The 72089-nt window shown below is 43.7% G+C and overlaps 1 protein-coding gene across 1 annotated transcript; it reads right to left on the reverse strand.

Moving 5' to 3' along the window:
* Positions 1-3361: 3361 nt before the first annotated feature.
* Positions 3362-34260, reverse strand: LOC126108615 (ankyrin-3-like). The gene is made up of 3 exons (XM_049913918.1): positions 34140-34260; positions 14690-15254; positions 3362-3992 (listed from the first exon to the last, which is right to left on the reverse strand). Exons 2-3 carry the CDS (start codon positions 15241-15243, stop codon positions 3506-3508), a joined length of 1041 nt encoding a protein of 346 aa, XP_049769875.1. The 5' UTR covers positions 15244-15254; positions 34140-34260; the 3' UTR covers positions 3362-3505.
* Positions 34261-72089: the final 37829 nt, after the last annotated feature.

The following is a 72089-nucleotide window of genomic DNA, read 5'->3' on the forward strand; positions in this document are numbered from 1 at the left end:
GTCAGATCCAATAAACCTTCGTGTGGCTGACTTACGTTTAACAGGGGAAGCCAAGACGTATGTCATTCATCATGAGACCGTCAGTAAAGCCCAGGTGTTTCAGTAGCTGGTCACTGGACATCGACAGCGTTGCCAAAAACAAACTAGCACACAGTTTTTTTTTTTTTTTGCAGTAAGCTCAGTACTTTGAAGCGTGGAAGTATTTTCAGACAGGATTTGCAGAGTCAGTTGTTGTACCTGTGTACCTACGCAGATTGCGGAGGCCAATAAGGTCATCGCATAAAACAGGGCGCTAAACGTTTTCTTGCGCTTAATTCCCGCAGAAATGTCGCAAAGAGTTTGAATTGAGAAACTGAGTGATTTAAAAGCAGCTCTTAGAACTGCAGCACAAATGGAGGAAGCAGATTTTGCCACAAAGTAATAGGTAGATCGCTGTGTATTCGCTTCTGAGATTAGACCAATAGGTGTGCACGTAAGATCCATATGGAAACCAGTGTAAGCAACCAGAGTGTCACTCACGTGGCAAAGAGGGTCACCAAGCGTCTGTCAGAAAAAGAAAAACGGGAAGATCTACTGGGGGAAACAGTCATTAAACTCAAACGAGAATGCTTCAACCATCAGAAAGCATTTCTGGCAGACCCTAACACTGCACAAGTTACTGCACGGACGAAATGGTGCTTAGTGAGTGGTATGGAACAGAGGTTTCTTGTAGAAATGGGGGCACACATATCATATTAGTTTGGGTCTGATGAGCAGCAGGAGACTGGGGCCACCAAGCTATATGTTTGTGGCCTTATAGTAGTGCTGGCTGGAATGCACAGAAGACCAACAGAAGGGGAATGTGGGAAGTGGGAATGTTTGCTGTAGCGTCATGTGGTGTCAGATTATCTGTCAGATGAGAGCGTGTTTCGCATCAGCAGCATTACAACTGTATGGGTCTTCTAAGACAGAGATAGTACTTTGCTTCTCTCGATTTAAATGTGAACTGACTATACCATTCCAGAATGTAAACACATAGTGTAGTGTGGATATTGTTATGATTGCCACACTGTAATTAAAGGCACGAACTATTGCTTCATCTTTGCTGCAGATGCAGGTGGAAGTTCAGTCAGATGAAACCTGGAAATTCAACACATAGTTTGTATCGCAGCAATCTGGGTCTGGTACAGTTTACAATAGTTTGATATAGCACCATAAAGGGCGGTATGAAACACTTTTCAGCAATCGCACAGTACACAGTAGTTGCATTTATTAGCTATACAGGGTGAACATAAAAAAAAGACAAACTGCAGGGACGGATTCCTGAATTGAAATAGAGGAAAAAGGTCCCACGAACATGTGTCTGGAAATGCATTGTCGCCACAGTAGATGACACTATCGAATGAAAGTTCTACTGACCACATGATGCGTGTTCCTTGTGTGTTGCAGGCTGTGTGATTGACTCGGCGTACTGTAAGTAGCAGTACGGCCTGGTATTCACCAGGGGAACAGCTGTGTACAGCCAAGCAAATGGAAACTGTCGAGAGGCAGCTATACCAAAACAAGCCACTTACATACACCAACTGCATCACACAACACTTCAACCCCTTTTTGGGCGTTGTGACATCATGGGTCCTTTCAGACAGATGTACATTAAGGGAGGTGTTGAACTGTGGGTACACCAGATTTGGAAGACCAGGTTCTGCAGGTTACTGAGACAAAGCCTAGTGCAAGCCCAGGCAAGTGGCCCACCAATATGGTGTGAACAGAAGTATGGTTATGTGTATCCTGCACAACAACCAATACTATTCTTGTCAGTTCCAATCCCATGGAGGCCACTTGCAACGTCTGTTGCTATACAGCTTTGTACTATTCTGAGACTATTTGTTCATTTCTGGACAAATCTTTCTAGTCCTTTTTTCCTAGATTTCCAGTCAGTAATCCGCCCCTGCAATTTGTCCATTGTAGTGTGTATTTTTCAGTTCTTGTTGACTGCTATAAAGTTTAGCATATAGTCGCATTTGAAACATTTTTACTGAGAGACAAGTTACATCTTGATACTTAAATTAGTGTGAAAATTACCGAACTATCAGTTTAATAAGTCACAGCTGCAAAATACTAACGCCAATTCTTTAAAGACGAATGGAACAACAGGTAGAAGCCGACCTCGGGGAAGATCAGTTTGGACTCTGTAGAAATATTGGAACAAGTGATGCAGTACTGACTCTACAACTTATCTTAGAAGAAAGATTAAGGAAAGCCAAACCTACGTTTCTAGCATTTGTAGAGTTATACAAATCTTTTGACAATGTTGACTGGAATACTCTCTTTCAAATTCTAAAGGTGGCAGTGGTAAAATACAGGGAGCGAAAGGCTATTTACAATTTGTAGAGAAACCAGATGACATAAGAGTCAAGGGGCATGAAAGGGAAGCAGTGGTTGGGAAGGGATCGAGACAGGGTTGTAGCTTCTCCCCAATGTTATGCAATCTGTATATTGAGCAAGCAGTAAAGGAAACAAAAGAAAAATTCGCAGTAGGTATTAAAATCCATGGAGAAGAAATAAAAACTTTGAGGTTCGCCCATGACATTGTAATTCTGTCAGAGACAGAATAGGACTTGGAAGAACAGTTGAACGGAATGGACAGTGTCTTGAAAGGAGGATATAAGATGAACGTCAACAAAAGCAAAACGAGAATAATGGAATGTCGTCGAATTAAGTCTGGTGATGCTGAGGGAATTAAATTAGGAAATGAGACACTTAAAGTAGTAAAGGAGTTTTGTTATTTGGGGAGCAAAATAACTGATGATATTCGAAGTAGAGAGGATATAAAATGTAGACTGGCATTGGCAAGGAAAGCGTTTCTGAAGAAGAAAAATTTGTTAACATCGAGTATAGACTTAACTGTCAGGAAGTCGTTTCTGAAAGTATTTGTATGGAGTGTAGTCATGTATGGAAGGGAAACATGGACGATAAATAGTTTGGACAAGAAGAGAATAGAAGCTTTCGAAATGTGGTGCTACAGAAGAATGCTGAAGAGTAGATGTGTAGATCACATAACTAATGAGGAGGTATTGAATAGAATTGGGGAGAAGAGGAGTTTGTGGCACAACTTGACAAGAAGAAGGGACCAGTTGGCAGGACATGTTCTGAGGCATCAAGGGATCACAAATTTAACATTGGAGAGCAGTGTGGAGGGTAAAAATCGTGGAGGGAGACCAAGAGATGAATACACTAAGTAGATTCAGAAGGATGTAGGTCGGAGTAAGTGCTGGGAGATGAAAAAGCTTGCACAGGATAGAGTAGCATGGAGAGCTGCATCAAACCAGTCTCAGGACTGAAGACCACAACAATAACAACAACTTAAATTAGTTTGCTCATATTTAATGTTGCTTTAATTCTTATACAAAATTTACATATAACTACTTATATAAACTACAGTTAAAGCTTTATTGAAAAACATCAGCAAGAGCTGTAAAGGAACTGTTTAAATGTAAACACACAGACATTTGTTGGAACACACGCTCTATGACAACATGTCTATTAGCTCCTCCCTGTTGTTCCGCCTGGCGAGGTCCAGTGGGGTACTCCAGTTGTCAGCTCTGGCCCTGCTGTCAGCTCCCGCCTGCAGCAGCACAGCCACTATGTCTGCGTGGCCACGTTCCGCAGCATCGTGGAGCGGTGTCCTCCTCCACTGGTTCCTGGCGTTGGGGTCAGCCGCGGACGCCAGCAGCAGCCACACCACAGCCGCGCGGCCACGGTATGCGGCCGAGTGCAGAGGCGTGCACTGCATGCTGTCCCTGGCGTCCACCTCCGCCCCGGCCTCTACCAGACACCTCACTGCCTGCACCTGGCCCCTGGAAGCTGCCCAGTGCAGGGCTGTCATGTCGTAAAAGTCCACGTCCCTCACCCCTACGTCCGCCCCTGCTTTCAACAATGCACGCAGTTCCTCCTCTGCCCCCTGCTGAGCTAAGTAGATCAGCTTCATGCCACACTCTTCTCCAGGAAGTCTCCTGTACAAAACAGAAAAGTTCTCTCACTTTACTATGAACACACACACCTAATAGAGAAAACTCTCTCTCAAGAAAACCAAACTTTTCTGAAAGCGCATCTCGTCAGAAACAAATCTGTGTGTGATCTTGGCCTTTCCTGGCGAATTAAGGGGGGCGTAGGACGTCAAACGGGCCGACTAGGAGCAGGAGAGGCACCACTGAACATTTTAATTTCAACTGTCTATACTATTACAAACAAATTCATAAAACTTTGTCACCATGACCAGGAAGGATTCAGAATTCACACTCTTAGCAGTGGAAGTTCGAAAAGATAAGAAGTAATTTTTTTTTACATGCAAAATTTCTTCATTTTTTTTCACTTACAAATGGCAGTATTTGTTGCTGTAGGTAAACTTTTCTTCATAAGTAATAGAGATTCTTCGATGAATTTTGCACAGCATACAAACCATACTTAAAGGTGTATGAAACTCTAGAATTTTCTAAATCTATTAAAAACTGTGGTAAAAAATGAGGTAATTAACTATAAAATTTGTGTTTTTTTTTCTAAACGTTATGTTTAAAATATAACAGTTCATTCGTTTTTTCATAAATTAAATAATTTCTAGAGTTTCATACACCTGTGGGTATGGTATGTATGCTGTGCAAAATTCGTCGAAGAACCTAACTTATGAAGAAAAGTGTACCTATAGCAATAAATGCAGCCATTAGTAAGTGAAAAAATGATCAAATTTCAGACGTAAAAAAATTTATTCTGTTATGTTTTCGAACTTCCACTGCAATGGATGTGAATCCTGAATCCTTCCTGGTGATGCTTACAAAGTTTGATGACTTTACTTGTAAAAGTATAGACAGTGGAAATTAAAATGTCCTGTGATGCCTCTCCTGCTCCAAGTCGGCCCGTTTGACGTCCTACCCCTCTTAACTATTTCTACTGTTCTCGTGTCTCCAGCCGGGTGCAGTAGTTTTCAAACCATGATATTTCGACAGCATTCCTTGCGTCATCTTCAGGTAATGCCTGCAGACTGAGCGTCTAAGCTGAATCTCCTCCCCTTTATGCTCTGATCGCTCCCCACCCGTTCCCGTGCGTCCTGCCGCATGCGGCGTTGCGTTGGAGTCGTGGTGGAGAGGGTCGGGCTGCTGGCTGCTGGATGCGAACTGTGGACCATCAGATGTCCTGTGGCCTTCGTCGGGCGCGGAAGTCGCTTTGGGTCGGCGCTGTGCTTTTAGTTGGCTGAGCGCTGAGTCCACACCACTCACTAAGCACCATTTCGTCCGTGCACTAACTTGTGCAGTGTTAGGGTCTACCAGAAATGCTTTCTGATGGTTGAAGCATTCTCGTTTGAGTTTGACTGTTTCCCCCAGTAGAGCTTCCCGTTCTTCCTTTTCTGACAGACGCTTGGTGACCCTCTTTGCCATGTGAGTGACCCACTGGTTGCTTACACTGGTTTGCATATGGATCTTATGTGCACGCCTATTTGTCTGATCTCAGAAGCGAATACACAGCGATATACCTATTACTTTGTGGCAAAATCTGTTTTCTCCATTTGTGCTGCAATTCTAAGAGCTGCTTTTAAATCACTCAGTTTCTCAATGGAAACACTTTGTGACATATCAGCGCACACTCCGCTGCAGAGTGAAAATCTCATTCTGGAAACATTCCCCAGGCTGTGGCTAAGCCATGTCTCCGCAATATCCCTCATTTAGGACTGCTAGTTCTGCAATGTTCGCAGGAGATCTTCTGTAAAGTTTGGAAGGTAGGAGACGAGGCACTGTCTGAAGTAAAGCTGTGAGGATGGGGCGTGTCGTGCTTGGGTAGCTCAGTTGGTAGAGCACTTGCCTGCGAAAGGCAAAGGTCCCGAGTTCGAGTCTCGGTACGGCACACAGTTTTGATCTGCCAGGAAGTTTCTTTGTGACATTTCTGCGGGAATTACGGGCAAGAAAACGTTTAGCGCCCTGTTTTCTGCCTCCTGCATTAACATCTTTTTGGCCTCCGCAATATGGGTAGGTACACAGGTGCAAGAACTGACTCTGCAAATCCTGTCTGAAAATACTTCCACGCTTCAAAGTACTGAGCTTATCGCAAAAAAAATGTGTGCTACTTTGTTTTTGGCAACGCTGGCGATGTCCAGTGACCAACTGCTGAAACACCAGGGCTTTACTGACGGTCTCATGATGAATCACATACGTTTTGGCTTCCCCCGTTAAACGCAAGTTAACCACACAAAGGTTTATCGCATTTGACCAACCATTCACTGCAGCAGTAGCTGTAGCTGTAGCATCATAAATGAAAACCACCACATCTTCAATTGTTGTATCCAAAAACGAACTGATAATTGTGACTGCTTCTGGATCAAAAGTAGGAGAAGCTATCACAACTCCATATTTTTTTCCCATGACGACGGTATGCCTGAATCTGACTGGCTTCCAACACATATTTATGGAGGTGGTCCTCATGCTCCAGCTTTTTTCGAATCGTTTCTGAGGTTGAACCCAGCGTCTCTGTTGATCAGCCCATCAGCTACACGTATTTCAATCGCCTCCCTTAGAACACAGTCCCAAAAATACGAAGCCTGCCGTAAAACCTGCATTTTCACGTACTCCATAGTATCTCCAATATCCATGTAATGTTCCGAAACCGCAGATTTTGTAGGCTGCTTTAGTTCAGTGTGCCTTCTCTGTTCCCGGCATCTTTCTTCGATTGTCCGTACAGTTTGCCCGATGTATGCCTTACCGCATTTACACGAAATACGGTAAACACCCGGTTTACGGAGCCCCAGGTCATCTTTTACTGTACCTAGCAGGGAACGCGTTTTCGGAGGTGGGCGGAAGACACATTTGATGTTACACCGAGCCAAAATTCTATCGATTTCGTTGGATACTTTGCCGGCATAAGGCAGGTACGCCATTGTCTTCTCGTCCTCTTCGTTCTCTCTGCTGGGCTTCTGCATTCTGCCTGAGAGCAGCCTACGAAATCTGCAGTTTCGGGACATTACATGGATTCTGGATATACTATGGAGTACGCGAAAACGGAGGTTTTAAGGCAGGCCTCGTCGTTTTGGGACTGTGTTCTGAAGGAGGCGATTGAAATACGTGTAACTGATGGGCTGATCAACAGAGACGCCGGGTTAAACCTCAGCAAAGCCTGGGACGCAGCGCTCAGCCAACTAAAAGCACAGCGACTTTCGCGCCCGACGAAGGCCACAGGACATCTGACGGTCCACAGTTCGCATCCAGAAGCCAGCAGCCCGCCCCTCCCCACCACCCCTCCACACAACGCCGCGTGCGGCATGACGCGGGGAAGGGGTGGGGAGCGATCAGAGTATAAAGGGGAGGAGATTCAGCGGAGACGCCAGTCTGCAGGTATCACTTGAAGATGATGGCAAGAAACGCTGTCGAAATATCGTGGTTTATAAACGACTGCACTCGACTGGAGACCCGAGAACAGAACAAACAAATCTACTACACTACTGGCCATTAAAATTGCTACACCAAGAAGAAATGCAGATGATAAACGGATATTCATTGGCCAAATATATTATACGAGAACTGACATGTCACTACATTTTCACGCAATTTGGGTGCATAGATCCTGAGAAATCAGTATCCAGAAGAAACACCTCTGGCCGTAATAACGGCCTTGATACGCCTGGGCATTGAGTCAGACACAGCTTGGATGGCGTGTACAGGTACAGCTGCCCATACAGCTTCAATGCGATACCACAGTTCATCAAGAGTAGTGACTGGCGTATTGTGACGAGCCAGTTGCTCGGCCACCATTGACCAGTCGTTTTCAGTTGGTGAGAGATCTGGAGAATGTGCTGGCCAGGGCAGCAATCGAACATTTTCCGTATCCACAAAGGCCCGTACAGGACCTGCAACATGCGGTCGTGCATTATCCTGCTGAAATGTAGGGTTTCGCGGGGATCGAACGAAGGGTAGAGCCACGGGTCGTAACACATCTGAAATGTAACGTCCACTGTTCAAAGTGTCGTCAATATGAACAAGCGGTGACCAAGACGTGAAACCAATGGCACCCCATACCATCACGCTGGGTGATACGCCAGTATGGCGATGACGAATACACGCTTCCATTGTGCGTTACCGCGATGTCACCAAAACGGATGCGACCATCGTCATGCTGTGAACAGAACCTGGATTCATCCGAAAAAATGACGTAATGCCATTCGTGCACCCAGATTCGTCATCGAGTACACCATCGCAGGCGCTCCTGTCCGTGATGCAGCGTCAAGGGTAATCGCAGCCACGGTCTCCAAGGTGATAGTCCATGCTGTTGCAAACGTCGTCGAACTGTTCGTGCAGATGGTTGTTGTCTTGCAAACGTCCCCATCTGTTGACTCACGCATCGAGACGTGGCTGCACGACCCGTTACAGCCATGTGGATAAGATGCCTGTCATCTCGACTGCTAGCGATACGAGGCCGTTGGGATCGAGCACGGCGTTCCGTATTACTCTCCTGAACCCATTGATTCCATATTCTGCTGACAGTCATTGGATCTCGACCAACGAGAGCACCAATGTCGCGATACGATAAACCACAATCGCGATAGGCTACAATCCGATATTTATCAAAGTCGGAAACGTGATGGTACGCATTTCTCCTCCTTACACGAGGCATCACAACAACGTTTCACCAGGCAACGCCGGTCAATTGCAGTTTGCGTATGAGAAATCGGTTAGAAACTTTCCTCATGTCAGCACGTTGTAGGTGTCGCCACCGGCGCCAACCTTGTGTGAATGCTCTGAAAAGCTAATCACTTGCACATCACAGCATCATCTTCCTGTCTGTTAAATTTCGCGTCTGTAGCACGTCATCTTCATGGTGTAGCAATTTTAATGACCGGTAGTGTATATTCCCTTTTATAATACAAAGAGTATGAGATTGTGTAAATTATCGATCGGATGTTCAGTTGAACCCCTTTACCGAAGCTTTGTCCAATATCCATTTAAATTCCTCTATTCATATGTCAAGAAATTCCGTTGTGTCATTTTGTCACACTGATCCCTTCGAGCTCAGGATGCTGCTAACTGCTTGTTGACGTCCACTGAGACAGTTGCTTCATACACCTAATAATAGATCTGTGTGCAGCAATTCTTCCCAATACTACGAAATCTGACACACACAGAACGAACCTCATTCCTGAGATAAACCCAAAATTTTTGAGTACAGTTACTGGCAAATTTCTGGACATTCTCACCAAATAGTGAAAATCTGTTTCACACACAACGATTTGGTCGAAAAAAAAAATCACATAACAGCAACACTAAGTCGACTACTATTCACGCCTTTCTCTCTCTCTCTCTCTCTCTCTCTCTCTCTCTCTCTCTCTCTGTGTGTGTGTGTGTGTGTGTGTGTGTGTGTGTGTGTTTTCACGTTTACAGCTGTTTACAGCTGGATGGTAGAGTTACTACATGTGTACATTCTGTGTATGCTGTGCCATTTGTGCACATGCTTCTGTGTCTCAGTGTTTCTGGCTTTTCAGAGGAGAGGCTTCAATTCTACTCTAAAATCAAGAGCTTGCCCCTCAGCCACCCCCACTAAAAAAGTAAACACACGAGAACTCGACAATAAATCTGGAGTTACATAGCGCTGCCACTATTTTTTTGGACGTTACAGCAGAATTAGCAGTTCAGCTGCGCCACTGAACACAGCCTGTGGGCGCGAAGGTGTCAACATGCCAGGTGCAGCAACAGGTCTGATAATACATCACAAAGTGGAGAACCCAGTACGTTGTCCTCGGAGGTGAGTGTTCCTCGGAGGTGAGGGTATCATCTGGATAGCCCCAGGGAAGTGTGGTAGGTCCGCTGTTGTTTTCTATCTACATAAATGATCTTTTGGATAGGGTGGATAGCAATGTGCGGCTGTTTGCTGATGATGCTGTGGTGTACGGGAAGGTGTCGTCGTTGAGTGACTGTAGGAGGATATGAGATGACTTGGACAGGATTTGTGATTGGTGTAAAGAATGGCAGCTAACTCTAAATATAGATAAATGTAAATAAATGCAGATGAATAGGAAAAAGAATCCTGTAATGTTTGAATACTCCTTTAGTAGTGTAGCGCTTGACACAGTCACATCGATTAAATATTTGGGCGCAAAATTGCAGAGCGATATGAAGTGGGACAAGCATGTAATAGCAGTTGTGGGGAAGGCAGATAGTCGTCTTCGGTTCATTGGTAGAATTTTGGGAAGATGTGGTTCATCTGATAAGGAGACCGCTTATAAAACACTAATACGACCTATTCTCGAGTACTGCTCTTGCGTTTGGGATCCCTATCAGGTCGGATTGAGGGAGGTCATAGAAGCAATTCGGAGGCAGGCTGCTAGATTTGTTACTGGTAGGTTTGATCATCATGTAAGTGTTACGGAAATGCTTCAGGTACTCGGGTGGGAGTCTCTGGAGGAAAGAAGGCGTTCTTTTCGTGAATCGCTACTGAGGAAATTCAGAGAACCCGCATTTGAGGCTGACTGCAGTACAATTTTACTGCCGCCAACTTACATTTCGCGGAAAGACCACAAAGATAAGAGAGATTAGGGCTCGTACAGAGGCATATAGGCAGTCATTTTTCCCTCGTTCTGTTTGGGAGTGGAACAGGGAGAGATGCTAGTTGTGGTACGAGGTACCCTCCGCCACGCACCGTATGGTGGACTGCGGAGTATGTATGTAGATATGTAGATGTAGACTGCAACACTGCAAATTTATTGCTAAGATGGAGCCACTGTACAATGAGCCAAGCAGTTTCCACACAACCAGGCCACAGGTCTTTTTTTTTTTGTTCTGAATGCTAGTTGAAACAGCATGTCAGTGTAGCAAGTCGGCTGCAAACCATTATAAGTATCCATTAACTTCAGCTGAGACATCTGCAGTCAGTCAGCACCTTCAGGAATGAGAGGGCCATGCCAGGCAACCAAAATACACTCCTGGAAATTGAAATAAGAACACCATGAATTCATTTTCCCAGGAAGGGGAAACTTTATTGACACATTCCTGGGGTCAGATACATCACATGATCACACTGACAGAACCACAGGCACATAGACACAGGCAACAGAGCATGCACAATGTCGGCACTAGTACAGTGTATATCCACCTTTCGCAGCAATGCAGGCTGCTATTCTCCCATGGAGACGATCGTAGAGATGCTGGATGTAGTCCTGTGGAACGGCTTGCCATGCCATTTCCACCTGGCGCCTCAGTTGGACCAGCGTTCGTGCTGGACGTGCAGACCGCGTGAGACGACGCTTCATCCAGTCCCAAACATACTCAATGGGGGACAGATCCGGAGATCTTGCTGGCCAGGGTAGTTGACTTACACCTTCTAGAGCACGTTGGGTGGCACGGGATACATGCGGACGTGCATTGTCCTGTTGGAACAGCAAGTTCCCTTGCCGGTCTAGGAATGGTAGAACGATGGGTTCGATGACGGTTTGGATGTACCGTGCACTATTCAGTGTCCCCTCGACGATCACCAGTGGTGTACGGCCAGTGTAGGAGATCGCTCCCCACACCATGATGCCGGGTGTTGGCCCTGTGTGCCTCGGTCGTATGCAGTCCTGATTGTGGCGCTCACCTGCACGGCGCCAAACACGCATACGACCATCATTGGCACCAAGGCAGAAGCGACTCTCATCGCTGAAGACGACACGTCTGCATTCGTCCCTCCATTCACGCCTGTCGCGACACCACTGGAGGCGGGCTGCACGATGTTGGGGCGTGAGCGGAAGACGGCCTAACGGTGTGCGGGACCGTAGCCCAGCTTCATGGAGACGGTTGCGAATGGTCCTCGCCGATACCCCAGGAGCAACAGTGTCCCTAATTTGCTGGGAAGTGGCGGTGCGGTCCCCTACGGCACTGCGTAGGATCCTACGGTCTTGGCGTGCATCCGTGCGTCGCTGCGGTCCGGTCCCAGGTCGACGGGCACGTGCACCTTCCGCCGACCACTGGCGACAACATCGATGTACTGTGGAGACCTCACGCCCCACGTGTTGAGCAATTCGGCGGTACGTCCACCCGGCCTCCCGCATGCCCACTATACGCCCTCGCTCAAAGTCCGTCAACTGCACATACGGTTCACGTCCACGCTGTCGCGGCATGCTACCAGTGTTAAAGACTGCGATGGAGCTCCGTATGCCACGGCAAACTGGCTGACACTGACGGCGGCGGTGCACAAATGCTGCGCAGCTAGCGCCATTCGACGGCCAACACCGCGGTTGCTGGTGTGTCCGCTGTGCCGTGCGTGTGATCATTGCTTGTACAGCCCTCTCGCAGTGTCCGGAGCAAGTATGGTGGGTCTGACACACCGGTGTCAATGTGTTCTTTTTTCCATTTCCAGGAGTGTATATGGGACAGCATGCAGCATCCCGAGTTTGGACCTCCACCACCACAACCTCTTCTGGTGCCAAGATGACCTCCTTGTACTAAGTGCTTCCCTGCTCTTGTCATTGTGGGCAACAACAAAGTCAGGACGATTGGACTGCTCACCATTCCATGTTTGTGTGTGTTTGGATGCTATGTACCATCAGTTACAGTGGCAATATCCACCACGTGAATCTGCCATCCCCTGCAACCACCCTGCTGGCTCCATCTGGGAGTGGCTGTGGTGCGCCAACAGGGTCACAAACTGCTGCATAAATTCCTGCAGCCAGCATTCTTGGCATCAATGTCACAGTCTGCTGGGAGTCAGTTCACTGCCACCAGGCCACAACATGCCTCTCTCAACACATGCTGTGAGCACTTGTGGCCACTGCCACCACCGGGATGCTACGAGTGTAGCTGTGTGAGGTTTAATAAAATGCTTTTACTTTCGATGCTGTTTGTCTGTGCAGCCATAGGCCTGTACCCGGGTGACAACCCACCTCCCCAACTCAACCTCGCACAGACGTGGCCCTGTACCCTGGGTATCTCGCAGTCTCTGGTGGAAGATTGTAGGTCCACGCAGCAGGAGGTCACAATTGCAGCTCTCAGTGCTATTACACAGTTGGGTGAATGAACGAACCATGATTTTTACTTTCGTGTACAGAGGAGTGGGGCTAGGCATAATATTCATCACTCAGGTCTTCCCAGTGTGATTATTATTATTTGGTCATACTGCCCCATGTGCCGAGTCAGTGGCAGTAGTGTGTTTCATTTGTGATGGCTAGTGACTAAATAATCCACAAAGATGAGAGAGTACATAATGAGGTTCAGAGTATAAGATGATGTAATTTTGCGTATGTGAGCTAGTGTAGTCTGATACTTCGTTCTACCTTTTTGTGTATTAGGGATTAAGGTTGTTGTGTCTAGACAAGACAGCCTAGACACAATGAGAGGAAGTCGAAAGGCACGCGCTTAAACTCACGCAGGCTGGCGTGAGGTCTGAAACAGGATACGTAATGAATGCTATAAAGAAAAGTACGTAGCTTCTGGAATACTTAACGTTAATCCACATTTGTAGAACATCGCTCTTGATGATACATTAATAGAATCTCAATATCTATACTGGTAATGGCGCCTTGCTAGGTCGTAGCAAATGTAGCTGAAGGCTATGCTAACTATCGTCTCGGCAAATGAGAGCGTAATTCTCAGTGAACCATGGCTAGCAACGTCGGCTGTACAACTGGGGACGGGCGCTAGGATCTGTCTCTAGACCTGCCGTGTGGCGGCGCTCGGTCTGCCATCACTGACAGTGGTGACACGCGGGTCCGTCGTATACTAGCGGACTGCGGTCGATTTAAAAGCTACCACCCAGCAAGCGTGGTGTCTGGCGGTGACACCACAAAGGTTCCATAATGAAGTTAGATAATGATGTTCCATAATGAAGTTTTGTGTAGCAGAATATGATGCAGCGTTTACTTAATGAGGTAGCATATTTAATGGAAGATGAGATGGTCTGTCAGATCAGCTATGAAAACTTGGCTCTCCCATGATTTTTTGCTAGCCAACTTACCTGCTAATATACATAGTTCATTTTAGGGATGTATCATGACTAGGCAATGAAAGCATTGTGAGCTACTAGTGAAAGGTTTTTCTAGTCAGCAATGAAGGTGTATATCCTAGCACAAGGCATCCGAAGCAACTCAGTCGCAAACATTGTAAGCTTGAAACAAACAAACACACAAAAACACACAAACACACAAAAACAAACAAAAACACAAAAACACACAGACACACACGCAAAAACACACACACACAAAACACACACACACAAAACACACACACACAAAACACACACACACAAAACACACACACACAAAACACACACACACACAAAACACACACACACAACCCACACACACAAAACACACACACACACAAAATACACACACACACAAAATACACACACACACAAAATACACATACACACAAAATACACATACACATAAAATACACACAAACACACACACACAAAAACACACACACACACACACACACACACACACACACACACACACACACACGAAAACACACACACACACACACACACACACACACACACACACACACACACACACGAAAACACACACACACACACACGAAAACACACACACACACACACACACGAAAACACACACACACACACACACACACACACACACACACTCACGAAAACACACACACACACACACACGAAAACACACACACACGCACACACAAACACACACACAAAACACACTTGGAAAAGACAAGTGTCTCGTGCTTACCTGGTGTCTGCAGGTGGCTGACCAAGCAGGCGACTGACTTCGACCACGTCTTTGGGCAGGATGTGGACCGCCTCAGCCCAACCCTGAGTGGCCAGCACTTGCTGGTTGGCCTTTATAAAGGCGACAGCAGCCTCCATGAGGCTGGCACAGGAGTACCTCAACGCAAGCACTGCCGTGGCCGCCGCGTTTTCCACTGACAGCTGAGATGCCAGCTGCTGCTCACACAGAGCCTTCAACCCAGACACGCCGTATTTATCCGCAGCTGCCAGCAGCTCGGGCGTGACGCTGGGCTGGTGGGTCGCCTGAAGGGAATACATGTGGCCAAGCAACTCGCGCAGCACCGGGCCCTCCACATCGGTGATGGTGACGTGCCCACTGCTGGCCTCCAGTGTATCGTGCCGGAACATGCCGGCAAACACGGGGCTCCTGTCTGCCAGGATGGCCCTGTGCACCACCAGCCGTGTGTCGCCTGCCACCAATGTCACCATAGCACCATCACCTGCATCTAGGAGGGCACCCACGTTCACAGCTGCAGTCTCCTTGGTGGCTGCCATTGCGGATGATTCTGAAACACGGTGTCTCTGAATAGTCCTCTGCCCTTACACGGCACCCTCAGTACTCGTGTACACTGAGGTTGCAAATGTCATGGGATGGCGATATGCACACAGAGCAGACAGTAGTATCACATACGCCTGATATAAAAGAGCAGTGCATTGCCGGAGTTGTCATTTGTACTCAAGTGATTCACGTGAAAAGTTTCCAATGCGATTACGGTCACACGACAGGCTTTAACAGATGTCGAATGTCGAATAGTACTTGGAGGCAGACACAGAGGACTTTCCATTTCAGAAATCGTTAAAGAATCCAATATTCCAAGATCATATCAAGAGTGTACGAAGAATCATAAATTTCAGGCAATACCTCTCATTACAGACAACGCAGTGGTCAACATCCTTTACCTAACGACCGAGTGGAGCAGCATTTGCTTAGACTTGTCAATGCTAACAGAAAGTAACACTGCAAGAAATAACTGCACAAATCAATGTGGGACATACGGCAAATCAATCCATTAGGACAGTGTAGTGAAATTTGACGTTAATGGGGTATGGCAGCAATCGAACGATGTGGGTGCCTTTGCTAGCAGCATAATATCGCCTGCAGCGCCTCGCCCGGGGCTTGTGATCATATTGGTTGGATCCTAGATGTCCGGAATACGGTGGCTTTGGAAGATGAGCCGCATTTTTGGTTGTTAGGAGTTGATGGCAGTCTTCGAGTGTCGTGCAGATTCCATGAAGCCATAGACCCAAGTTGTCAAAGAGGCACTGAGCAAGCTGATGGCGGCTCCATAATCGTGTGGGTTGTGTTTACATGGAAAGGACTGAGTCCTGTGGTCCCAACCAATTACTGACTGGAAAATAATATGTTCGGCTACTTCAAGAACGAAACTTCCTGGCAGATTAAATCTGTGTGCCAGACCAAGACTCGAACTCGGGACCTTTGCCTTTTGCTGGCAAGTGCTTTACCATCTAAGCTACCCAAGCACGACTCACGCCCCATCCTCACAGCTTTACTTCAGCCAGTACCTCGTCTCCTACTTTCCAAACTTCACAGAAGCTCTCCTGCGAACCTTGCAGAACTAGCAGTCCTGGAAGAAAGGAGAGCTTCTGTGAAGTTCGGAAAGTAGGAGACGAGGTACTGGCGGAAGTAAAGCTGTGAGGACGGGGCGTGAGTCGTGCTTGGGTAGCTCAGACGGTAGAGCACTTGCCAGCGAAAGGCAAAGTGCGAGTTTCGGTCTGGCATACAGTTTTAATCTGCCAGTAAGTTTCATATCAGCGCACACTCCGCTGCAGAGTGAAAATCTCATTCTGGATACATTGAGAACATTTGCAGCCATTCGTGGACTACGTTCCCAAACACCAGATCAAAATTGTTCGTGAATGGTTTGAAGAATATTCTGGACAACTAGCATGATGGTTTGGCCAGCCAGATCGCCAGACATGATTACCATCAAAAATTTATGGGACATAATCGATTTGGCTATAGAGGTAGCACGGCTCAATACTTCTGTAGGCGAGTTCCGACGACTTGTTAATGCCACTTCGAGCTTCTGCACTAAACTGGACGAAAGGTGGTCCAACACGATATTGAGAGGTACCCCGTCACTTATCACCTCAGTGTATAGGCACGGCCTAAGCTGTGTAACGGAACAGTTGGTAAATGTTGTGCATCACAAGTCACTATGGTATCCTTGCCTTTTACAACAGATGCAACAAGTGAATAGATGCAGAGGTTCATCAGGACATTATCAGATATCCTTATTTTACACGTCCACATGAAGGGGCCCGCATCTCGTGGTCGTGCGGTAGCGTTCTCGCTTCCCACGCCCGGGTTCCCGGGTTCGATTCCCGGCGGGGTCAGGGATTTTCTCTGCCTCGTGATGGCTGGGTGTTGTGTGCTGTCCTTAGGTTAGTTAGGTTTAAGTAGTTCTAAGTTCTAGGGGGCTGATGACCATAGCAGTTAAGTCCCATAGTGCTCTGAGCCATTTGAATTTGAACCACATGAAGGGTGGAAACAGTCTATAATTTCTCCTTACAATGCAGTGTCAAATGGTCATCAACCCTTTCAAAATGGTGATCTAGCACATTACAGACAAGGCCAGAGGAAATGCAGTGGCATTTCACTGAGTGACTTGCCCTCCTAAGCTCCCAGGTATTTAGAGAAACGATGTATTACTGGAAACTAAATTACTCTCCTCTTAATAACTAGACCTGTGTGTTGTCATGCTGGATTCGTTCACTTAGTCAGCTGATCATCCGGTACCATACTGTAGGGCACATCACTAGTAAAAGAAACTGCCACTGTGACTGCATCATCTCAACCGACATGACATATTCCAATATGACAAAGCCTAGCTACGCATAGCACGAAATGTTCAGCCAGAAACAGAGAATATCCCATCCATTTAACTATCGAATGTGCTATGGTTTCGAAACTGACCTCACTATACCACTGCACTGGAGATGATACTGATAACAAGACACTTTTCGCTGATATGAGTTCCTCAATTCTAGGTTTAACTCTGGCTCGAAAAATTCTTAATTACAGTTTGCACAACGAGAGGGGGCAATCTGTCTTCATTTATTGCACATTGAGCTACGTCAAAACAAAATAAAACATTGTACAGTGCCTCAAAATATGCGGTACTCTTAGAACGACCTCTCAACATTATTCATTGCATTAAGACCGTACCTACAAAAAGCTATAAAACAATTCTTTGTTTAATACTGGTGTTTCTAACAAATTTTAAACACTAATACTGAATACCTATTTTTGTTTTATGTTCATAGTGCACAGACTTTCTAGTTAGTCACTGTACACTTCTGGCCATTAAAATTGCTACACCATGAGGATGACGTGCTACAGACGCGAAATTTAACCGACAGGAAGAAGACGCTGTGATATGCAAATGATTAGCTTTTGGGAGCATTCACACAAGCTTGGCGCCGGTGGCGACACCTACAACGTGCTGACATGAGGAAAGTTTTCAACCGATTTCTCATACACAAACGGCAGTTGACCGGCGTTGCCTGGTGAAACGTTGTTGAGATGCCTCGTGCAAGGAGGAGAAATTCGTACTATCACGTTTACGACTTTGATAAAGGACGGATTGTAGCCTATCGCGATTGCGGTTTATCGTATCGCGACATTGCTGCTCGCGTTGGTCGAGATACAATGACTGTTAGCAGAATACGGAATCGGTGCGTTCAGGAGGGTAATACGCAACGCTGTGCCAGATCCCAAAGGCCTCGTATCACTAGCAGTCTAAACGACAGGCATCTTATCCACATGGCTGTAACGGATCGTGCAGCCACGTCTCGATCCCTGAGTCAACAGATGGGGACATTTGAATGACAACAACCATCTGCACGAACAGTTCGACGACGTTTGCAGCAGGATGGACTATCAGCTCGGAGACCGTGACTGCAGTTACCCTCGACGCTGCATCACAGACAGGAGCACCTGCGATGGTGTACTCGACGACGAACCTGGGTGCACGAATGGCAAAACGTCATTTTTTCGTATGAATCCAGGTTCTATTTACAGCATCATGATGGTCGCATCCGTGTTTGGCGATATCGCGGTGAACGCACATTGGAAGGTTGTATTAGTCATCGTCATACTGGCGTATCATCTGGCGTGATGGTATGGGGTGCCAATGGTTACACGTCTCTGTCACCTATTGTTTGCATTGACGGCCCTTTGAACTGTGGACGTTACATTTCAGATTTGTTACGACCCATGGCTCTACCCTTCATTCGAACCCTGCGAAAACCTACATTTCAGCAGGATAAAGCACGATCGCATGTTGCAGGTCCTGTAGGGACCTTTCTGGATACAGAAAATGTTCGACTGCTGCCCTGGCCAGCACATTCTCCAGATCATTCACCAATTGAAAACGTCTGGTCAATGGTGGCCGAGCAAATGGCTCGTCACATTACGCCAGTCACTATTCTGGATGAACTGTGGTATCGTGTTGAAGCTGCACGGGCAGCTGTACCTGTACACGCCATCCGAGCTCTGACTCAATGCCCAGGCGTATCAAGGCCGTTATTACGGCAAGAGGTGGTTGTTCTGGGTACTGATTTCTCAGGATCTATGGACCGAAATCGCGTGAAAATGTAATCACATGTCACTTATAGTATAATATATTTGTCGAAAGAATACCCGTTTATCATCTGCATTTCTTCACGGTGTAGCAATTTTAATGGCCAGTAGTGTATTACGGCAGTCCGTCACACGTCTTCAAATATAGTTGTTAAATAGTTTTTTACGGTTACATACCTCAATCGGTAGTAACGAAACCTTATAGAATCTCCTCTTTGTCCGTCTATTTGCCCGATGGTTAAGACTCCTTTCTCTCAGGAACTGGTAGTCATATCAAGTTGAAGTTTATGTCAAGTTGGTTGGGTTGTTTTGGGGAAGGAGACCAGACAGCGAGGTCATCGGCCTCATCGGATTAGGGAAAAATGGGGAAGGAAGTCGGCCGTGCCCTTTGAAAGGAACCATCTAGGAATTTGCCTGGAGTGATTTAGGGAAATCACAGAAAACCTAAATCAGTTGTGTCAAGTACTAAGATCTACGGTCGCTTAGTGGTGTAAAAGGTCGAAGCTTCTAAGTCAATGCAATCAAAAGATACGGCCATATATGACATATAACACGGAGACTCCCACGTTAAAACCTCTAGATGAAATATTTCTAGACTTGTCGGACCTGGTGGTCTAGCAAAAAAGCATATACTTAGAAACTGAGAAGTTCAAAATGGTTCCTATGGCTCTGAGCACTATGGGACTTAACTTCTAAGGTCATCAGTCCCCTAGAACTTAGAACTACTTAAACCTAACTAACCTAAGGAAATCACACACATCCATGCCCGAGGCAGGATTCGAACCTGCGACAGTAGCGGCCGCGCGGTTCCAGACTGTAGCGCCTTTAACCGCTTGGCCACCACGGCCGGCAAACTGAGAAGTCGTGGGATCGAATCTCAGTCACACCATGGATATTTCTACCTTCGTTTTAACCTCTCAAGGTAGTGAGGAGGCGCCAGAAATAACAGGTGGTTTGGATTCCACGTTAAAGTGTAGATCCCCTTTCCCCAGCCAGGTAACTAGCGTAGATGAGGACACGCAAGTCACCAAAGTGGCGTCCAATAGACAGACCTGCACCAGGCGATTCAGCCACACGAAATAATAATAATTTATTATCTATATATATAATTAAAATTGTATGGATCCCATAGAGTCCAAGTCCTACTTTCAGTTTACGGAATTTTTCTGCAAAATATGTAAATTATAAAACCATCACTACCTTACATGACTACAGACACTTTCTGCAGTTGCCACAAATTTCTACCGTCCACCACCAAAAACTGTTTCCAAGCCAATAAATCAGTGAAGGATCTTCTGAGAAACCAAACAAGATAAGGAGTCGTGTTGAACGTAGTGTCAAAGAATCTCCTCACTCCGTATCAGTCCACTTAATTTTCAACATTCGTCTGCAGCACCACATCCCAACTGCTTCGATTCTCTTCTGTTCAGATTTTCCCACAGTCCATGTTTCATTATCATACGATATAATTCTGTGCTTCTCAGAAATTTCTTCCTCAAATTACGGTATGTGTTTGATACTAGTTAACTTCGCTTGGGCAGGAATGCCCCATTTTGCCAATGCTAGTCTGCTTTTGGTGTCCTCCTCGTTCAGTTTATCACGGGTTACTTTGCTGCCTAAGTAGCATAGCCGGCCGGAGTGGCCGTGCGGTTATAGGCGCTACAGTCTGGAACCGCGTGACCGCTACGGTCGCAGGTTCGAATCCTGCCTCGGGCATGGATGTGTGTGATGTCCTTAGGTTCGTTAGGTTTAAGTAGTTCTAAGTTCTAGGGGACTGATGACCACAGTAGTTAAGTCCCGTAGTGCTCAGAGCCATTTGATTTGAACCTAAGTAGCATAATCAACTTAACTTCATCTACTTCGTGATCACAAGTCCTCATAAGTTTCTCGCTGTTCTCATTTCTGAATGACACCATTGCAGGAAGATGAACATCTTGTTTTTCGGTCGATCTGTCTGTTCTGTACAAATTTTGCAACTCATTTTAAACTTCCCGTTAAGCTGTTGACTCGAAACATTCAACTTAAGTCAAAACTGGATGGCAATGCGATATTAACTCTCTCTCTTTCCTGGTGTGTGACGGAGAGCAGGTACTTGGTGTACCACTGCTGTTCCCCTGTCAACTTGATTCTCTAGTTTTTACATTCCCAGTCTTCTCACGAGATGTGACTATGAAGAAGCTATATATTGGTCGACTCATTTGAAGAGAAACTGGAATAGACCTCAAGCTCACCGTATGTCCTGCTGTATCTCATCAAAACGTTTGAAATAAAATGAAAAATTTCACAACATTAAAAAATAGAAAATAAATAGAAAAGTTTTTCAATGTGACACGGTTTTTTAACAGACTAATAAGTGTTAAATAATATCTGCTAGCCCCTACAAATTCCTAACTCCATGTGGATAGTATTGAAAATTTGTGCTTGTGAATTTTTAATAGCTATGATACTGCCTGTAAAACTGAAAATTTTGTGCGGCCGTATGTAGCCAGTGACGTAGTTTTCTGTACAAAATATTTACTTTCCCCGTAAACTAATGCCTAAATATTCAAATGATTTTGCATTTGTGATCATCAGACATTGCATATGAAAGAGAATGCAAAGTGTCGCTAAAACGAGGCACGGTTCCTTTCTTCTTCGTATATCCTTAAAGGAACCATTGAACTCGCCTTGGCACCCGCAACTAGGGCTGCAATAGGTCCGGATAGGCGTGTTGGCGAGATTTTTATACAACTGTGCGGGGTAAACCTGGATCTTTTCCCGTGCGTGTGGAAATACACTCCTGGAAATGGAAAAAAGAACACATTGACGCCGGTGTGTCAGACCCACCATACTTGCTCCGGACACTGCGAGAGGGCTGTACAAGCAATTATCACACGCACGGCACAGCGGACACACCAGGAACCGCGGTGTTGGCCGTCGAATGGCGCTAGCTGCGCAGCATTTGTGCACCGCCGCCGTCAGTGTCAGCCAGTTTGCCGTGGCATACGGAGCTCCATCGCAGTCTTTAACACTGGTAGCATGCCGCGACAGCGTGGACGTGAACCGTATGTGCAGTTGACGGACTTTGAGCGAGGGCGTATAGTGGGCATGCGGGAGGCCGGGTGGACGTACCGCCGAATTGCTCAACACGTGGGGCGTGAGGTCTCCACAGTACATCGATGTTGTCGCCAGTGGTCGGCGGAAGGTGCACGTGCCCGTCGACCTGGGACCGGACCGCAGCGACGCACGGATGCACGCCAAGACCGTAGGATCCTACGCAGTGCCGTAGGGGACCGCACCGCCACTTCCCAGCAAATTAGGGACACTGTTGCTCCTGGGGTATCGGCGAGGACCATTCGCAACCGTCTCCATGAAGCTGGGCTACGGTCCCGCACACCGTTAGGCCGTCTTCCGCTCACGCCCCAACATCGTGCAGCCTGCCTCCAGTGGTGTCGCGACAGGCGTGAATGGAGGGACGAATGGAGACGTGTCGTCTTCAGCGATGAGAGTCGCTTCTGCCTCGGTGCCAATGATGGTCGTATGCGTGTTTGGCGCCGTGCAGGTGAGCGCCACAATCAGGACTGCATACGACTGAGGCACACAGGGCCAACACTCGGCATCATGGTGTGGGGAGCGATCTCCTACACTGGCCGTACACCACTGGTGATCGTCGAGGGGACACTGAATAGTGCACGGTGCATCCAAACCGTCATCGAACCCATCGTTCTACCATTCCTAGACCGGCAAGGGAACTTGCTGTTCCAACAGGACAATGCACGTCCGCATGTATCCCGTGCCACCCAACGTGCTCTAGAAGGTGTAAGTCAACTACCCTGGCCAGCAAGATCTCCGGATCTGTCCCCCATTGAGCATGTTTGGGACTGGATGAAGCGTCGTCTCACGCTGTCTGCACGTCCAGCACGAACGCTGGTCCAACTGAGGCGCCAGGTGGAAATGGCATGGCAAGCCGTTGCACAGGACTACATCCAGCATCTCTACGATCGTCTCCATGGGAGAATAGCAGCCTGCATTGATGCGATAGGTGGATATACACTGTACTAGTGCCGACATTGTGCATGCTCTGTTGCCTGTGTCTATGTGCCTGTGGTTCTGTCAGTGTGATCATGTGATGTATCTGACCCCAGGAATGTGTCAATAAAGTTTCCCCTTCCTGGGACAATGAATTCACGGTGTTCTTATTTCAATTTCCAGGAGTGTAGATTGTAGTAAGCCTTAGCTATAATTCATTAAAGGATGGCCTAACTATAGACAGTTTCGACGTTTTAGTCTATTAAAATCGTAGCGGCATGCACCTTAGGTGCCCTCTTGTGGGCACACAGTATGTTCCAGCCCCCCCCCCCTTCTCTCTCTCTCTCTCTCTCTCTCTCTCTCTCTCACACTCACACACACACACACACACACACACACACACACACACTGCCAATGCTAGTCTTCTGTTGATGCCCTCCTCCTCGTTTATTTTGTCACGGGTTACTTTGCTGTCTAAGTAGCATAACTTTTTTTACTTCGTAATCACAAGTTCTGGTAAGTTGCCCGCTGTTCTCATTTATGAATGACACCATTGCAGGAGGATGAACTTTATTGCCGGTGGCCTCCCAGATCTCCAGACATTATTACACCTTGTGCCTTATCTGTGGGGTTACGTCTAAGACCGCGTTTTTATCCCGCCTATGCCTGACACTCTTTAAAGTCTGCGACATCGCATCGTTGAAGTTGTGAATTCGATAATTAGAGAGCAAGTGCTTTGTGTGTGGCAGGAAATGAGCCAACGTTTTGATATTTGTCGTGTAATACAGGGTGCTGACGATGAGTGCATACAAACGTGAACTCTTCGCTTTCCAGGAACGATGGAATCGTGTTCCTATTTTTTGTAGTTTTGAAGCAGTAAATGTCTGCAATGTGTTCCTTCTTTTTGAATAGCCCTGTATTTCAAAAGTAATCGCTATAGCTGCTGACAAATTTATCCCACTGCAATACGAGACGGCCAGTGCCTTCATCAAAAAATGTTTGCCGCTGCCTATAGACTCGTGGTCTTACGGTGTCCGCAGCTCGTGGTCGTGCGGTAGCGTTCTTGCTTCCCGCGCACGGGTTCCCGGGTTCGATTCCCGGCCGGGTCAGGGAGTTTTGCTGCCTCGAGATGACTGGGTGTTGTGTCTTCTTCATCCCCATTACGGTCAGATGAAGGCTGTGGTGTCACCGCCAGACACCACACTTGCTAGGTGGTAGCTTTAAATCGGCCGCGGTCCATCGTATATGTTGGACCCGCGTGTCGCCACTGTCAGTAATTGCAGACCGAGCGCCACCACACGGCAGGTCTAGAGAGACGTACTAGGACTCGCCCCAGTTGTACGACGACTTTGCTAGCGACTACACCGACGAAGCCTTTCTCTCACTTGCCGAGAGACAGTTAGAATAGCCTTCAGCTAAGTCCATGGCTACGACCTAGCAAGGCGCCAGTAACCATTTCTAGAGAGAGTCTCACTTGTATAATCAAGAATGCTGTATACAAATGATGGATTAAAGTTAAGTATTACAGAAGCTACGTACTTTTCTTTATAGCATTCATTACGTATCCTGTTTCAGACCTCACGCCAGCCGCCGTGTGTAACGCGTGCATTTCGGCTACTTCCGAGTGGCGTGGCTGTCTTGATACGCCACAACAAAGGCAACGGCAAACCCCCTCCACTACGACCTTGCCTACTACAGCGGTGCGGGTCTCCTGCATCGTCCCCTAAGCTCCTCGGAGTATGGTACATCATCACCATCATCATTATCATCATCATAGAGTCATGACTGTACCAGGGGTGCAACTATTCGAAGCAAATCGACGGCCACCATTGTTCTTTTTCAGGGTTTCAAAGACACGGAAACCGCACAGAGAGAAGGAGACTCCATGGAGGATGTTCAGTGCCACCGACAACGCTCGTCAGACGGCGTCGTCACAGATGGCCCGACAGCTTGGTCACATCGCGTCTGATATCCGTCAGGTTTTGGGCATCGTAGAATAACGGACGAAGTAGTTTAGGTTTAACGTTCCTAGGTTGGGTTTGGTACGAGGATGATCATTCTTTGGTTGTAGACAAGTGTTGCAGTGCGGGTTTCCCTATCAAAAAGACGTCGAATGCATGTGAATCAGCTGCATCTGTCTCGGAAAGTACGTGGCAAGTATTGCACGTACGGTCCTCAGTTACTGTAACTTTCAGGACTATGTGACACGAAGGGATTACTGTTCTGTTACATAACAGAGATGCTTTTGAAGTTTTGCACACATTAGACCAATTAGACCTAATGACTCTCGTCAGCATAAGTGTGAAAGTAAGTTTCTACTTGTACATTTATACTCCGCAAGCCACCCAACGGTGTGTGGTGGAGGGCACTTTGCGTGCCACTGTAATTACCTCCCTTTTCTGTTCCAGTCGCGTACGGTTCGCGGGAAGAACGACAGCCGGAAAGCCTCCGTGCGCGCTCGAATCTCTCTCATTTTACATTCGTGATTTCCTCGGGAGGTATAAGTAGGGGGAAGCAATATATTCGATACCTCATCCAGAAACGCACCCTCTCGAAACCTGGACAGCAAGCTACACTGTGATGCAGAGCGCCTCTCTTGCAGAGTCTGCCAATTGAGTTTGCTAAACATCTCAGTACTGCTGTCACGCTTACCAAATAATCCTGTGACGAAACGCGCCGCTCTTCTTTCGATCTTCTCTATCTCCTCTGTCAACCCGACCTGGTAAGGATCCCACACTGATGAGCAATACTCAACTATAGGTCGAATGAGTGTTTTGTAAGCCGCCATCTCTGTTGATGGACTACATTTTCTAAGGACTCTCCCAATGAATCTCAACCTGGCACCCCCCCTTGCCAACAATTAATTTTATATGATCACTCCACTTCAAATCGTTCCGCACGCATACTCCCAGATATTTTACAGAAGTAACTGCTACCAGTTTTTGTTCCGCTATCATATAATCATACAATAAAGGATCCTTCTTTCTATGTATTCGCAATACATTACATTTGTCTATGTTAAGGGTCAGTTGCCACTCCCTGCACCAAGTGCCTATCCGCTGCAGATCTTCCTGCATTCCGCTGCAATTTTCTAATGCTGCAACTTGTCTGTATACTACAGCATCATCCGTGAAACGCCGCATGTAACTTCCGACACTATCTACTAGCTCATTTATATATATTGTGAAAACCAATGGTCCCATAACACTCCCCTGTGGCACGCCAGAGGTTACTTTAACGTCTGTAGACGTCTCTCCATTGAGAACAACGTGCTGTGTTCTGTTTTCTAGAAACTCTTCAATCCAGCCATACAGCTGGGCTGATATTCCGTACGCTCTTACTTTGTTTATCAGTCGACAGAGCGGAACTGTATCGAACGCCTTCCGGAAGTCAAAGAAAATAGCATCTACCTGGGAGCCTGTATCTAATATTTTCTGGGTCTCATGAACAAATAAAGCGAGTTGGGTATCACACGATAGCTGTTTCCGGAGTCCACGTTGATTCCTACAGAGTAGATTCTGGGTTTTCAGAAATGACATGATATGCGAGCAAAAAACATGTTCTAAAATTCTACAACAGATCGATGTGATATAGGCCTATAGTTTTGCGCATCTGCTCGACGACCCTTCTTGAAAACTGGAACTACCTGTGGTCTTTTCCAATCATTTGGAACCTTCCATTCCTCTAGAGACTTGCGGTACACGGCTGTTAGAACGGGGCAAGTTATTTCGCGTACTCTGTGTAGAATCGAATTGGTATCCCGTCAGGTCCAGTCGACTTTCCTTTGTTGAGTGATTTCAGTTGCTTTTCTCTTGCTTGCACACTTATTTCGATGTCATCCATTTTTTCGTTCGTGCGAGGATTTAGAGAAGGAACTGCAGTGCGGCCTTCCTCTGTGAAACTTGCGGTTTCATTTAAAAGATTGAGTGCATGGTTCAACTAACATAAAAAATTACTGATTGTTTTCACTTGAAAGGAAAGAATGAATAATTCAGTCAATATGAAAAGTTACAACAGTGTCGAATATTTTCATTCGATTGCTCCCGCTGATTGATTTTACTCTAAGAAAAAAAATGAATAATGATCAACGGACAGGTAAACAACCGACTGACACGATTTTTTTCATGCGGTTGCTCGCAAAGACTAGTTTCACTCAAACAAGTGACTAATTCAAGCGATATGTATTTCTATTTATTTATTTATTTATTCGTATGGTTCACGTGCAGTTTAAAATCACGGGTATATGTCATTAGTATGGTCTTGCTGTGCTGGTACTGCGAACGGTTGAAAGCAAGGGAAAACTACAGCCGTAATTTTTCCCGAAGGCGTGCAGCTTTACTGTATGGTTAAATGATGTTGGCGTCCTCTTGGGTAAAATATTCCGGAGGTAAAATAGTCCCCCAATCAGATCTCCGGGCGGGGAATACTCAGGAGGATGTCGTTCTCAGGAGAAAGAAAACTGGCGTTCTACGGATCGGAGCGTGGAATAGAAGCTTTCGAAATGTGGTGCTACAGAAGAATGCAGAAGATTAGATGGGTAGGTCACATAACTAATGAAGTATTGAATAGTATTGGAGAGAATAGAAATCTGTGGCACAACTTGACTAGAAGAAGGGATCAGTTGGTAGGGCATATTCTGAGGCATCAAGGGATGTATTGGAGGACAGTCTGGAGGGAGAAAAAGAGAGGAATACACTAAAAAGACTCAGAAGAATGTAGGTTGCAGTAGGTACTGGGAGATGAAGAAGCTTGCACTTGATAGAGTAGCATGGAGAGCTGCATCAAACCAGTCTCAGGACTGAAGACCAAAACAACAACAACATTGCTAGTAATCAGTAGTAATATAAAAGTTCAACAATCCTCGTGATTTTCCAGACGCAGTTCCGATTTCGATTACTGGCTTCTCTATGTACTCATCCACATCTAGGAGAGATAATCGTGAAGATTCAAAACGATTCTCGACGAATTCGCAGCGTAAAAGGGACTTAATTGATAACATAAGTGTGGAAAATGTGTATCGGTACAGTGTGTCATTGAAGTTACTATGCGATTTGAAAATTTCCTGCGGTGTGCTTAATGATAAAGATTTGCTGGAGTGTGATACTGACCCGTCTATCCCTTCTATCTTGAAAATTTCCTGCGGTGTGCTTAATGATAAAGATTTGCTGGAGTGTGATACTGACCCGTCTATCCCTTCTATCTTGAATGTTGGTTTTCACGACAGGCGTACCTGTAACATAGGCCAAGGCTTAGGTTACGTTGTAAGGTTGCGTGTTTTAAGATTGATGATGTGCAAGTCAAAACAGTCTAAAACATTGATATCACAGTCACAAGTTGAAATTGGGGATAGTACTGTTATAATGCAATATTGTAAAATACGGACAAAAGTTTAACTGCGTATTCTGCTGTCAAAAAACATTTAAACATTTGGTAAAAGTTACGTAGCAGACACCAGATTACATATTTTGTAGTTTATGTACGATATGTGTGTGTAATACGCATCGAAATACTCATCGGAGACATCCATTATCTGTTTTTGAAATTACAGTACAGTTTTAGCTTTTATGATGAAGAGGGTGTTTAAATGTGTCGCGAAAATTGCAGGCTACGCTATAGGCCTATTTGTACGAACTTTATTCGGCCTTCACACTACTCGGGTACACCAATTCTCAACCGAGTATAAAATTTCTCTCACAACAAATTAGCTTCTTGCGGCATCGAATGTTAACTGCGCTTTTTAGTTGCTGCCTGCTACTTCTAGCTGCGAATTGTCACTGAAACCGCAGTTGGACTCAATAGCGTGTCGCAAAGAAAAACAGTAGTACGAACTTAGGCCGTCAGATGCCACACGGCTTTAAATGTTAACTGCACTTTTTAGTTGCTACTTGCGACTTCTAATTGCGGCTTGTCACTGGAATCGCAGCTAGACAAGAGTTTCAGAGGAAGTAGTACGAAATTCGGTCAACAGATGGCACACGGTGTTGAATGTTAAAGGCTACCTGCGACTGCTAGTTGTAACTGAAATCGCAACCACATTCTATAAAGTTATTGTGATATCTGAGACTTCTCAATCACAATGATTTATAAGAGATATGCGATTTCTTGCCCACCCTCTAGCCTAGTTTACACGACGACACTAGGTTGCAGGCAACTGCGCATGCGCGCCGCCCGTTTGCGCAACTCGTTGGTGAAACTAAACACTTTCGGCGTGTTTCACCTTAGGCGAGATTACATTAGTTTTTCGTTCCATAGATCCGTGCTGAGGAGGTCCTCGTGGATGTGGAACATGTCAATTTTTTTTAAAGCTGAAGTAACAATACTAATAGTATGAATATATACATCATTTGTTTCTATTAAAAAATTCGTCAATGGAGTAAAAGGAGTTGGCCACTAGTAAGTCTTTCAGGCTCCTTTTAAACTCATCTTTATTTGTAACTAAATTTTTTATGTTTGCTGGCAAATTATTGAAGATGAGTGTTCCCGAGTAGTGGACCCCATTTTGAACTAAAGTAAGTTTTTTTAAGTCCTTGTGCAGATCATTTTTGTTCCTGGTATTGTCTGTATGAACCGAGCTATTTGTTGGAAAAAAGAGATATTATTTAGGACAAATTTCATTAAGGAGTAAATATACTGAGAGGCAGCAGTTAGTATACCCAGTTCTTTGAAGAGGTTTCTACAGGACGTCCGTGAATTTACTCCAGAAATAATACGTATTACACGCTTTTGGACTCTGAAAACTTTTGTTTAACTTGAAGAGTTACCCCAAAATATTATACCATATGACATTATGGAATGAAAGTAGGCAAGCTTTTTCATTTTTATGCCGCCTAGGTGCATGAGTTTTTGAGGTGTGTGTTCGTAGAGTGTAGACAAATATGAAGTGGGAAACGGAGAATGTTCACTTTTTGGATATCTATGCTTTGCATAGGTGTTCGTGGGATTTCAGTGATGCCGATAAAAATAAGCAACATATTGGTGCCGCTGAGACCGTAATTTGCGATCATAATATAGATGGTTTGACAGTGTTTGAGCTGAAGGGCAAAATTTATTGAGTTAGGAGCACATATACAACTGACTTAAGGGGCTCTGGAAAGGCTCAAAATCATGAAAAGTTCAATTTTTACTTTTTTACGTTTTCTGAATCTGCAGACTATTACCTTTTAATAGATATATAATTTATTCAATTCCGAAGACTACAACTATTTTTAAATTTTTTTTGAAGTGTGTTCTACATGGGCGTGACCCACTGTGGCGCTGTTAAACTGCTGTCAATTGGTGTTATTATTAACGTCCGTGTTCATCAGGTACATTTTAGTGATGTGAGATAAAGTATGTGTTGTGGCTAACCTGTGATGGTTCAATATATATCGCTGGTATGATTGTCGATTGTTTCATTTTTATTTACTCTGTCGTTATCTCGAAAATATTCGTAATTAATTCTGTTTCTTGAGTCTCTGTTTTGTTGAAGTATAATAATGAGTAAAAGTAAAGTTATTAGAAATCCTCTGAAGGCTTTTAAGAAAAGGAGAAATGTTGGAAAGCCAAAGGTATGTGTTATTAATGTAAACAATAAAGACGATAACCAAGTGAGTGCACCTAACCTCTCAAGTACACCTGCCCATAGCAGTCAAAGTGGGAAAGAAAATACTTCACAGAAGAAGCTTGGTTCAATGAGTGAAAACTATGAATGTTTTATGGGCGAATCGGATGTGAATGAAATATTTGATATGTCGGTTCTTAAAGGAATTTTTTCAAACGGTGTAAGATGTATTCATTGTAGTGAAGTTGGTCTGGAACTCTCCATAATAAAGCACATAGGACTTGCTAGTGAAATACAACTGAAATGTGATAAGTGTTCATACATGACCACCTTTTGGAACAGTGTTGCAGTAACTGCAACTGAAGAAAATGATAGCAAAATCTACGAACACAACAACGAGCGATGCTTGCTTTAGACGAGGAACGCCTTCGGGCTGCAGACAGGGCTGTAAAGAGTCTAGAAATACAAGCAAGAGTAAACAGGAGGAGGAACAAGAGGAAGCTGGAGGAGGAGTTTGCAGAGGATGAAGATAATCCATCCTATGGACCTGGAATGCACTAAAAAGTTAATCCAATCTTTGTCGCTCGATTCCCAAAACCTTTATTTTCTCATACTAATTACATGTTTTCTAAGGATCTTCCAAACATATTTGTTTCAAACTTTCAGTAAATGTTACACAGTACCTTCTGCATAATTTAACAGAGCCTTTTTCCAAAAAACTGTATATTTTTGAATATATAAATAAAAAATTGCAAAAAAATGTTGTGAATTTTCATTACAATTGAAAAAAATCATCTTTAATAACTGAACTAAAATTTTGTAAAATCCCTGTGTTAAGTTGTAGCCCATATTCCAATAAATAATCTGTAAAAAGTTCAACTTCCTACCTCAAATACTTTGTGAGGAAAGATGTAATTTATAAGCGTTATTTTAACATTGCAAGTATAGGGCTTTCCGGAGCCCCTTAAGAAAAATACAAGAAAATGTAATTCTAGCTGTGGAAATGCTCTTGTCTACAAAATTGAAATCCCATCGTTCGAATTGGCCCACTCTTTGTTAAGCAATATTGTTGACAGGATGGAAGACTATACAAATTCTAGAAGCTGCATTCTTTATTCAATATTCATCTGTTTAAAACGTCGCTGCAGTGGTCCCCAATCGCATACTTTAGAATTGTGAAATATTGCGACTGTACAGACCTATCTTCAAGAGAGTAGTTTGCAAGCCACTCTCTTCTTAATGCGGCCTACTTCGAATAATTACTGCTGTTCATGTTAATAATTATTACTGTTAATGTTAATAATTGTTGGTGTTAATGAAAAAGCGTCAACTAAATCTGCATCTTATAGCATGCCGAGTGTTCCTGATTGTAATGCACGCAATGTGATATGTAATTTCAGTTCTGGCGACAGTGCTTCATGCGTTACAGTATCTTTATTCCTTATCGCATAAATAACTCTACTTAGGAGAACCGTGAACAGTTCTGGTGACATTCTAAGATAATTATAATAACTTCTTGGATCTTCCGTTATAAATTATTTCAGCAAGGATGCTGAGCAACTGACCTGACGTCTTTTCTTCATCCAGTCACGAATCGAAATAAGTTTCTTATTTTTTTCTTATGCAGCGATTCCACGCAACAAGCTTTAACTCCAGCACAACTCGTGCGACGTGCAGCTGCCAAAACTTTCATTTCAGACACGACTCAGGGACGCACAAAACGACTAAACTGAAGTGTATACAGGTGTCGCCGTGCCTACAGTCTTATATGAAACCACTTGCGTGCAACTCATTCTACGCAACGAGCGGCGCAACCTAATTTCGTCGTGTAAACTATGCTTTACACTAGACGTCACTAGATCGCGAGACGAGCAAAAGCTCGAGAATGGGACAGAATTAGATTAGATTAGTACTCGTTCCGTAGATCATGAATACGACACTTGGTAATGATGTGGAATGTGTCAGGTTAACAAAAGGTGTCTATACAAGATATTACATTACACAAAATATTACGTCACAATTAATATTTTTATTTATTTATTTGGTGGGGGGTGGGGAAATTACCGACTTACTATATCCAAAAATTCATCTAATGAGTAGGAGGAGTTGCCATTAAGAAATTCTTTTAATTTCCTTTTAAATGCTGTATGGCTATCTGTCAGACTTTTGATGCTATTAGGTAAGTGACCAAAGACTTTTGTGGCAGCATAATTTACCCCCTTCTGAGCCAAAATTAGATTTAACCTTGAGTAGTGAAGATCATCCTTTCTCCTAGAGTTGTAGCCATGTACACTGCTATTACTTTTGAATTCATTCGGATTGTTAGTGACAAATTTCATAAGTGAATATATATATATATATATATATATATATATATATATATATTGTGAGGCTAGAGTGAAGATCTCTAGCTCTTTAAATAAGTGTCTGCAGGAAGATCTTGGATGAGCTCCAGCAATTATTCTGATTATACGCTTTTGTGCAATGAACACTTTTACTCAATGACGAGTTACCCCAGAATATGATGCCATACGAAAGCAGAGAATGGAAATATGCGTGGTTAGCTAATTTACTGAGATGTATATCGCCGAAATTTGCAATGACCCTAATAGCATAAGTAGCTGAACTCAAACATTTTAGCAGATCCTCATTGTGTTTTTTCTAGTTCAACCCCTCATCAATTAGAAATTTTGAATATTCTACCTTAGCTACCGATTTCTGATCGAAGTCTATATTTATTAATGTTGTCATTTCATTTACTGTGTGGAACTGTATGTACTGAGTTTAATGAGAGCCCATTTGCAGAGAACCACTTAATGATTTTCTGAAAAACATCGTTTACAATTTCACCAGTTAATTCTTGTCTGTTGGGTGGGATAACTATATATGTATCATCGGCAAAAAGTACCAGCTTTGCATCTTCGTGAATATAGAGTGGCAAGTCGTTAAGATATATTAAGAACGATCGCAATCTTTATTTTTTTTTTTTTTTTGTTGCCGTTAATACGCATGACCAACACCGTAAAGGTTATTTCAGTCCGTTTTTACGGTTCTTTATTATTAAAATCTGTGGCGCATTAAAAACATTACGACGGGGCATAATTACAGTACCGACAACGGTCAGTAGATGGCAGGCCGATCAACAGATCGAACACTCCGACATTTCACGAGCTGTGACGTAAACTGTTTACGTCGTGCTGAAACACTGCGCCAGCGTTCAGTAAGAGCTGCTCATACCTGCTGTAAAAAATGCACGGAACGTAGGCCTGCGTTGCTGTAGAGATGGAACACGCTGTTTCCTGCTCTGCTCTGCCTCGTCCGCCGTTTGCCACGTCTCGCAAGTGACTGTTCCGCAACAGCTGGGAGGGGCCGCACTTGTGACGTCATCCGACCCCCACTCCTCGAGTGGTGCCAGCGGGCTCGTGCGCATGCGCAGAGCTGAATTCGCGTACGAGCAGTGCCTTCCTGCCGCTTCTGGCTACTTGAAGCGTGGCTGTTTGACGTACGAGCAGTAGCAGCAAGTAGGCAGATGCTACCCGGGAAAAATTTTTCCGGCGTGCCCAAGCTGCCAGTTTCGCGCATGCGCAGAGCAAGCTCAGTTATAGAGGGACGTGACCCGTGTTTATGTTTCGTGTCTTCGTAATATTGCTGGTCTCTCCGTTTACAGCTCCCACGTCAAATGAAATCAAAAGAGATTTCTGTGGCCGGGAGCCATCAAGTGAATTAATATACATTCTCATCACTAGACTGCGGATTTTAGGTAAAAACCTATTTTGTTCCTGAGTTCCTATTTGCATAAAAATTTGTACTTATGCGTTTCATGACTATTTACACTTAATAGCGTTAATTCTACAGGACCTAAAAAAAAGCCTATTTCGACGTTAGTGCCTATTTTTGCCTATTTCGGCTTAAAAAGTGCCTATTTCATCATGTAAGACAGTGGCTCCAAGTTTTTCCACACTATACGACAGATGGAAAAAAATATTTTCTGCCCAGCGTGCAGCAAGGTGGCTAGTTGATATGCGCTCATGCTTCGTATTTGCCTAACACTTCCGTCTTTTTTTATTTCTTTATATCGCTATCCATGTTAACACCAAATACTCTTTATAGGGGTTTTACGAGGGATATCCACAAAGTACATTACATTTTGGAATTAAAAATAAATAAAGTATTGGAATTTTTTTTATTATATACAGATGAAAGCCACACTTAAATACTACTTTTCTACATAGTTGCCATTTAAATTAAGGCACTTATCGTAGCGATGGACGAGCTCGGAAATTCCTTCGTCGTAAAATTCGGCCGCCTGCGCCTTCAACCACGTGGTCACCTCTTCTTGAAGCTGTGCGTCGTCATCAAAACGCTGCACAGCCAACACACTTCTTCATTGCTGGGAATAAGTGGAAGTCGCCCGGTGCCAGGTCGGGACTGTACGGCGGATGAGGAAACAACTCCCACTTAAAAGATTCGAGAACTTCACGAGTGGCATTTGCCGTGTGGGCCCGGGCGTTGTCGTGAATCGGCAAGATCTTTGAGCCCAACTTTCCCCTGCGCTTGTTTTGTATTGCTCTTCTGAGGTTGTGCAGAGTTTGGCAATATCTTTGAGAGTTTATTGCAGTGCCTCTTTCCAGAAAATCCACAAAAATCACACCTTTTCTGTCCCAAAAGAGGTAACCACGTGGTTGAAGGCGCAGGCGGCCGAATTTTACGACGAAGGAATTTCCGAGCTCGTCCATCGCTACGATAAGTGCCTTAATTTAAATGGAAACTATGTAGAAAAGTAGTATTTAAGTGTGGCTTTCATCTGTATATAATAAAAAAAATTCCAATACTTTATTTAATTTTAATTCCAAAACGTAACGTACTTTGTGGATAGCCCTCGTATTATTCATATGTAAAAAGTATATAGCGGATCTGTAGTTTAAAACCTATTTTTTTTTCCTAAGCTCCAATTTGCATATAAGTTGGCACTTACGCGTTTCATGACTAACTACACTGAATACCGTTAGTTCTATAGGACCTAAAATTGCGTATTTCGACGTTGACGCCTAATTTTGCCTATTTCGGCATCAAAATCCTAAAAAGTACCTATTTCGTTAATCTGAATAGAGTTCTTGTGTTTTCAAAGATTATAAAAAGGAAGTAAACTTAGGACTTTACGTCTCGTCGAAGGCGAAGGTCGTTAGAGACTGTTTACAATTCCTTGCTTGCCTTAGGCCGGTATTACACTATCAAATTTCTTTGTCCAATATCTTTGTCCAATATCTTTGTCAAAGATATTTGATAGTGTAATAGGGACTTTGTCAAATGTCGTCCAATATTGTCCTTGTGCAGATCATTTTTGTTCCTGGTATTGTATGTATGAACTGAGTTGTTTGTTGGAAAAAGAGATATATTATTTACGACAAATTCCATTAAGAAGTAAATATACTGAGAGGCAGTAGTTAGTATACCCAGGTCTTTGAAGAGGTTTCTGCAGGAGGTCCGTGAATTTACTCCACAAATACTACGTATTACACGCTTTTGGACCTTGAAAACTTGTTTTACTTCAAGATTTACCCAAAAATATTATCCCATATGACATTATGGAATGAAAGTATGCAAGCTTTTTCATTTTTATGTTGCCTATGTCTGCTAACACTCGAATTGCAAATACAGATTTGTTAAGGCCTTTCTGCAGTTCTGTGGTGTGCTCCTCCCAACTGAATTTATTATCAAGTTGTAATCCCAGGAATTTAAGACTGTCAACCTCATATGTATGATTCCTTTTTTTCCTCCACTTCTTTTCCGCATGTGCACACAATGCAATTGGAGTACGTAGAACTGCTGTGGTTAATAACAAGTTGTTGTCAGCCATCTTGAACTTTGACGAAAAATTTGATGACAGTGTAATACCCCCTCTAGCGCTACGTCAAAGATCTTTGTCAAATATATTGGACGGAATATTGGATCACATCTTTGATCAAATCTTTGACAAAGAAATTTGATAGTGTAATACCGGCCTTACTACCAACAGCACTCGGCACGGTTGAATGGGTCATCCATGCAAGTACGCGCCGAACGCGACAGTGCTTAACTTCGGTGAGCGAATGGGGAACCGGTCTCAGATTTGAGTTACACATCAGAATCGAATGTGGAAGTACTAAATGTTATATTTGAAAATATTTCGTTCGTAGGATTCTGGCCAGATGTGTATTTTCGCAAAGAAACGGTTTCATAGGCCTTAAGCTGAGCTCGGATTAAAAAATCACAATGTTAATAGTAGACGCCCTCTATAGCTAAATTACTGCCCTTCGCGCATTTTCTCGCTGCTGTCTACAGGCAGTCGTATCAAACTACTCTGTTTCGTGAAAGGTATTATACGTGAATTTTCCGGTTCGAAAAGTAATTTGCCAGTAGTGAGAGGCTTCCATCTGAAGCACCGGTAGATTCCATTCGCTTGTTTAGAAGGGGCGGCCATCTGTCAGGTCCCATATCTCCAGCAACGAGTACGGTACTTCCCCTATCGCTCCTATGCACCGCAGTAAAAGGATAAAAAAAAAAACAGGTCATCGTTCACTTTTTCCCAGCGAAAACATATCAACACATTGTGTAGCGATCGGCTGGGTGTTGTGTGATGTCCTTAGGTTAGTTTGGTTTAAGTAGTTCTAAGTTCTAGGGGACTGAGGATCTCAGATGTTAAGTCCCATAGTGCTGAGTAGAGATGGGCAAACTGAAACACGTAACTGTTTCGAAACAAACGAAACAGTACAATGAAATGTTTCGATACGCTGTTTGGAAACAGTGAAACAGTTTGTGTTTTGTAATCTAATAAACCTGCACATTTTATCATCTTGAATGTCTACTGTATACGTATGTCCATATAAACACAAATGAGGTGCGAGAGCGCTAATCATATCGCAGAAAGTATGAAACTATCACTTAGGCGTCTTGGCAGTTTCGTATTTCCTGCAGCAAATGCGCTGTTTTCGTGTCGTGTGACTTTCTTACTTTTCAATTGGCTGAGGACAGCCATAGCTGAAGACAGAAGAGCCACCACGAACGGAACTGGAGGTGGGAGCAAACTGCAGAAACAACGGATATGCTACTGGGATTCCCATATTCTGTTAGTATGGGTAATATACCCATCCTGCTAATTTCCGTGCACACAAAGGGAATCATTGTGGATAATAGGCACAGTGACTATAGACTCACAAATAACGCCAAATAATTCGAATAAATAACAAAATATAACAGAAAAAATGTTGTCTGTCAAGGTGTTTCGAACCGTTACTATGAATTCACCATGCTACCCAGCCGTACCGGATCACCATTACACTATCAGTGATATGTCAAACAGATTGTTTGCAATTATACCTACATCAAATTTATGTATCTGTCTAATAACTGTCACTCGACGCCATTTTTTATTCAAAATGTTGTAGGCTTACTTGCGTTTCTTAATGTTATTACTGTACATGAACAGAAGCGTATGTTATATAAAGGTGTAATTTAACTGAATGATTTTCACATACACTCCTGGAAATTGAAATAAGAACACCGTGAATTCATTGTCCCAGGAAGGGGAAACTTTAGTGACACATTCCTGGGGTCAGATACATCACATGATCACACTGACAGAACCACAGGCACATAGACACAGGCAACAGAGCATGCACAATGTCGGCACTAGTACAGTGTATATCCACCTTTCGCAGCAATGCAGGCTGCTATTCTCCCATGGAGACGATCGTAGAGATGCTGGATGTAGTCCTGTGGAACGGCTTGCCATGCCGTTTCCACCTGGCGCCTCAGTTGGACCAGCGTTCGTGCTGGACGTGCAGACCGCGTGAGACGACGCTTCATCCAGTCCCAAACATGCTCAATGGGGGACAGATCCGGAGATCTTGCTGGCCAGGGTAGTTGACTTACACCTACTAGAGCACGTTGGGTGGCACGGGATACGTGCGGACGTGCATTGTCCTGCTGGAACAGCAAGTTCCCTTGCCGGTCTAGGAATGGTAGAACGATGGGTTCGATGACGGTTTGGATGTACCGTGCACTATTCAGTGTCCCCTCGACGATCACCAGTGGTGTACGGCCAGTGTAGGAGATCGCTCCCCACACCATGATGCCGGGTGTTGGCCCTGTGTGCCTCGGTCGTATGCAGTCCTGATTGTGGCGCTCACCTGCACGGCGCCAAACACGCATACGACCATCATTGGCACCAAGGCAGAAGCGACTCTCATCGCTGAAGACGACACGTCTCCATTCGTCCCTCCATTCACGCCTGTCGCGACACCACTGGAGGCGGGCTGCACGATGTTGGGGCGTGAGCGGAAGACGGCCTAACGGTGTGCGGGACCGTAGCCCAGCTTCATGGAGACGGTTGCGAATGGCCTCGCCGATACCCCAGGAGCAACAGTGTCCCTAATTTGCTGGGAAGTGGCGGTGCGGTCCCCTACGGCACTGCGTAGGATCCTACGGTCTTGGCGTGCATCCGTGCGTCGCTGCGGTCCGGTCCCAGGTCGACGGGCACGTGCACCTTCCGCCGACCACTGGCGACAACATCGATGTACTGTGGAGACCTCACGCCCCACGTGTTGAGCAGTTCGGCGGTACGTCCACCCGGTCTCCCGCATGCCCACTATACGCCCTCGCTCAAAGTCCGTCAACTGCACATACGGTTCACGTCCACGCTGTCGCGGCATGCTACCAGTGTTAAAGACTGCGATGGAGCTCCGTATGCCACGGCAAACTGGCTGACACTGACGGCGGCGGTGCACAAATGCTGCGCAGCTAGCGCCATTCGACGGCCAACAGCGCGGTTCCTGGTGTGTCCGCTGTGCCGTGCGTGTGATCATTGCTTGTACAGCCCTCTCGCAGTGTCCGGAGCAAGTATGGTGGGTCTGACACACCGGTGTCAATGTGTTCTTTTTTCCATTTCCATGAGTGTATTTATTATTTGGAATGTGAATAGTATGCGTTGTTCTATTGTTTGGTTAGTGTTTATAAAGCAGATGTTACGCCATTTCGTAATAGGACAGTCAGCTAGAAACGAAGCTTTATTTTCGGATATCTTAAGCTTCATGCTATTGCCTGTCAAAAAGATTTCGACACTCTTGAAAGTGTTTCACGAAGTGGTATGTTGTGTTTCTGTACCTGTGCCGAGCCCGAATCTCGTCCGACACAGAGTGGAATGAAACATCACTGTTTCGATACAATTAGTCCGTTCCAAGCACAGATGGACTGAAACAGCCTTATTTTGAAACAACGATACAGTTTCTGTGTCTGGCTCGAGATCGAATCTGGTGCGGTTATCCGAGACAGCGGCGGAATAAAACACCACTGTTTCGAAACAGTGAACCACAGCCGTTCCGAAACACTGAAACAGTTCCACGTATCGAAACATAGAAACACTGGCCAAGTCTAGTGCTCAGAGCCATTTGAACCATTTTTGTAGCGACCGACGTGTTAAGTGTTACTGACGTTCTAAGTGCAAAATAAATTCTAGTTTCTGTGTGTGAATACTACGCCACGCCAAAAACAGCTAGTTCAAAGTCTACTCATATAAGGCAGTGGCTGCAAGATTTTCCGCATTATACAACAGATGGGAAAATTATTTTCTGCCATGCATGCAACATGATATTTTTCTTAGACTTCTTATTTTCCTGTCACTTAGGATTCTTTTTTATCGCAATCCTTTAGTAATACGAAATACTCTTTATATGCGATTATAAACTGCAGTGATTTGTGTCATGCACTTGTGGCAGCGAACATCCACTTTCGGAAACTAGAAAACCCTATTTTCAGAGGTTTTCTTGAGAAGCACTGCCATCAGTCTATTCCTGCAGAGTCAACTTTACGTAAGAATTAAGTGGATTCAGCTTACAATGCTGCATTGCACAGAATCTACATCTACATCTACATCCATACTCCGCAAGCCACCTGACGGTGTGTGGCGGAGGGTACCTTGAGTACCTCTATCGGTTCTCCCTTCTATTCCAGTCTCGTATTGTTCGTGGAAAGAAGGATTGTCGGTATGCCTCTGTGTGGGCTCTAATCTCTCAGATTTTATCCTCATGGTCTCTTCGCGAGATATACGTAGGAGGGAGCAATATAGTGCTTGACTCTTCGGTGAAGGTATGTTCTCGAAACTTTGACAAAAGCCCGTACCGAGCTACTGAGCGTCTCTCCTGCAGGGTCTTCCACTGGAGTTTATCTATCATCTCCGTAACGCTTTCGCGATTACTGAATGATCCTGTAACGAAGCGCGCTGCTCTCCGTTGGATCTTCTCTATATCTTCTATCAACCCTATCTGGTACGGATCCCACACTGCTGAGCAGTATTCAAGCAGTGGGCGAACAAGCGTACTGTAACCTACTTCCTATGTTTTCGGATTGCATCTCCTTAGGATTCTTCCAATGAATCTCAGTCTGGCATCTGCTTTACCGACGCTCAACATTATATGATCATTCCATTTTAAATCACTCCTAATACGTACTCCCAGATAATTTATGGTATTAACTGCTTCCAGTTGCTGACCTGCTATTTTGTAGCTAAATGATAAAGGATCTATCTTTCTGTGTATTCGCAGCACATTACACTTGTCTACATTGAGATTCAATTGCCATTCCCTGCACCATGCGTCAATTCGCTGCAGATCCTCCTGCATTTCAGTACAATTTTCCATTGTTACAACCTCTCGATACACCACAGCATCATCTGCAAAAAGCCTCAGTGAACTTCCGATGTCATCCACCAGGTCATTTATGTATATTGTGAATAGCAACGGTCCTATGACACTCCCCTGCGGCACACCTGAAATCACTTTTACTTCGGAGGACTTCTCTCCATTGAGAATGACATGCTGCGTCCTGTTATCTAGGAACTCCTCAAACCAATCACACAATTGGTCTGATAGTCCATATGCTCTTACTTTGTTCATTAAACAACTGTGGGGAACTGTATCGAACGCCTTGCGGAAGTCAAGAAACACGGCATCTACCTGTGAACCCGTGTCTATGGCCCTCTGAGTCTCGTGGACGAATAGCGCGAGCTGGGTTTCACATGACCGTCTTTTTCGAAACCCATGCTGATTCCTACAGAGTAGATTTCTAGTCTCCAGAAAAGTCATTATACTCGAACACAATACGTGTTCCAAAATTCTACAACTGATCGACGTTAGAGATATAGGTCTATAGTTCTGCACATCTGTTCGACGTCCCTTCTTGAAAACGGGTATGACCTGTGCCCTTTTTCAATGCTTTGGAACGCTACGCTCTTCTAGAGACCTACGGTACACCGCTGCAAGAAGGGGGGCAAGTTCCCTCGCGTACTCTGTGTAAAATTGAACTGGTATCCCATCAGGTCCAGAGGCCTTTCCTCTTTTGAGCGATTTTAACTGTTTCTCTATCCCTCTGTCGTCTATTTCGATATCTACCATTTTGTCATCTGTGCGACAATCTAGAGAAGGAACTACAGTGCAATCTTCCTCTGTGAAACAACTTTGGAAAAAGACATTTAGTATTTCGGCCTTTAGTCCGTCATCCTCTGTTTCAGTACGATCTCGGTCACAGAGTGTCTGGACATTTTGTTTTGATCCACCTACCGCTTTGACATAAGACCAAAATTTCTTAGGATTTTCTGCCAAGTCAGTACATAGAACTTTACTTTCGAATTCATTGAACGCCTCTCGCATAGCCCTCCTCACACTACATTTCGCTTCACGTAATTTTTGTTTGTCTGCAAGGCTTTGGCTATGTTTATGATTGCTGTGAAGTTCCCTTTGCTTCCGCAGCAGTTTTCTAACTCGGTTGTTGTACCACGGTGGCTCTTTTCCATCTGTTACGATCTTGCTTGGCACATAGTCATCTAACGCATTATGTACGACGGTTTTGAACTTTGTCCACTGATCCTCAACATTATCTGTACTTGAGACAAAACTTTTGTGTTGAGCCGTCAGGGATTCTGAAATCTGCTTTTTGTCACTTTCGCTAAATAGAAAAATCTTCCTACCCTTTTTAATATTCCTATTTGCGGCTGAAATCATCGATGCCGTAACCGCTTTATGATCGCTGATTCCCTGTTCTCCATTAACTTTTTCAAATAGTTCGGGTCTGTTTGTCACCAGAAGGTCTAATATATTATCGCCACGGGTCGGTTCTCTGTTTAACTGCTCAAGGTAGTTTTCAGATAAAGCACTTAAAAAAATTTCACTGGATTCTTTGTCCCTGCCACCCGTTATGAACGTCTGAGTCTCCCAGTCTATATCCGGCAAATTAAAATCTCCACCCAGAACTATAACAGGGTGGGGAAATCTACTCGAAATATTTTCCAAATTATCCTTCAGGTGCTCAGCCACAACAGCTGCTGAGCCAGGGGGCCTATAGAGACATCCAATTACCATGTCTGAGCCTGCTTTAACCGTGACCTTCACCCTAATCATTTCACATTTCGGATCTCCGTCAATTTCCTTCGATACTATTGCACTTGTTATCGCTATAAACACGCCTCCTCCTTCACTGTCCAGCCTGTCTCTGCGGTATACATTCCAATCTGAGTTTAGGATTTCATTACTGTTTACGTCTGGTTTCAGCCAACTTTCTGTCCCTAGTACTATATGGGCGTTGTGACCGTTTATTAATGAGAGCAGTTCTGGGACCTTTCTGTAGACGCTCCTGCAGTTTACTATTAGCACATTAATATTGTTATTCCCTGTTGCATTTTGCCTACTCCTACCTTGCCGCATCTCAGGAGGCGTCTTGTCGGGCCTAGGGAGGGGATTCTCTAACCTAAAAAAACCCCATGTGCACTCCACACGTACTCCGCTACCCTTGTAGCCGCTTCCGGCGTGTAGTGCACGCCTGACCTATTCAGGGGGACCCTACATTTCTCCACCCGATAGCGGAGGTCGAGAAATTTGCACCCCAGATCTCCGCAGAATCGTCTGAGCCTCTGGTTTAAGCCTTCCACTCGGCTCCAAACCAGAGGACCGCGATCGGTTCTGGGAACGATACTGCAAATAGTTAGCTCTGATTTCACCCCGCGAGCGAGGCTTTCCGCCTTCACCAATTCCGCCAACCGCCTGTACGAACTGAGGATGACCTCTGAACCCAGATGGCAGTAGTCATTGGTGCAGAAGAGAAGATGTTGAAGAATCTTGTATATGGATTTCTGTGGATGAAACTACTGACAGTCTTGGCCGTTACATTGCAAACCTGATTACTGGCAAGCTAGATCCAGATGATTTACTCAAAACAGCTTGCAAAAACTAACCAACAAACAATAGCGCAGTTTGTGAACAATGGGCTTAAGGTGCTATACCCAAACGGAGTGGATGAGAGTAAGGTGCTTCTGGCCATCACTGATGCTGCTGCATACATGATAGCAGCGTTTCAACTATTAAAAGTATTCTACCCACTGATGCTGCACGTAACTTCGTGTAGTGCATGGGATCAACCGCATAGCAGAGCAAGTAAGGCTACAATTTCCTAAGGTAATATCTATGGTGAAGAAAATGTTTGTTAAGGCACCCAGAGAACAGCTTCCAGATGTCCCATTGCCGCCAGAGCCTGTTGCCAACCCGCTGGGGCACATGGCTGATAGCAGCAGAATACTATAGTACGCATCTCTCAGCCGTCCAGAAGGTGGTTGAAAATACACCGGAGGATGCTGCATCCGTAACTGCAGCAATGGAGTTACTCAAAGATTCTTCTTTAAAACGGGACTTACCTTACATTAGGGCCCACTGCACATTTATGGCAAGAATAATTTCACAATTAGGAGGCTCAGGGAGACCTATCTACGACAATATTTCTTTGCTTGAAGAAGTCAAAATGAAAATTAATCAAACGCCAGGTGAAGTAGGGGAAAAAGTACGGGCAAAAATGCAAACGGTTTTGCAGAAGAACACTGGCCTGAAGGAGTTGTGTGCAGCTGCCGACATACTTAGTGGAAAACCCAGCACTCCTGACTGCAGCATTCCTGTCCAACATGCGCCGAAAATGAAGTTCGCCCTTGTCACATCTGATGATGAAGAACGTTCTTTTTCCGCATATAAATTGATTCTGACTGACGAGCGCCACAGTTTTTCACTAGAAAACCTAGAAAAGATTTTGGTTATTTATTGTGAAGCCAACTATGGTCATAATATGTGAAACTACGAATGTATTAATTAAACCATTGCCACATGTTTTTTTTTTTTTTTTTTTTTTTTTTACGGAGATCTTTATCTTGCAGGAACTCAAAAATATTTGGAGTTACGTTCAACATTAATGTCGTAGATTGCTGTGCTCTGTAACTGTGTAGCCGGCCGGTGTGGCCGTGCGGTTCTAGGCGCTTCAGTCTGGAACCGCGTGACCGCCACGGTCGCAGGTTCGAATCCTGCCTCGGGAATGGATGTGTGTGCTGTCCTTAGTTTAGTTAGTTTTAAGTAGTTCTAAGTTCTAGGGGACTGATGACCATAGATGTCAAGTCCCATAGTGCTCAGAGCCATTTTGTAACTGTGTAAATATTCATTCTCCTTGTTTTAATGACTAATAAGATGTTCATACTGTCAACACTGTGTATTTTAAATTATTTTTATTTTCTCTGCATCATTTTTACTAGAGCCTATTTTAGGTTTTGTATAGCCTAAATGAACTATTGAAGGAGCCTATTTTAGATGTCTAAAACACACTTTTTTACGAACTAAAAATCCGTGGTCTACTCATAAACATGAAATACTAAAATAAATTAGTAGTTTCAATTTTCTGATTTATATTATTTCCACGTTATTAGCAATCAACCATTAATGTCCTAATGAAGCTATTTCTGTCAGTTTTGTAGAGAAATCTGCTTCTATTATATTTTTTTCCGCTGAGGCATTTAGTTTATTTGAAACGAAGTGTTCCATTCCGCACTATTGGCTACTTTAAACTTCGTTCAATTTCAAGCCCAAATTTTCATTTTCTGAGACGAATGACATTATACCATAGTAAAGAACCAAACATGAGAAGACAGTATTGGATCCCCAAGAAAATTGGTATCGCGAAAACCAATTGAAAAGCTGAATATCAGGTACTTCAGAGTACATCTGGACATACAAATGTGCAATTAGAGCGGAATAAAGCATTTTAGTGTTTACGAAATTTTATGACACTGTAAGATCTCTTAATGCTATATACATACGAACATACGTAAACATTGACTTGAAACTGACTAAGCAGGCAAACCTGGTCAGTAGTTTTGAACTAAATATTTTGTTTCAAATATAATGACAGCTGTAGCAGAATTTTACAAATCTGCCTTCTGTGAAACAATGTTTTTCGATCACGAGGCACTTGTCTCGTACTTACTCTAGGCCTGGAGTTGTTTCTTAATTTATGTTTATGTCTTATATTTATAGAATGTCATTATATGCTAAATTATACATTGCCAGCATACCGCGTTTTATCGTTTTAACTCCCCACATGGCTTCGTATTTATACCTAGTTCTCTGCCTCACAGACAACCTTGTTAATTTTCTTACAATTTTTGAAATAGAAATGAAAATTATTGTCCTTTATTCCGGTGTAAGCTACACAAGAAACTTTTTTTTTCTTCTTGCAAGAAATTTGTATACCATCATACTAGCTTTTTGCTACATAACAATATTGCAGAGTACGAATTAAAAAAAAAAACTGTCAAAGTCACCCCATAGCTAAATGTTATAGTACCTCGGGCTGTGGAATCTAATTTTGAAATGATATTTTGCCAAGAACTGCTCCCTTATTTGCATCCTTTATCTGGGTGGGATATGATAAAACAATTGCTCTAACAAGGGAACCTCCCCATCGCAACCCCCTCATATTTAGTTACAAGTTGGCACAGTGGATAGGCCTTGAAAAACTGAACACATATCAATCGAGAAAACAGGAAGAAGTTGTGTGGAACTATGAAAAAAAAAGCAAAATATACAAACTGAGTAGTCCATGCGCAAGATAGGCAACATCAAGGATAATCTGAGCTCAGGAGCGCCGTGGCCCCGTGGTTAGCGTGAGCAGCTGGGGAACGAGAGGTCTTTGGTTCAAGTCTCCCCTCGAGTGAAAAGTTTAATGTTTCATTTTCAGACATTATTATCTGTCCGTCCGATGCGAGGTGATCGTGTGTCAGTTATCAAAGTTCAGGCAGTCACACATAATCAACTTCGATCTCCAAAATTCCAGGACATGTTCAGATTTGCTTGGACATATGCAGGATTTGACGGTCTACACACGGAAAAATTTGAAAACGTTAAAAACAAATGTTTTGACAGAGCACAGGAAAAACTGTGCGACTGTGAAACTGTTGCATTAATTTCTTGCAGTTTATGTGACAAAATCTTATGTTTCCATCCATTTTTTGGGAGTGATTATCACATCCACAAGAAAACCGAAATCGGGCAAGGTAGAAGGATCTTTTACCCATTCGCCAAGTGTACAAGTTAGGTGGGTCGACAACATATTCCTGTCATGTGACGCACATGCCGTCACCAGTGCCGTATAGAATATATCAGACGTGTTTTCCTGTGGAGGAATCGGTTGACCTATGACCTAGCGATCAAATGTTTCCGGTTCCCATTGGAGAGGCACGTTCTTTCCTCTACTAATCGCACGGTTTTGCAGTGCGGTCGCAAAAGGCAGACACTAAATTTAATCCAGTGAACGGAGACATCAATGAACGAACGGACAGATCATATCTTTGCGAAAGTAAAGAAAGTGCACTTTCCACTGGAGAGAAGACTTGATCCAAGGACCTCTCGTTCCGCAGCTGCTCACGCTAACCACGGGACCACGGCACTGCTGAGCTCACATTATCCTTGATGTTTCCTATCTTGCGCAGTTTGTATATTTTGCTGATTTTTTTCATAGTTCCACACAACTTCTTCCTGTTTTCTCGATTGATCTGTGTTCAGTTTTTCAAGGCCTATCCACTGTGCCACCTTATAACTAAATCTGAGCGGGGGGTGCGATGGAGAGGTTCCCCTGTGAGAAAAACGGTGTTTTGCATAACTGGCGGACCTCACATGCAGAATTTTTAACTGCAGACACGGCCAATACAAGGAGCTGCACATCAAAAACATGGATATTTTCTCTTCTTCTTTTATGAAGAGCCGTTCTATATCCCGCCAGCATTCGGCAGTGACATGTGAAAAAGCTGGGTGCGTTAGTTCCTGTACGTCTGGCAGCTTCAGTCTTGTCACTTCTTGGGCCAAATCCCGCAACTTGGCTCCAGATCAATTCTGTCGGGTTCATATAGCAACGGTACACTAGCAAATGTAACAAGCAGCATTTGTATCATGTGCACAATGCTGTGGAAATGGTTCTTTTTCACGTTTCTAAGATTCTTATCTACCTCTGTGGTATAAAACAATGGACATAGTCCAAACAAAGACGATTTGATTTCTCATTTTTGCCTTAAAAATTGTTATGTTTTCTTAATTTAAGCACATTTTATGAACAGTCTTTCATTAAGCATCGTTAATTGAGAATTTGTATTTGAAATGAAAACAGGAATTTCGCGTCCAATATGCAATTAGAAACAAGAAGATGTGCATTATTCATTAAAAAATGATGATGTGTTTTATCATTACGAGATGTAGGTATTTCAAATTGAACGAGAAAAAAATGTTACCCGGGAGGTTCGACCCAACGAACCTTAAGGGGATACGGAATCGGATTTTGGGTTAAAAAATCTAATTTTTTTTTATTGGCGTATTATATTCTGCCATGTTTCCTCTTTAAAATGACGTATCATACATAGCTCTACTACAATTATAACTATTTTATTTTTATATATTTGTGAGATCGGGTATTGCGCTTTAGTTATACACGTCTCTCGTGGCTGACCATGAACTTTTTGGTAGTACCTTTAAAGTGACATGAATTCAAATATCCCGGTTTCCAGCGACTATTTATACACTAGTTGCCCGAAAATGTTTCTCTCTGGTTTCCTCAAGTTACTCTTTGACTTTGTGGCGGGACTGTTTTGTAAACAGTGTGATATAAGAAAGTAGTTGTTGTTGAGTTATTTCGTATTTAGTGCTTCATTTTTCGCAGTCAAAATGCCTAGAGCTAAAGCAAAAGTATTTAAAAAGCGTGTGAACTGGCAAAAGAAAAGAAATAATGATTCATTAGCAAAGCAAAGCAGTTCATCATCATCACTGTTGGAAAATGTGAATCCACTTATTACTGATTTGCCGAACGAACTTACACCAAATGAAAACAGTGCTTCTCATAAAAAACTAAGAGATTTGGAAGAGAAATATAATTTACTTGATAGAGGGAATGAAGTTTTTGAACTCATTGATACGAATATATTGTGTGAAGCTCTTGAAAACAGTTTGTGCTGCAAAAAATGTCATGGAAACGTTTCTCTGAAAGTAGAATCCCATGTTGGCCTGGCTGCCCAGTTTAATTTAATATGCAGTGTTTGTAAATACAGCTGTAAGTTTCCAAGTTCGGTTTCAGTAACTGTAAATAATGGATACAAGAAAACTGAACTTTATAGTGTAAATATTAGGTTAGTTTATGGATTGCGAGCAATTGGTAAGGGCAAAGCAGCTGGTGATATGCTATGTGGTGTTCTAAATCTTCCAAGTGCACCTTCAAAGTTTGAAGCTTACAATTATGTACTAGGATCTGCAGTTGAAGATGTAGCACAGAAGTCAATGCAGGTTGCTGTGGAAGAAGCAGTGGAAGAAAATGACGGCAGTCGTGACCTCACAGTGGCGTTTGATGGCACGTGGCAGAAAAGGGGCCACACCTCCAACAATGGTGTTGTAACAGCAACTAGTGTTGATACTGGCAAGGTTATTGATGTTGCAATAATGTCTAAATACTGTAGGTGCACAGGCAGGCTGAAAAATGAACACAGTGATGACTGTATTGCTAATTATTATGGTAGTAGTGGTGGCATGGAGGTTGCTGGGGTGAAGAAAATTTTTCATCGCTCTTCACAGTGGTATAATGTTCGCTATGTCAAATATCTGGGAGATGGTGACTCTAAAGCATTCAAAGAAGTTTTGGAAAGCAAACCATATGGGAACAGTGTAAATATAAGCAAACTTGAATGTATAGGACATGTGCAGAAGAGAATGGGTGCCAGGCTGAGAAGGTTAAAATCAGTTATGAAAGGGAAAAAACTAGATGATGGGAAAACCTTGGATGGCAGAGGAAGATTGACTGATTCCATAATAGACCACATTCAGAACTGCTATGGCCTTGCAATCAGGCAAAATACAGGCAATCTTGAAGAAATGAGGAGAGCTATATGGGCTTTATATTTCCACACCGCATCCACGGATGAGCATCCACAACATGGTTTGTGCCCCAAAGGTGAAAACAGCTGGTGTAAATACAATAGGGGACTAACAACAGGAGAGAAATACATTCACCACCACAGTCTACCATCAGCCATCATGGCAGAAATAAAGCCCATTTTCAGAGATCTGGCTGACAGAAGTCTTCTGATGAAATGTCTTCACGGAAAAACGCAGAACCCCAACGAGTGCTTGAATAGTGTGATATGGCATCGTCTCCCAAAAACAGTGTTTGTCGGAATTAATACACTACATTTTGGTGTGTATGATGCTGTGGCAACCTTCAATCTTGGAAATATAACTAAATGCCAGGTCCTTCAAAAGTTGGGTATGTGTGTTGGTTCCCGTACGGTACGTGCTATGTTCTTTTTAGATCAGCACAGACTAAGGCATGCTGATAATATAATCAAGACATTAGTGAAAAAAGCAAGACAGGTGCAGAGGGGTGCCAAAAGAAGACTTGAAGATGATTATGAAGACTGTGAAGGGGGTATTAGCTACGGATCAGGAATGTTTTAATCTTCTTTCTCCGTTTCCTGTAAGTTTACTTTTTACTTCATCTAGGAACATTATCTCAGGTACTGGTCAACCTAGAAGTCTGAAATTTTTATGACGTAGTGACATAGGTCCCTATTACATACTGAAACAACGATTTTTTAATTACTTGATTTACAAAAGACTTAGGGGTGATAGTCTAGTAAAAAGCGATGGAAAAAATTTACTTAAAAATAAATGTACAATATGTCTGTAAGAAAATACTTTGACAATAAACTGTTGTTTCAGTATTGTTGTAACATATGAATGCACATACAGTAAAATTTTTACCTCTCTGTCTCCAGTAGTTTGTGAGAAAATGTTCCCTATAGTAGGCATATATTAACATTGCGGGGATAGGTGATTCCGTATCCCCTTAAACTGTACTTGGATAATATTCCATTACACTTGCATTATTGGTAAACGTATCGACTGTATTACATACACTCGCTGGGAAAACTTCAAAGCTGCTTATCTGTGCAAATTTATGACAAACATTAAGAACAGCCTCTTTCTCGGCACTTTTTAACCGTATTCAACTACGGAACAGAAAGCTTTTTTTTATTTTAAAACCCATAGAACAGGTAGGCTGGCAGCAGCACAATACGCCGCTGTTCAGCCAAAGATAGCACAATGATAAAAACAGAGAGGACACATGAGTTGGAACAAAACGGCGGGGAAAAAACAGTAGACACATGAACATAAAAGAAACATGAAGCCATTCACACTCGATGACAATCCACACTGCAAACTGTTGACACGAAGCACAAACACTGAAGATGTCGATGGCACTGCTGAACGATGGAGTGTGACGGTGAACACTGAACACTAAACACGACGGCACACACGAGACACTGATGGCGACGATCTCCGGCGCGCGAGAATGTCCACTTAGCGTGTGCGAGTCCGGGGACCTGCCAAGAGGGGAAGAAGGGTGGGGGGGAGAGGGGAGAACAAGGATGCCAATGGCTGAGGACATGGGGGGAGGAGGAGAGGGACAGGGGAGGGGAAGCCCGAGGGAGGAGTGGGGAGAAATGGGGGAGGGAGGGAAGAGGGAGAGAAGGGAGGGAGGGTGCCCAAAGGAGCAAACACAGGAAGAGGATGGGAGGATCAAAGTTGGTAGGAGGGGTAGATGGAAGGGAGGAGGGCATCATCAGGGAGGGCGAGCTGGCGGAAGCCACCTTGGGAGAGGGTAAGGAGGGTGGAGAGACAGAGACCGGGTGGGACGTGGGAATACAGGCGCAGCAGTGGGCGGGGGTGGAAGAGGATGGGGGAGACTAGTGGGTGAGGAGGATCGAGTTTGCGGGAGGTGTACAGGATCCGTATCCTTTCAAGGAAAAGGAGGAGGTGGGGGAACGGAATGATGTCGTACAGGATCCGCGTGGGGGAGGGGGGATGGATGCAATAGGCGAGGCGGAGAGCACGGCGTTCAAGGATTTGAAGGGATTTATAAAAGGTAGGGGGGGCGGAGATCCAGGCCGGATGGGCGTAACAAAGGATAGGGCGGATGAGGGACTTATAGGTGTGGAGGATGGTGGAGGGGTCCAGACCTCCACGTACGGCTGGAAAGGAGCTGGAGGAGACGGAGTCGGGAGCGTGCCTCGGCTTGGCTTGTCCAGAGATGGGGGGTCCAGGAGAGTCGACGGGTCGAGGGTGACGCCGAACAGAAAGCACCCTCAGACATTTTTATACAGCGTATTAACAGCGCGACAATCAGAGCACAACGCTGCACAGGCTGTGACTGTACACGATTTTTAAAATAAAAACTACGCAGCCAAAGCGTGATTAAGAAAAACGTCGATGGCTGTTAATACATTTGAATATATTAAAGTTTCATTTAACGTAACTTAGCAATAAGATATCGAATACATAAGTAGGACCTACTTCCAAGAGTGTAACAACACCAATGTACATGTGCTTCGGCTTCTGATCAATCATCGCGTTTGTGTTTACATCAGGTTTATTCTTGTGATGAATGGATTGTATAAACAGAAATACAGAAGGTCGGCGAAGTTTTGTTCTCTATATGAGGGGGGACCCAAAAGAAACCGGACTCCGAGGGCGTTGCCACTCGTAGACGTAGTGCAGGGTTCTCACGCTAGATGGTGTTAGTAGAGACCTTCATGAAACAGCCGTGCAGACGGCGTCAGTGTAGAGCTGAACGTGCCAGTGTGGTATTGTGTTTTTTGACTGTTGGGGGTTACCTCTGCGAAGTCGTTGTGGCAACATTAAAAGAACAAAGAGAGCATGTAAAATTTTGTTTCCTGCTTAAAAAAACTGCAACGAAGACACACCAAATGCTTCAGGTTTACCCTTTTGCTTCCCCCTAGCTTCACCAGAGCTCTATGGCATTCGGCAACAATCTTAGATCCTGTTGCAGGAGCTGCCAATGATTTCAGGACTGCCTGTCTGTGTGAATAGATGTAGATGCTACAGTCCTTGTAGCACCTAAGCATATTCTCCTCCACACATGCCCAGATTGCGGGAATTTCATCTTAGAATACAGAGGCCAGTGTTCTAGAGAGATGATGCCCTCCAGTCTTGGCTGAACCTGTACACCCCTGCCACAACGTCTTGGTCTGTTTTCGAACCATCAGTGAACCAAATGATGTCACCCATATGATGTTGAACTATTTTTTCCCACTGCTCCCTGCTTCCAATAATTATATATTAAGGCTTGTCGAAGTAAATGGGAGTTATTACACAGTTGGCAGGCAGTTCCCCAGCCATTCCTATATTTACCTCACTCACTATGTTAGTGTGTGATTTTGAATATCCAAATGAGGCCCAGTTTTTGCCAGTTTTAAGTCTGTGTGCCCCAGCTGCTGCCTCCATCTTGACCCAAAGGTGTAGTGGAGGCATGCCCAGCATGGCTTCCAATCCAGCAGTTGGTGTGCTGCTAATTCCACCAATTATCACTAACCAGGCTAATCTCTGCACCTTAGCAAGCTCCTTAGCTGCAACTCCATGTTCTACCTTCTTCCACCACACTACAGCCCCAAAGGAAATCCTATGTCTGGCCACTGTGGTGTATATCCAGTGCATACCCCTGGGACTTAGGCCCCAGATTTTGCCACAGGCCTTCTAGTACTCACTTGGAACAGATACTGTTAATGTGAGAGGCCCATGTTAACTTCTCATCTAAGGTTACCCCTAGATATTTCACTATCCCCTTCACAGGTAGAGTTTCATTGAAGAGCTTTAGATTCCAACTTAAGTGTTGAATATGTCTCATTGTAAATGGCACCTCAACAGTCTTCTTAGGATTAACACTCAGGTCCTGTTTAATGCACCAATTTTTCACAATGCACAAACTTCCTTGTGCCATATTTCTAACTGTGTCAGTAAATTTGCCAAGTATTACTATGACAAGGTCATCAGCGTATCCTTGGCAGAAGCATTGTCTACATCTACATCTAAATCTACGTTTATACTCCGCAAGCCACCCAACGGTGTGTGGCGGAGGGCACTTTACGTGCCACTGTCATTACCTCCCTTTTCTGTTCCAGTCACGTATGGTTTGCGGGAAGAACGACTGTCTGAAAGCCTCCGTGCGCGCTCTAATCTCTCTAATTTTACATTCGTGATCTCCTCGGGAGGTACAAGTAGGGGGAAGCAATATATTCGATACCTCATCCAGAAACGCACCCTCTCGAAACCTGGCGAGCAAGCTACACCGCGATGCAGAGCGCCTCTCTTGCAGAGTCTGCCACTTGAGTTTGTTAAACATCTCCGTAACGCTATCACGGTTACCAAATAACACTGTGACGAAACGCGCCGCTCTTCTTTGGATCTTCTCTATCTCCTCCGTCAACCCGATCTGGTACAGATCCCACACTGATGAGCCATACTCGAGTATAGGTCGAACGAGTGTTTTGTAAGCCAACCTCCTTTGTTGATGGACTACATTTTCTAGGGACTCTCCCAATGAATCTCAACCTGGTACCTGCCTTACCAACAATTAATTTTATATGATCATTCCACTTCAAATCGTTCCGCACGCATACTCTCGGATATTTTACAGAAGTAACTGCAACTAGTTTTGTTCCGCTATCATATAATAATACAATAAAGGATCCTTCCTTCTATGTATTCGCAATACATTATATTTGTGTATGTTAAGGGTCAGTTGCCACTCCCTGCACCAAGTACCTATCCGCTGCACATTTTCCTGCATTTCGCTACAATTTTCTAATGCTGCAACTTCTCTTTATACTACAGCATCATCCGCGAAAAGCCGCATGGAACTTCCGACACTATCTACTAGGTCAATTATATATATTGTGAAAAGCAATGGTCCCATAACACTCCCCTGTAGCACGCCAGAGGTTACTTTAACGTCTGTAGACGTCTCTCCATTGATAACAACATGCTGTGTTCTGTTTGCTAAAAACTCTTGAATCCAGCCACACAGCTGGTCTGATAATCCGTAGGCTCTTACTTTGTTTATCAGGCGACAGTGCGGAACTGTATCGAACGCCTTCCGGAAGTGAAGGAAAATAGCATCTACCTGGGAGCCTGTATCTAATATTTTCTGCGTCTCATGAACAAATACAGCGAGTTGGGTCTCACACGATCGCTGTTTCCGGAATCCATGTTGATTCCTACATAGTAGATTCTGGGTTTCCAAAAACGACATGATACTCGAGCAAAAAACATGTTCTAAAATTCTACAACAGAACGACGTCAGAGATATAGGTCTATTAGTTTTGCGCATCTGCTCGACGATCCTTCTTGAAGACTGGGACTACCTGTGCTCTTTTCCAATCATTTGGAACCTTCCGTTCCTCTAGAGACTTGCGGTACACGGCTGTTAGAAGGGGGGCAAGTTCTTTCGCGTACTCTGTGTAGAAACGAATTGGTATCCCGTCAGGTCCAGTGGACTTTCCTCGGTTGAGTGATTCCAGTTGCTTTTCTATTCCCTGGACACTTATTTCGATGTCAGCCATTTTTTCGTTTGTGCGAGGATTTAGAGAAGGAACTGCAGTGCGGTCTTCCTCTGTGAAACAGCTTTGGAAAAAGGTGTTTAGTATTTCAGCTTTACGCGTGTCATCCTCTGTTTCAATGCCATCATTATCCCAGAGTGTCTTGATTTGCTGTTTCGAGCCACTTACTGATTTAACGTAAGACCAGAACTTCCTAGGATTTTCTGTCAAGTTGGTACATAGAATTTTACTTTCGAATTCACTGAACGCTTCACGCATAGCCCTCCTTACGCAAACTGTGACATGGTTTAGGTTCTGTTTGTCTGAGAGGTTTTGGCTGCGTTTAAACTTGGAGTGAAGCTCTCTTTGCTTTTGCAGTAGTTTCCTAACTTTGTTGTTGAACCACGGTGGGTTTCTCCCGTCCCTCAGTTTTACTCGGCACGTACCTGTCTAAAACACATTTACAATTGCCTTAAACTTTTCCCATAAACACTCAACATTGTTAGTGTCGGAACAGAAATTTTCGTTTTGATCTGTTAGGTAGTCTGAAATCTGCCTTCTATTACTCTTGCTAAACAGATAAACCTTCCTCCCTTTTTTATATTCCTATTAACTTCCATATTCAGGGATGCTGCAACGGCCTTATGATCACTGATTCCCTGTTATGCACTTACAGAGTCGAAAAGTTCGAGTCTGTTTGTTATCAGTAGGTCCGAGATGTTATCTCCACGAGTCGGTTCTCTGTTTAACTGCTCGAGGTAATTTTCGGATAGAGCACTCAGTATAATGTCACTCGATGCTCTGTCCCTACCACCCGTCCTAAACATCTGAGTGTCCCAGTCTATATCTGGTAAATTGAAATCTCCACCTAAGACTATAACATGCTGAGAAAATGTACGTGCAATGTATTCCAAATTTTCTCTCAGTTGTTCTGCCACTAATGCTGCTGAGTCGGGAGGTCGGTAAAAGGAGCCAATTATTAACCTAGCTCGGTTGTTGAGTGTAACCTCCACCCATAATATTTCACAGGAACTATCCACTTCTACTTCACTACAGGATAAACTACTACTAACAGCGACAAAGACGCCACCACCGGTTGCATGCAATCCATCCTTTCTAAACACCGTCTGTGCCTTTGTAAAAATTTTGGCTGAATTTATCTCTGGCTTCAGCCAGCTTTCTGTACCTGTTTCAGCTTCGGTGCTTTCTATCAGCGCTTGAAGTTCCAGTACTTTACCAATGCAGCTTCGACAGTTTACAATTACAATACTGATTGCTGCTCGGTCCCCGCATGTCCTGACTTTGCCCCGCACCATTTGAGGCTGTTGCCCTTTCTGTACTTGCCCGAGGCCGTCTAACCTAAAAATCCGCCCAGTCCATGCCACACAACCTCTGATACCCGTGTAGCCGCTTGCTGCATGGTGTGGACTCCTGACCTATCCAGCGGAACCCGAAACCCCACCACCCTATGGCGCAAGTCGAGGAATCTGCAGCCCACACGGTCGCAGAACCGTCTCAGCTTCTGATTCAGACCCTCCACTCGGCTCTGTACCAAAGGTCTGCAGTCAGTCCTGTCGACGATGCTGCAGATGGTGAGCTCTGCTTTCATACCGCTAGCGAGACTGGCAGTCTTCACCAAATCAGATAGCCACCGGAAGCCAGAGAGGATTTCCTCCGATCTGGAATTTAATTCCACAATGAGTTCGTTCACCACTAGATTCCACAATAGAGGGGACGAAACTCCTCCTTATAGGCAGTCTCTGGTGGTGCTAATTACCACCTCTTCATTCATCATGGTAGCCTCTAGCTTCTTTCTACGAAGTATGGCCCTGTCCACCTACATATGGTGGTCCCCATGTCAGGTACGTCAGTTGCCCTTACCATGAATTGAAGGCCGTGTTACTGAAGGCCCCTCAATATCCAGGAAGATTCAGAGGGCTATTTCTTGGAACTGAAGTGCTTTCTCCACCTTCCCAATGAGTTGGTGGAGAGCTGTCTTACATTATTTACCTGGTTGATATGCGAGCTGGTTTGATTGTAGAGGGGGTCCTACTTAGCCTCCTCTCCCCGACACATGCATTAACCAGTTTTTCCAATGTTTTGAGAATGAAGGAGGACAGGCTGATTGGTCTCATGTCCTTAGCCTTGGTATGCTCAATTCTCCCTGGCTTTGGAATGAAGACCACCATCACTGCCCACCAAACTCTGGGAATGATTCCAACTGCTAGGCTAGCCCTGAATAGCCTGCATAGGACTGTTATGAACTTCTCTCCTGCCTGTTGCAGTAGAGCTGTAAAAATTCCATCTGGGTCAGGTGACTTGAATGGTTGGAATGTTCCCACCGCCCATTGGATTTTTATTAAAGTTCACATACTCCTTGGCGAATTCCCAGTCCTCTCTTTGAGTGCCTGAGAACCGTTGTCTCTCCAGGATCACATTCTGGACTGTGTTGTCTGGCAGAGCATATTAAGGAAATTGAGTGTCGAGGAGCAGTTCCAGCGTCACATGTGCTGTATTTGTATATTCCCCATTCTCCTTCCTCATCGTACCTGCTGGATAGGTTGGTGCTCTAGTGAGAATCTTGTTCATTCTGGCTTGTGCAGCCATGCTCTCCACTTCCTTAAAAAATTAGTTCCAGGATGCCTCCTTTGCTTGTCTGATTGCAAGATTTTAGTTGACAAGGGCCTCATGATATTTAGCCCATTGTCCTTTACGTCTTGCAATATTAAATAGTCTAAGTACCTGTTTGCTTTGCATTTCTAAGTTGTTATTCCACCAAGGCACACTCCTATTTGTGCACTTCTTGGTAATTGTGCAGTTGTCCTGATATGAGGTCGCTATGGAAGAGGTAACAGCTTCTGCTACTTCCTCCAGTATTACTGGAATTCTTATCAAAGTTTTAATTTCTGAGAAGCCTAAATCAAGGTCCCTCCTATATGTATCCCAGTCTGTTTTGCTGGGATTCCTATAGTTCATTGTCTGTCTGATTCCCATTTCAACCTTGAATTTAATGTATATGTGGTCCAATGAGGATGACTCCAGCACCTTATGCCATTGTTTGACATAGCTGCCCATCGTCATGGAACTAAAGGTTATGTCAATTACTTCTTCCCTCCTGCTATTCCTGAATGTGGGTTCATTGCCCCTATTCAGGACCTCTAAGTTGTTAGCTAAAAGGAGTTCAAGAAGATACTCACTTCTACAGTTGGTGTCCTTGCCGCCCCACGCTGGGTTGTGGGCATTGGTGCCGCATCCCACCAGCAGTTGGTCACCTTGCCGATGGCAAGTCTCTACCAGTCTCCTCACCTCCAACAGAGGAGGAGAGCTGTCTTCGTAAGTGAGGTATGCTGAGGCCAAAACAATTTCCCTCGTTATACCTTCCTCATTCTGCTGCATTTAATGGTCACTAAATCCCTAGAGCAGAAATACATCTTTGGCATGAAAGAAATTCAATTTCTTACATAGATGAATGTTCTGGAGTTTCTTATATTTCTAGCATTGATCAGCTTACCTCCAGTGCCACTGATGCCCGATACATCACCAAATAGGGTTCTTGTATCAGGGCCACATCCACTTCCTGCCTTCCCAGGCAGCGACTCATGGCAGCAGAGGCCCCTTTTACTGTGCTGCAGATTAATCTGCAGCACCTCCGGTCTCCGTCTTGCTTCCATCTTTGAGGTCTTTGAGAACCCTGATGGTGACCTGTGAGAACCCTAAAAGCAATTTCAGGTCCTGCTCCCGCATCACCCGCAGGGACTTCCCTCCGACCTCCACTACCAGGGTTTGTCCTTCCAGTCCAGCCTTCTGGTTGACCACTCTCCAATCTTCTGTCTATACTTTTGTGTTCTGGTCCCCTTTTTTCCCAAACAGTGTTTTAGGGGAGACTTCCTTAAGGATCTTTGGTACCCATATTGATATCTTTGTAGTCTTAAGAAGCTCCACTGCCATCTTAACCAGCAGCTTCGCGTCTTCCCATGGGGATATCATGAGCACCTTGTCCGTAAGCCATTCCACCGTGTGCACCCCCTCACAGACAAATATTAGGGCACCAGGATCTAGATAGACCCTCCTGAAGTTGGATATTAGGCCAGTGGCCCCTCCCCCCCCCTCCCCCCAATCTTTTCAAAGAGGGCCATCTGTACCAATTCCTCCTGCTGTGAAGTGATGGCCACCAGTGGACAGCCTTCCTGGATAACTGCCACCCTAAAAAGCGAGAGTGCAGTACTATAGGTCTGTTTTCCTATTTCTTGCCTCGGTTTTTTCTGGAGGAGGGAGTCTTTGATTCCTCCTTATCTGCTGGCTACCTTCTGCTGGCTTCTTGTCACTTTCAACCTGAGACAGTTTTTCCTGGGGGTCTTAGCTTCCTTTAATTCCCTCCACTTGTGTATAGGAAGCCATTCTCTTCCTTCCTTTTTTCTCTGTTCCCTGAGTAGTTTCCTCCTCTGAGCCCCAGACAAGCCTTTGATCTGATCTACCTTCTCGGTTACAGTTCCCACTTCTGGCTCATGTCTAGACCGTGATTCAGTAATGGGAATGCCTTCCATTGGTAATGTCCCCGATGTTTGGATATCTGAGGTCTCAGTTTGCCCCTCAGTTTGTTTTTCTATATTTTCTTTAATCGTGTCCGTATTGGTTCCCAGAGATTTGGGGATCTACAAGGTCCACACCACATATACCCCCCATGGTGTAAGGCTACTTACTCAGGGAGGTCACCCGGTATCCCTGAGGCTACTTTTGCAACACATCTTCCTATGTGCCATGTACCCCTTGGCAAGGATCGCAACACACCCTGGGTTGGGTCAGGGAGTTGGGTAGGACTAGTAGTGGATAGGGAAAATGGGATGTTGTGGGATACTCTTAGTCTGATCCATTGGCTGAGACCTTTCCAGCAGTAGGTCCTCTACCTACGGCATAGCCCTCGGCTTCACGCGGATATGCAAGCCTCTGCATCCGCACAGACAGTGCTTCTTCAAGGTGTTGTCCCCCGAGAGGATGCTAATACATACCTCATTCATCTTTTCAACAGTATGAGTATTAAACTGCTTCAATTCTCCTCGTTTTTCCTTTGTAAAGGAACATTTGGAAACAGAGTTAAGCATTTTAGTTTTTGCTTTGTTACCCTCAGTTTTGCATTCTGTCACATTTGCTAGTTTCTGTACCCCAAGTATGGTGACAATAACATTCTTTACGTATGACCAGAATTTCTTTGGGTTTTCTAATAGATCGTTTGACAACATTCTGCTGTAGTAGTTACTTAAGGCTTCACACTTTGCTCTCCTGAAGGCCAAATGTGTTTAATGTGGCACCTGTCTATCTATGATCATTTGCTTTGTTTTACACCTACTATGCAGCAATCTCTGTGTCTTTAGAAGTTTCTCTACTGTACCTGTATACCATGGGCCCCTCCCATTAGGGATATCTCAACTTTGTGCATATTTATCCAGTATACGGTCAAGTATCCTTTTATAATCGAATATTCTCATTTATTCAGTTGAGAAGTTATTGCAATTTCTTCCTGATCGAGCACATGGTGATCTTAGTTTTGTAATTACTTCCACATTTTCTTGGCTGAAGTTCCTACATATTTTTCTTGTGCAATCTTAATTTAGTTTTGATAGTGATATACATTGCTCTGCATGATCTGATACTCCTACATGTAGAACTTCTTTCCTTTAACATTGCAATTATAACTGCTTACAATATTATCAGTAAATGTTGAAGCAGTTACTCTAACACTTGCATATTGGTGAAAATTTAGATTTAGCCCATTAGAGTCTATCTGCTTTTTAATATGTGAAATAAATTTGCCATCAGTACTTGCATCTGTGTTGAAGTCAGCAAATATAACTAGTTTGTCACACAATTTTCCAGTTTTTAATTTACATAACAATGTTTCAAATTTCTCTAAGAATACCAAGCTTGTGTGGTACCCATGGATGTGATACCTACTGAAAATTAATATATTATATGTTTGTCACTTCTGTGCAACTACTTTCAAATGTAATTCCTCCACTTTGATGGCTAAAATTCTCTCTGATTTCATAGTCTACCAAGGACTGAACTAGTACGCAAGAGCTTCCATACCCAGCAGATCTATATAAACTCGTAGCTAGTTCATAACCTGTAAGGTTATTGAGGAAGTGGATATTTTTAATTTTAAGCCACTGTTCATTTAGACATATTACCATTACTGATAGTTTCATAGTTTCTAAATGAATCTGCATATCATAAAGCTTGCCAGTCATCACTTCAGACCTGCCTTCAATGTTCAAATACATAATAAAATGACCACTCCATATACTATCAGATAAAGCATTTTTAAAACTATGAGGAGTTCCGTTTTTCTAACGACCGCACACACATGGCTGACTTTGCCAGCCACTGGAGCCATGCAGGCATGTCGAATACTCCCTGTGCCTCCCTGTTAGTGCCACAGTAAGTGCCGTTCCAGCCAGTGCCATTTGAACAGTAAGACAAACATCACGAGTCTAACAGTGAAGTCTGCAAGTGCAGCAATGGCAATGCCGAATTACTCCAGTCCACAATGAGTGATCATTTATAATTTGTATGTGCGGCCAGAGCCCACTCATGTTGTCCAGAAGTTTTTAGATGATTGAATTTTAAGTTATGATGCAACTCACAAGTTAGTGAAAAAATTTCGGAAATGGGAAGTGCTCATGACAAATGCAGAAGCTCATCTTGATGGCATTGCACATCACTTGGACAATATCCTTAAAAAGTCTTCTGGACGTCTTTCACATTGAACACAAATTTCATGTACCTCTGTACAAAGAATTACTAAGTTATATGGGCTAAAGTCATATAAAGAAACAGTAGTGTAAGAATTTAAACATGGTGATCGCAGACTGCAGGTTAATTTTTGCAAGTGGGTTTTGAAACATGTGCCCAACAGTGAAGTGGATCGATACCTCATTCTGTTTTCAGATGAGGCACGATTCAATTTATGCGAGTATGTTAATTCTCAAAAATGTCGGTGTTGGAACACTGTCAGAGCTATTCTGCTTCATGAGGAGCCCGTTCCTTGCCAGAAAATTGTGTGGTGATTAGTTAGAGGTGACAGAATAATGGGCCCAATAATTTAATGATGCAGTTAATGGTGAAATATATGTGCAAGACTTTTGTAACTGATTTTAATTAATAGAGTTAAAGAGAATGAAGCATTGTAGTTTTTCAACAACGTCCAGTAGTGGCTGATACGGCAAATTTTTCTTTGCATATAATTCACGAAGTATTTAAACAACAATATCTGGCACACTTGAAGATCCAATTTAACCCTATGAAATTTTTGTTTGTATGGAGCACTAAAGGACAAAGTACCACAACAAATCCACACATATTACAGGAACTCAAGAACTTCTCAAGGAGAAGTACATTGTGTTGGGACATTTCAGATAGCATAAATATGTCAATACCTGTCTTACACTTATTGCTTGTGGCACTATTGGTGTAATGCACTGAATTATAAAGAGACAAAGATTAACTAGATAGCTTCGAGTAACTGAAGTTTACTGTTAAAAGATTTTATTTTCTGTCCATTGCAATTTTAAGCGAATAATTTGAGTATACACCTTGCAAAGTCAGACCTGTATGCTTTATCGAAATCTTTGTTTTATGTTACAGGTAGAAGATAGGGGTGAAGTGCCGACATATTCTAAACTGGAAGTGCAGTCTGTAGCAAATTATGTGGAGAGTTTGTGCAGCAACAGTAGTAATACAGGGTGTCCAACAATGGACTCTCTAACCTTAGAATTAAATAACATGATAACAGTGCAAAGACTTTATGTTTACTGTGAAAAGAGTAAGAATTTTATACAGAAGCTTCGAAATAATAGTTACAAAAGATGCTAACAGATGGCACTGTGATAGCAAAGCAATTTGTCTATAAATAATATTCCAAAGTCCAGAGAAATCAGTTCCACAAATCAGTTCATCAAATTCAAATGGAGAGGTAGCATGGCAATGTTGGGGCAGTGGCAGCTGTAGTTACTCTTGAAGATGTCAGCACAGTTTCTGAAAGTATTCAGCAGAACATGAGGAAATTTGCCCAAAGAATTTCTATAGAGGCTGGTTTGAAGTGTTCAAGCATGCATATACTACTGAGAAATTGTCCACACATGTTCCTATTGAAAATCCAGAGCCACCAGGTCACATCCATAACCACTGTGAAATAAAGGGCTTACTGCCGAGCAAATTCTCACAATAACTGAAGGATTTGGTGCTGGCTGCATCTGGATCACTGGCTAAGGACACATCCATCTGAATGTGTGGGAGAATAAGAAAACTTGCAATTCTGGGATACCACAAAACCCCTTTTGTTGAAGCAAAACCACTGCATTCTCCTAAACCTACTTTTTGGGCTTGTGATATGCAGTAGGTGTATAATCAGTCCCTACGCCATGCAAGGATCAGTAGCTAGTAAACATTACTTTATAATTTTTGAAAAGTTTGTCATCAAACAATAAGCTTTAGAGCATCAATGTGCACTGAGTGATTCATGCAAAATGGGTCCTGACCACATCCCACCAAACACGTGTTCCACTTTCTTTAGGAATACTTTGAGAACAGGGTCACTGTGTGGACTATCCCAATTTTATGGACACAAGCAAGGGAAGCCTCTATATTCCCTCTCTGACTTTTGGGACTCTTTTTCTGCAGCACCTCGAAAGACACAATCAACTGGGACCATCCCACCACACTGGATGAACTTTAATTCTTGCTCTGCATGGCAACTGAATCAATTTCCTTACTCTTCAAGATGTGATAACAAATGATGAGCAGTGAGCATTTCGAAAAGATTGTGATGTGATTGCAAAGGCTGTTTGCAAAAGATAAATTTATTTATGCATGCTGATAAAAGCTTACATTATACAGTGCCATCAGCAGTTCTTCTAATTATAATTCAAAACTTCTGTGTTCAAAATAAATCTCCCATTCATTCCATCCTTTTCTTTTCTGTGTTATTTAATTATAAACCAGGGAGTCTTTGTTTGACTACCCTTTATATTTATAGTTAACGAAAATCCAGCAACCACACACACAATTCTTCATTCATCAGATCTTAAAATGTTCACTCCTAGGTATGCCACAATGAAGAAAAGGGAGCAGAATGATGAATACAGTTCTGCAGTTTAGTCAATCACTAATACACTGCAGGAAGTTGATGATGAAACAGATATTTTTGCTAAATTTTTGGAAGCGGAAATCAGAAAAGTTGTGTCAAGGAGAAAAGGGATGTAAAACTAATATTAATGAAAGTTTTATGTAAATCATTAAATGAATAAATTTTATGTTGGAATGTAATTTGCTTTAGGACTGTATTCTGCATGTGTCCCACTCTCTGTATGCTAATATTAGCTTCTGGGAGAGAGAAATAGGGGAGCATCCAAACACTTCTAGGCAGCGTTCATTCATATAATGAAGCTGAGTGCATTTATTCACATGCTACTGCAAATAATTACCTGTTTGCAGCAAACATCTGCAGATGTGATCAAGTGGGGGACAGACTTGTTGAATGAGAGTTTTATTTACATTCTTGTGCATCAAGATCAGAACTTATTTGGAGAATGTATTCTTGTATTCAACCATCCAGTGTGAATCATGTTACAAGGAGTATGTTAAGTGTTGTATGATAACATAATCTTCAGAATTGTATATTACTTTATATTTTGCACAGTACAACCTGCTAAATTCAAAGTTAATAAATATAACACAATACTCTCATTATTAATTTCCCCATTGTGCTTTGGTTTTGTATGACAGCATCCTTTCAGTGAGATAAAATTTATTGCCTGTGTAACTGAAAGACAATGTGATATGTAGATCAGTTCAGTCACTTATAAAATTAAAGGGTCATATATGACGTATTACTATTTGAAAACATCACTGTCTGTGTGAAGCCAGTATGCTGTGTAAATTATTTTGACAGAAATATGGTCTCAGCTTTGCACACAGTTAAATAACAGGAAATGGCTGTGAGCTCTATATACCATCTCCCTGTTATAAACCAATAAGTAAGTTCACCTACTGGAGCATATTTATTTCACCATTTTGCATTTCCATAATCCTTGGTAAGTCACCAATTTTCTGATAAACTTTTTTTTCATATGTTTAGTTTCACTTTACTCTGTTACTACTTTCATTGTAATTTGAGGCCAATGCACTGCATAGTGTTATCACCTTTCATACCAATCTTTCTCACTGATCATGCATTCTATGACTTATCCATTTACCTATTTGTTTTTAAATTATGAAATCTATTCTTCAATATAGCTGTAGAAACTTCCTGGCAGATTAAAACTGTGTGCCTGACCGAGACTCGAACTCGGGACCTTTGCCTTTCGCGGGCAAGTGCTCTACCAACTGAGCTACTGAAGCACTACTCACGCCCGGTACTCACAGCTTTACTTCTGCCAGTACCTCGTCTCCTACCTTCCAAACTTTACAGAAGATCTCCTGCGAACCTTGCAGAACTAGCACTCCTGAAAGAAAGGATATTGCGGAGACATGGCTTAGCCACAGCCTGGGGGATGTTTCCAGAATGAGATTTTCACTCTGCAGTGGAGTGTGCGCTGATATGAAACTTCCTGGCAGATTAAAACTGTGTGCCTGACCGAGGCTCGAACTCGGGACCTTTACCTTTCGCGGGCAAGTGCTCTACCAGGTACTGGCAGAAGTAAAGCTGTGAGTACCGGGCGTGAGTCGTGCTTCGGTAGCTCAGTTGGTAGAGCACTTGCTCATTTGTATAATTGCAAATTATACACAAACATACACACAAAATTCTAGCTTTCGCAACCAATGGCTGCTTCGACAGGAAAGAGGGAAGGAGAGGGAAAGACGAAAGGATGTGGGTTTTAAGGGAGAGTGTAAGGAGTCATTCCAATCCCGGGAGCGGAAAGACTTACCTAAGGGGGAAAAAGGACGGGTATACACTCGCGCGCACACACACACACACACACACACACACACACACACACACACACATATCCATCCACACATATACAGACACAAGTAGACATATTAAAAGGCAAAGAGTTTGGGCCCAAACAAAGATGATGTGACTTGCTTGCTTGTTGTTTCGGGGAAGGAGACCAGACAGCGAGGTCATCGGTCTCATATGATTAGGGAAGGACGGTGAAGGAAGTCGGCCGTGCCCTTTGAAAGGAACCATCCCGGCATTTGCCTGGGACGATTTAGGGAAATCACGGAAAACCTAAATCAGGATGGCCAGACGCGGGATTGAACCGTCGTCCTCCCGAATGCGAGTCCAGTGTCTAACAACTGTGCCACCTCGCTCGGTCGATGATGTGACTTACCAAACGAAAGAGCTGGCATGTTGATAGACACACAAACACACACACAAAATTCTAGCTTTCGCAACCAACGGTTGCCTCGTCAGGAAAGAGGGAAGGAGAGGGAAAGACGATAGGATTTGGGTTTTAAGGGAGAGGGTAAGGAGTCATTCCAATCCTGGGAACGGAAAGACTTACCTTAGGGGGAAAAAAGGACGGGTATACACTCACACACACACACATATCCATCTTTCCCTCTCCTTCCCCTTTCCTGACGAAGCAACCGTGGGTTGCAAAAGCTAGAATTTTGTGTGTATGTTTGTATTAGTTTGTGTGTCTATCGACCTGCCAGCGCTTTCGTACATATATGAATATAGTAGAGGGAAACATTCCACGTGGGAAAAATATATCTAAAAACAAAGGGTAAGGAGACATTCCTTACCCTTTGTTACCTTAAGGGGAAAATAGGACAGGTATACAATCGCGCACACACACACATATCCATCCGCACATACACAGACACAAGCAGACATTTGTGTGTGTGTAGTATGAGAGAGAGAGAGAGAGAGAGAGAGAGAGAGAGAGAGAGAGAGAGAGAGATAGATAGATTGATTGTTTCAGTATGTAACCTAGCAAATGTATACTGAACAAAGAAATGTAAAATGCTTCTCCGTAAGTGATTAATCACTGGGACTTCAGGCAGGTATTGATGTCAAGAGAAAGGCAAGCAACAACATTTATGATACACATCAAACAGGACAGATTATAGATGTGATATGTCTTCTTGTAAAACTCCAGGACTGTAGAAAGGAAAGTAGCATATAGTAAACAGTTTATGGTAGTGGGCAAGCTCTTGTCACGGGAGTACAATCCTGATGCAAATAGACCCCGGTTGCTGGTGTTTTCATTGTACTCTACAGAGCATCCACTTGCTATCAGATTCTCTTGACCGTGTAAATAAAAATCCAAGATTACATCTCCAGAATTTCAAGTGGGGATTAGGTGGATGAACTGATGATGGTCATGCGATAAGGTGGCAGTATTACTAACCTGGGCAACTATGTGTGTGTTACCTACATGCCAGAGTTTGGTTCCTAGATTGTCAATACAGCTGTGGTGTCAAAGAGTTATTTATATGCCTTGGTCTCTCTCTGCAATGTTTACCCCCGTGCTACCCTCCAATAACCAGATTGATGATTCCTTAGTATGTCTTATATCAGCTGATTGCTTCCTTCACCCAATTTGTGAATGAATGTCTTTTCTCTCCAATTCGATTTAGTACCCCATCATCAATAGTTAAGCAATCTATGCACTAATCTCCAGCATTCTTGTGTAGCATCACATTTCAAAAGCTTCTGTTCTCTCTGTGCATGAACTGCTAACTGTCCATGTTTTACTTCGTACAAGCCTAAACTCTAGACAAATACCATCAGAAAAAAGTTCCTAACACATTTGCAAGCAAAAGATAGATATATACTTACCATAAAGATGACACATTAAGTTGCAACAGGCACAGTTAAAAGACAATTCAGTATTGGCTTTCGGCCACAACCTTCATCAGAAAAAGAAAGAGAAATACACATTTCCTTACTCACCAGTAAATTCTCTTCCCACACCCACACATGACTGATACCTCTTTCATCACGGAGCAGAATGCAACAGTCGTGTCAAGTGGAAGGATTAATCAGCAGGGAGAAGGAAAAGGGGAGGGGTAATAATGTATAGGTGGAGGGAGAGAGGAATGCTGTCTGGTAGACTGTGCAGAGAATAGAATGACAACAGCTACAGCATCAGGAGGTCATGGGGTAGGCTGATAGGGAAAATGGAGCAAAAAAGGAGTGGGGAATGGGTAAGATGGGCAAGTGATTTGGCAGAGGGCAGCGAACAAAGTGGGTGGGAGGTGAGAATGGAGGGGAGATGATAGCACAGAGGCAGTGCAAATGGTTGGGTGGAGGGTGTGGGGACAGTACGTTATTGTAGGTTGAATCTGGGATAAGTCACGAGAGGAAACAGTGTGGTAAGAATAACTACGACCGGTCCCATTCAGGAAATCTGGTGGTGGAGGGGAGGGTCCACCTGGCTCATGCAGTGAAGAAGCCACTGAAATAGAGCAAGTTATGTTCACTTCCATGTTGTGCAACATGTTGGTGTACTTTGCTCTAGGCCATAGTTTGGCAGTGTCTACTCATATTGGTGGACAGCTAGTTGGTAGTCATACAAAATATAAAATAACTGTGCAGTGATTGCAACAGAGCTGGTAATTGACATGGCTGCTTTCACAGGTGGCTCTAACACCGTCAGAATCTCATGATTTGATTTTGTTATATTCCATGACCCTTGTGTTGCCTTTTTTGATGTCCATGTTACATCCTTCTTTCACGACATTGTTTACACCATTCAACTGCTCTTTCAAGTTCTTAGCTGTCTCTGACACAATTACATTGTCGTCAGCAATCCTCAAAGTTTTCATTTCATTTTGCTAATATTTATTTCTTTCTCCAAATTTTCCTTTTATTTCCTTTACTAGACACAACACTGTACAGACTGAATGATGTTGTGGTTAAGCCACAAGCCTGCCTCACTTCTTCACAAGCACTGGTTCCCTCCCATGTCAAACTTTTATGACTACTGTCTGGTTCCTGTACAAGTTGTAAATAACTATTTGCTCTCTGTATTTAATCCCTGACACCTTCAGAATCTCAAACAGTGTATTTCAGTCAACATTGCCAAAGGCTTTCTCTAAATATGCAAGAGCTATAAACATAGTATATCCAAAATGATCTTCCCTGACATTAGCTCCTACCAGCTTTCCCATTGTTTTGTAAATAATTACTGTCAGTAGTTTGCAATCATGACTTACTAAACTGACACTACAGTAATACACTGTCAAGTCACATTAATGTGACCTCACCTCTGAAGCTGAAGCTTTTGTAGCCCAGACTGCTGCAAGATATGCAGGAAGAGTGTTGGTGAGGTTCGGGAAGGCTCTAACAGGGATGTGGAGACATGCCAACTACATTTCAATGCCCAGTTGCACTAAGTTTCTCAGTTGGGAATCTGTGGCAAGAGCAGCCCAATCAGTGGAGTCAAAGAGATTCTCGATTGGCTTTAAATCTGGGGAGTTTTGTGGCTGGGGGAGTATGATTAACTCATCCTGTTGCTCTTCAAACTATGCATTCATGTACTCTGCAAGCTGTATGACACGTTGCATTGTCCTGCCAGTAACTGCAGTCGTACTGAGAAAAAACAAACTGCATCCGTGGTTGGAAAAGATCCCCAAAGATATAAGCATACTTTTTATGATTCACTGTGATTCAGGAATGGCGAGATCACCCAGGGAATGCCAAAATAACACTTCCCAGACCATAATGCTCCCTCCTCTGGACTGGGCCCTTCCAGTGATTGTTGCAGGGTATTTGTGTGCATGTTTCACACTGTACATGCCAACAGCAACCTGTCCGATGGAGCATAAAATGTGATTCATGTCTAAAGGTCACATGTTGCCATGCACTGGACAACCAGTTGCAGTAACGATGTGCAAATTCCAGCCTTTGGCGATAATGGATAGCATTCAGCACAGGTGTATAAAGCAGGCACCTGATGCGGACGTCCACATGCAGCACGTTTGATGAACAGTCATTTAGGAGACACCATTGGTAGCCCCATGATTCATCTGAGTAATGAGCAGCTCAACAGCTGCATATCTATTCACCCATACACATCTGTGCAGCTATTGCTCACCCTGTCATCTATGGTGTGTGTTGCACCACACATGGCTCAGTGCTGATTATAAATAGCACCATTTTACTATACATGGTAGCTTTCACTGTGGAAACACAGTTAGCCATTTTGGAAGTGCTTTCATGCTTTGTCTGAAAGCCGATGATTGTACCGTTTTGGATGCCAGATAATTCACTCAATTTCCACATTACAACAATTACTACACTGTTTTCTGCATCCTCCACATGCTTTATAGGACCCTCCACTGCTAGTGATACAACCTACCACCTATAAGCAGTCATTGCACATTGACACCGATCATAAGTGGTGGTCACATTAATGTGACTGGACTGCGTATTTATGACCTGTCAGCACCTGCTTTCTTGAGACTGGAATTATTACATTCTTCTTGACGTCTGACAGTATTTTGCTCATTTCATATATCTTGCACATCATGTGTAATAATCATGTTATCGCTGGCTATCCCAAGTATCTCAATAATTCTGATTGAGTGTTGTCTACCCCAGAGGCTTTGTTCGAACTTAGATCTTTCAGTGACATGTCAATCATATCTCCCATCTTGTCTTAATCTACTTTCTCTTTCTTTTCTGTAATTTTGTCTTCAAGTTCATATCCCTTGTGGAGCACCTCCTTCCAACTTTTCAGTTTTCCATTCTTTGCATCCCGCCTGAGAACCTTGATATTCATACAGCTGCTTCCCTTTTTAGTAATGCATACTTCTACTGCCTTGCATTTGTCCTCAGCCATTCCTGCTTAGCCGTTTTGTCCTTTCTAGTAGCCTCATTCTTGAGACATCCATATTTGCTATTCCGTGCTTCATTTGTTGCATCTTTATATTCCACCAAATCTATTGTGGAAGTGCAAGATGCTGTCTGTGCCATGTACTCTACTGGGAAGTGCAGGATCCTCCACAGCCATCTTCTTCCGAAGAAATTTTTCAGTTTTTGATAAATAGTGACAACAAATATAAAGTGCAGCTGATGGGACTAGAAGATTTTTCTAAGAAGGAACCAAAATAAATATCAGTTTTGAGAAGGAAAGTAAGTTGTTTTGAAACTGCAGAACTCACAATCTAAACATAATGTGCAAACCAGTCATAGCTCTGTCACAGATGAAATTTGTATGTGGTTACAAAGGCTGTAACTGTTAGTTAATCACAGTTTTTCACTGACTCAACAAACACTGAGTAGGCAGCACCAGAATCTCAATTCTATTCTTGTATTTTACACCAAGTGTTTGCTCTTACCAACAACAAAAGCAAAATCAACTATTCTGTGTTTCACGAGATGGCTATAATCCCAATTTCTTTGGAAATGTGACACTTCCATGTCTTTCAGGCATTGTAACATATGCCTGTGTTTCATGCTAGGGGCTGTA

The sequence above is a fragment of the Schistocerca cancellata genome, chromosome 11, assembly GCF_023864275.1.
Source record: "Schistocerca cancellata isolate TAMUIC-IGC-003103 chromosome 11, iqSchCanc2.1, whole genome shotgun sequence".
NCBI classification, from domain to species: Eukaryota; Metazoa; Arthropoda; class Insecta; order Orthoptera; family Acrididae; genus Schistocerca; species Schistocerca cancellata.

Bases quoted from the DNA above. Each gene is read 5' to 3' on its own strand.
- LOC126108615 (XM_049913918.1), bottom strand. From the start codon at position 15,243: ATGGCAGCCACCAAGGAGACTGCAGCTGTGAACGTGGGTGCCCTCCTA. The intron at 3,993-14,689 runs GTAAGCACGAGA...TGTTTTGTACAG, and splicing joins CAGCCACCTGCAGACACCAG to GAGACTTCCTGGAGAAGAGT.